The sequence below is a fragment of the Heptranchias perlo genome, chromosome 27 (assembly GCF_035084215.1).
Source record: "Heptranchias perlo isolate sHepPer1 chromosome 27, sHepPer1.hap1, whole genome shotgun sequence".
NCBI lineage: Eukaryota > Metazoa > Chordata > Chondrichthyes > Hexanchiformes > Hexanchidae > Heptranchias > Heptranchias perlo.
Genome location: NC_090351.1, coordinates 11,102,827 through 11,174,915, shown reverse-complemented (window position 1 = coordinate 11,174,915; position 72,089 = coordinate 11,102,827).

The window sequence follows — 72,089 nt, the reverse complement described above, 5'->3', positions numbered from 1 at the left end:
ACACACAGTAGACATACTGATGGGGAGTCCTGACTTTACTGAAACTTCTTCAATCCTGCTGATGTACAGTAGAATTTTTTGAAGCTTTGCACCTCATGACATTCTGGTTATAAAAAAGAGAATGAAAGAGAGAGAGATATGTCTGTCCAAAGAATCAAATGACCAGCTTTAGAACATTAAAATACATTTTGGTCTTAAAGCAATGAGCTGCCTGAGCTCAGTGCAATCATTACAAGTTTGGAAAAAACACACCATCTGCATTGATACCTTCATCTATCTGATACACATACTCATGTATTATGTACTTGATTGACTAGGAAAGGCTAAGCTCCCAAGATTTTGTTTTTCTTTGTTTTGGTATGGGTACATTTTGGAGTTAAGCCAAGCTCCGTTCTGGCAGTTTGGGTGGATGTCAAATGATCTCATGACACTACTTGAAGAGGAGACGTGCCTCCCTCAATGGACACTGCCAAACACAGATTAGCTGTTCAGTCATCTCACTGTTGCTCGTGCGACCTCGCTGTGCACAGATTGGCTGCTACCTTTCTCTACATTACAACAGTGACTACACCTGAGAAGTACTTCATTGGATGAGAAGCGCTTTGGGATATCCTGAGGTCATGAAAGGCATTGCTGGCACTATCACATCTGCCTACACGAGTCAATCCAAAAGTAATTCACGGTGTAATGCCAACAGAAGTTGGGAAGGCAGTTGGGTGGCCTCTGCCTACACTGCTCTGACCCGCTGCAGTGTGTAGGTGTATGATGACAACTGTCCCTCTGACTCTCCCTTCAACTCAGTGGTAGCACTCTTGCCTCTGAGTCAGAAGGCTGTGGGTTCAAGTCCCACTCCGGAGACTTGAGCACATAATCTAGGCTGACACTTCAATGCAGTACTGAGGGAGTGCTGCACTGTCGATGATGTTGTCTTTCGTATGAGACAATAAACTGTAGCTCCATCTGCCCTCTCAGGTGGACATAAAAGATCCCATGCCACTATTTAGAAGAAGAGTAGAGGAGTTCTCCCTGGGGGCCTGGCCAATATTTATCCCTCAACCAACATCACTAAAACAGATTATCTGGTCATTATCACATTGCTGTTTGTGGGACCTTGCTGTGCACAAATTGGCTGCCGCGTTTCCTATATTGCAACAGTGACCACACTTCAAAATGAAAAGCACTTAATTGGCTGTAAAGCGCTTTGGGACGTCCTGAGGTTATGAAGGCGTTAAATAAATGCAACACTTACTTTTTCTGCACTTTGCGTGATCCTTCCTCACAGAGTAATGGAGTTAAATTAGGAGTCCTATGGTGTGAGGGACCGCAGGCTCAATCTACCACTCCACCCACACTGTGCTAGATTGTAGAATATGTTTTAAACCACTCTTACACACTCAAACACTATGAAATACTTGACTAATGCACGCGCATACATTTGGAAAAAAATAGACAATTGGTAAGCCCGTGGAGGCTGACCAATGGCCATTTTTAGCACACACGTCATTTGTAAACATTACTTCACTCCATGACCTCAGCAGATAAGCATCTGGAATCTCCGTGGAGATATTTTTCCCATTGAACATTAACCAAGTTTTTGCTGTTAAGATCATTAAAGTTTAACCTGATCTTCAGCATTGGTAGATACAGGTTCCAATGTGAGGCGAAGGATTATAAGGACATTGGTTTGACCAGTGCGATTAAATAATACGGAGATGCCAGTGATGGACTGGGGTTGACAATTGTAAACAATTTTACAACACCAAGTTATAGTCCAGCAATTTTATTTTAAATTCACAAGCTTTCGGAGGCTACCTCCTTCCTCAGGTGAACGATGTGGAAATGAAATCCTCGAAATGAAATCGCATTTATAATTCACAGAACAATGCTCGATGATTACAGACAGTTTTTTCAACTGCCCGTTGCCAAGGCAATCAGTGTGCAGACAGACAGGTGTTACCTGCCAGGTCTCACAGAATATACAAATCACCAAAAAAAACAACAAACAAAAAAAAAACAGAGATAGAGAGGTAGAAACATAGAAAAGACAGCAACTGACCCGTTATATTAAAAACAGATAGCTTTTGTTCGCTGGTGGGGTAACGTGTAGCGTGACATGAACCCAAGATCCCGGTTGAGGCCGTCCTCATGGGTGCGGAACTTGGCTATCAATTTCTGCTCGACGATTTTGCGTTGTCGTGTGTCTCGAAGGCCGCCTTGGAGTACGCTTACCCGAAGGTCGGTGGATGAATGTCCATGACTGCTGAAGTGTTCCCCGACTGGGAGGGAACCCTCCTGTTTGGCGATTGTTGCGCGGTGTCCGTTCATCCGTTGTCGCAGCGTCTGCATGGTCTCGCCAATGTACCATGCTCTGGGGCATCCTTTCCTGCAACGTATGAGGTAGACAACGTTGGCCGAGTCACAGGAGTATGAACCATGCACCTGGTGGGTGGTGTCCTCTTGTGTGATGGTGGTATCTGTGTCGATGATCTGGCATGTCTTGCAGAGGTTACCGTGGCAGGGTTGTGTGGTGTCGTGGACGCTGTTCTCTTGAAAGCTAGGTAATTTGCTGCGAACGATGGTCTGTTTGAGGTTGGGTGGCTGTTTAAAGGCGAGTAGTGGAGGTGTGGGGATGGCCATAGCGAGGTGTTCGTCGTCATTGATGACATGTTGAAGGCTGCGGAGAACATGGCGTAGTTTCTCCGCTCCGGGGAAGTACTGGACGACAAAGGGTACTCTGTTGGTTGCGTCCCGTGTTAGTCTCCTGAGGAGGCCTATGCGATTTTTTGCTGTGGCCCGTCGGAACTGTCGATCGATTAGTCGAGCGTCATATCCCGTTCTTACTAGGGCGTCTTTCAGCGTCTGTAGGTGTCCATCGCGTTCCTCCTCGTCTGAGCAGACCCTGTGTATTCGCAGGGCCTGTCCATAGGGGATGGCCTCTTAGACGTGGTTAGGGTGGAAGCTGGAAAAGTGGAGCATCGTGAGGTTGTCTGTGGGCTTGCGGTAGAGTGAGGTGCTGAGGTGCCCGTCTTTGATGGAGATTCGTGTGTCCAAGAAAGAAACTGATTCTGAGGAGTAGTCCATGGTGAAACTGATTCTGAGGAGTAGTCCATGCTCAAGCTGTCAGGAAATGCATTAATGCCAGATTCATCAGCCGCACTCAGAAGACAGTCTAGAATGTCACCCGAGCACAACGCAACGCCATCAACGCTCTCAAGACCAACCGCAACATCGTCATCAAACCAGAGGACAAAGGAGGAGCCATAGTCATACAGAACAGAACGGACTACTGCAAAGAAGCATACCGACAACTGGACAACCAGGAACACTACAGACGGTTACCCGCAGATCCGACCAAAGAACACACCCACCAGCTCAACAAACTGATCAAGACCTTCGATCCAGACCTTCAAAGCATCCTACGCACTCTCATCCCACCATCACACGAGAGGACACCACCCACCAGGTACATGGTTCATACTCCTGTGACTCGGCCAACGTTGTCTACCTCATACGTTGCAGGAAAGGATGCCCCGGAGCATGGTACATTGGCGAGACCATGCAGACACTGCGACAACGGATGAACGGACACCGCACAACAATCGCCAGACAGGAGGGTTCCCTTCCCGTCGGGGAACACTTCAGCAGTCAAGGACATTCAGCCACCGATCTTCGGGTAAGCGTTCTCCAAGGCAGCCTTCGAGACACACGACAACGCATAATCGTCGAACAGAAATTGATAGCCAAGCTCCGCATCCATGAGGACGGCCTCAACCGGGATCTTGGGTTCATGTCACGCTACACGTAACCCCACCAACGAAAAAAGTTATCTGTTTTTAACACAACGGGTCATTCTCTGTCTTTCTCTTCCTTTCGGATGTTTCTCTCTCTCTCTCTGTCTGTCTTTTGTTCTGGCCGTTTGTGTATTCGGTGGTCCTGTAGGTAACATCACTCTGTCTGAACACTTTGATTGCCTTGACAACGGGCAGTTGGAAAGATTATCTGTAATCACCAGGTATTGTTCTCTGACTATAAATGCGGTAACCTTCCATGGAATCCCACACTCGCTCACCTGACGAAGGAGAAAGCCTCCGAAAGCTTGTGATTTTCAAATAAAACAGTTGGACTATAACCTGGTGTTGTAAGAATCCTTACAACTGTATTGTATGTATTGCTGCAAATTTTATGGATAAAGTATATTTTTTGAAAAAAAACAATGGGTAGCCCACAGGGAAGCTCCCTATATCTATGCTTTTTTGGAGGGAGAGGATGAATAGCAGAGGGATGTCGGGGATACAAGGCAGGTCAGGTTGCACCCAGGGCCCTCTGTGCCTACCTGCTAGTTGGCCGCCCACTGCAGTCTCCAGGGCAGAGGTGCACAAACCTCCACTTGCCCAAGCAGCAGTGCCTATTGAGGCTTTGACTCACCAGGGAAACCCTCACGGAGTTACGCCACCTGCTGCATGTGAGCTGCAGCCAAACTTGACCACGGGCACAGCGCTGCCAGAGGCTGTTAAACTCAACTTTGATGCATCAGGGACACTTCAGGCTGCCACCAGGGATATTGCGAATATTAAACAATCAGCAATGCATATCTGAGTGAAGCAAGTGACAGAAGCATTGTTTGTTTCAACACAGCAGTTCATCTCCTGCCTCATGGACAGTTGGCGGCAGCAGGAAAGGGGTCTGCATTTTACTGAGTGGAAGGATTTCTGATGGTACGATGGGGGGGGAGTGGGGGGGGTATTATAGATTGCACCCATGTGGCCCTAAGTGCCCCATTACACAATGCCACCACCTACTGACTCCAGGCACTTGAGCACAAAGTCTAGGCTGACGTTTGGGTGCAGTACTGAGGGAGGTGCCACCTTTCGAATGAGACATTAAATCAATGCCCCGTCTGCCCTCAGGTAAAAGATCCAATGACACTATTTCAAAGAATAGCAGGGGAGGTCTCCCCGGTGTCCTGGCCAATATTTATCCCTCAACCAACACCTTAAAAAAACAGATTATCTGGTGATTATCACATTGCTGTTTGTGGGACCTCACTGTGTGCAATTTGGCTGCCGTGTTCCCTGCATTACAATAGTGACTACACTTGAAAAGTACTTCATTGGCCGGGAAGCACTTTGGGATGCCCTGAGGTTGTGAAATGCAAGTCTTTCTTTACGTGAATCACAAAGGTTTCCACTCTCTCAAAGACTACAGCCATCAGCAAAGCATAATGCAAGTAAATACCTGTTTCCCCAATTTCTGCTCACAGTGCATGAATCTCTGTGCTAACTCTGAAAACCAGTCCCGTATTTTTAGGCTTCTATAGTAAAGTGCCTATGGCTACCAGTAACTTGGGGCGTATGTGAAACAAAACTTTTTATTTGACTGAAATTGTTTTTCTTAACTATGAAGAATGGAGCTTGCTTAAACGTTTGTTGAGATAGCATCTGGCTATACCTAAGTGACCTGACCTTGGCTTGTGGCCTGATCTGTTTTCAGTGACTATCTACTTATTAATCTAATGAATCCAGAATTTGTTGACATGCCTTCTCTCACACTCCCATTAGCTTTGTTGTCACCAAGCTCCACTGGCATCCTGTCCTCTGGTGCATTGACTTCAGTATCTTCATCCTCATTTTCAAATGCCTCCAATGGTCTTGCCCTACCTTAGCTGAGGAATCTCCAGCTATACCAGATGTTGGAGATTCCTCAGCTAAATGATAAAGCATTCGATGCTGTATTATTTAATTGTAAACAATTTGACAACACCAAGTTATAGTCCAGCAATTTTATTTTAAATTCACAAGCTTTCGGAGGCTTCCTCCTTCCTCAGGTGAACGATGTGGAAATGAAATCCTCGAAATGAAATCACATTTATAATTCACAGAACAATGCTCGGTGATTACAGACAGTTTTTTCAACTGCCCGTTGCCAAGGCAATCAGTGTGCAGACAGACAGGTGTTACCTGCAAGTTCTCAGAATATGCAAATCACCAAAAAAAACAACAAACAAAAAAAAAACAGAGATAGAGAGGTAGAAACATAGAAAAGACAGCAACTGACCCGTTATATTAAAAACAGATAACATTTGTTCGCTGGTGGGGTAACGTGTAGCGTGACATGAACCCAAGATCCCGGTTGAGGCCGTCCTCATGGGTGCGGAACTTGGCTATCAATTTCTGCTCGACGATTTTGCGTTGTCGTGTGTCTCGAAGGCCGCCTTGGAGTACGCTTACCCGAAGGTTGGTGGATGAATATCCATGACTGCTGAAGTGTTCCCCGACTGGGAGGGAACCCTCCTGTTTGGCGATTGTTGCGCGGTGTCCGTTCATCCGTTGTCGCAGCGTCTGCATGGTCTCGCCAATGTACCATGCTCTGGGGCATCCTTTCCTGCAACGTATGAGGTAGACAACGTTGGCCGAGTCACAGGAGTATGAACCATGCACCTGGTGGGTGGTGTCCTCTCGTGTGATGGTGGTATCTGTGTCGATGATCTGGCATGTCTTGCAGAGGTTACCGTGGCAGGGTTGTGTGGTGTCGTGGACGCTGTTCTCTTGAAAGCTAGGTAATTTGCTGCGAACGATGGTCTGTTTGAGGTTGGGTGGCTGTTTAAAGGCGAGTAGTGGAGGTGTGGGGATGGCCATAGCGAGGTGCTCGTCGTCATTGATGACATGTTGAAGGCTGCGGAGAACATGGCGTAGTTTCTCCGCTCCGGGGAAGTACTGGATGACGAAGGGTACTCTGTTGGTTGCATCCCGTGATTGTCTTCTGAGGAGGTCTATGCGATTTTTCGCTGTGGCCCGTCGGAACTGTTGATTGACGAGTCGAGCGTCATATCCCGTTCTTACTAGGGCGTCTTTCAGCGTCTGTAGGTGTCCATCGCGTTCCTCCTCGTCTGAGCAGACCCTGTGTATTCGCAGGGCCTGTCCATAGGGGATGGCCTCTTTGACGTGGTTAGGGTGGAAGCTGGAAAAGTGGAGCATCGTGAGGTTGTCCGTGGGCTTGCGGTAGAGTGAGGTGCTGAGGTGCCCGTCTTTGATGGAGATTCGTGTGTCCAAGAAAGAAACCGATTCTGAGGAGTAGTCCATGGTGAGCTTGATGGTGGGATGGAACTTGTTGATGTTATCGTGTAGTCTCTTTAGTGATTCCTTGCCGTGGGTCCATAGAAAGAAAATGTCGTCGATGTATCTGGTGTATAGTGTTGGTTGGAGGTCTTGTGCAGTGAAGAAGTCCTGCTCGAACTTGTGCATGAAAATGTTGGCGTATTGGGGTGCGAATTTGGTCCCCATGGCTGTTCCGTGTGTTTGGGTAAAGAACTGGTTATCGAAGGTGAAGACATTGTGATCCAGGATGAAGCGGATGAGTTGTTGGATGGCGTCTGGGGATTGGCTGTTGTTGGTGTTGAGTACTGATGCTGTTGCTGTTGCCATGTTCTCCGCAGCCTTCAACATGTCATCGATGACGACGAACACCTCGCTAAGGCCATCCCCACACCTCCACTACTCGCCTTCAAACAGCCACCCAACCTCAAACAGACCATCGTTCGCAGCAAATTACCCAGCTTTCAGGAGAACAGCGTCCGCGACACCACACAACCCTGCCACGGTAACCTCTGCAAGACATGCCAGATCATCGACACAGATACCACTATCACACGAGAGGACACCACCCAGCAGGTACATGGTTCATACTCCTGTGACTCGGCCAACGTTGTCTACCTCATACGTTGCAGGAAAGGATGCCCCGGAGCATGGTACATTGGCGAGACCATGCAGACACTGTGACAACGGATGAACGGACACCGCGCAACAATCGCCAGACAGGAGGGTTCCCTCCCAGTCGGGGAACACTTCAGCAGTCAAGGACATTCAGCCACCGATCTTCGGTCAAGCGTTCTCCAAGGCGGCCTTCGAGACACACGACAACGCAAAATCGTCGAACAGAAATTGATAGCCAAGTTCCGCACCCATGAGGACGGCCTCAACCGGGATCTTGGGTTCATGTCACGCTACACGTAACTCCACCAACGAAAAAAAGTTATCTGTTTTTAACACAACGGGTCATTCTCTATCTTTCTCTTCCTTTCGGATGTTTCTCTCTCTCTCTCTGTCTGTCTTTTGTTCTGGCCGTTTGTGTATTCGGTGGTCCTGTAGGTAACATCACTCTGTCTGAACACTTTGATTGCCTTGACAACGGGCAGTTGGAAAGATTATCTGTAATCACCAGATATTGTTCTCTGACTATAAATGCGGTAACCTTCCATGGAATCCCACACTCGCTCACCTGACGAAGGAGGAAGCCTCCGAAAGCTTGTGATTTTCAAATAAAACAGTAGGACTATAACCTGGTGTTGTAAGATTCCTTACATTTGTCAACCCCAGTCCATGAAGGATCTGACGGGATGGGCCCCTCTCACCACCAGCCAAGCTAGGTCTTGGTGCTTGTTTGAAAGCTCTGGCGATGAGGCGTTCTGCCAAATGGCATCGACAGTCTGCTCGGGGAACCAACCGACAGGATCCACCATCTCCTTTCCCCTCAGGGTCTCGAGGACGTTACGTACGGACCACTTGCTGATCGCCTTGTGGTCAAAGGTGTTTTTTTGCATAAACTTTTTGGCGAAGGACAGGTGGGGCGGAACGGTCCAACTGGACGGAGCGTTCCGTGGCAGCGTGGCCAGGCCCATCCTTCTCAACACCGGGGACAGGTAGAACCTCAGCATGTAGTGACACTTTGTGTTTGTGTACCGAGGATCTACGCACAGCTTGATGCAGCCGCACACAAAGGTGGCCATCAGGATGAGGGCCACGTTGGGCACGCTTTTCCTCCCTTTCTCCGGGGATTTGTACATTGTGTCCCTGCGGACACGGTCCATTTTTGATCTCCAGATAAACTGGAAGACGGCTCGGGTGACTGTCGCGGCGCAGGAGCGAGGTATGGGCCAGACCTGCGCCACGTACAGCAACACCGAGAGCACCTCGCACCTGATAACCAGGTTTTTGCCCATGATCAAGAGAGATCGTCGATCCCACAGTCACAGTTTCTGCTTGACCTTGGAAATACGCTCCTTCCAGTTTTTGGTGCACGCCCCGGCCCCCCCGAACCAGATCCCCAGCACCTTCAAGTAATCCGACCTGACGGTGAAGGGGACAAAGGATCAGTCGGTCCAGTTCCCAAAGAACATGATCTCGCTGTTGGTGCGATTTACCCTGGCCCCCGAGGCCAGTTCGAACTGGTCGCAGATCCTCATCAATCTGCGAACCGACAGCTGATCCGAGCAAAAAACGGTGATGTCGTCCATGTACAGGGAGGCCTTGACCTGAGTGCCTCCGCTGCCTGGGATCATCACCCCTCTTATGCCCACATCCCTCCTGATGGACTCGGCAAAGGGTTCGATACAGCACACGAACAAGACGGAGGAGAAAGAGCTCAGCCCTGCCTGACTCCAGATTTGATCGGAAAACTTTCTGATTCCCACCCGTTGATTGAAACGGCGCTACTGATGTCTGTGTAGAGCAGATGGATCCAATTGCGGATTCCCTCCCCAAACCCCATTCTGCAGAGCACGTCCATCATGTACGTGTGGGATATTCTGCCAAAGGCCTTCTCCTGGTCTAGGCTGATCAGGAAGGTGTTCACCAACCTGTTCTGTGCATAGGCGATCATATCCCTGAGTGCTACTTTGTCAACAGGAGTAGAGAAAAAGCTTAACAGCATAACAGATCTCCACCCAATTTTCCAATCAAGAACACCCACTTTACACTCAAAAGTGTTCCTGATCGGAAAAATCTAAGTTATGGTGTCTTCTCCTCCTCGCTTAAGTAGCAGCTGTAAACCCAGTCCAGACAGGGCTGTTTGTTTTATTTCTGATGGCTGGTTACGATTTGAAAGTAAATAATTGAAGCAGCCTCAGTGCAATTGTTAACACAGAGGACAATTCACCATTAACAGTGGTCCAGCAGCCACATTCAAAGAGTAATAAGAAAATGCAACAAGGTGTACTGCAACTTCTTAATTGCCTTTTTAGTTCAGGACAGGCTTCCGATACCTAACTCACCAATACTATACCCTTAGCCACTTCATTACCAAGTTCATATGGACTGCTGGACACTGTTGGATACAAACAAAGACAGCTCGTAACAAGCCACCAGGCAAGAATTACGTGTATTCACCACTAGAAAGGATTGTTTTGCAAACTATGCAGTTGCTCTGTGCTGGGTACAACATATCAGTCATACATTCTGAAGGGTATTAGTGTTTTTACAAATTATGTGCATGCTGATCCATTTCAGCAGTTTCTTGATCTCCACTGCAGGTCATCGGTGTGCTGTGTTAACCAGACCCCTTAACATATGCTTGAACATGTTGGAGGAGGAGCTCCTTGCTTCAGCTGTGGCTCAGTTGGTAGCACTCTTATCTCAGAGTCAAAAGGTCGTGGGTTCAACTCCCACTCCAGGGACTTGAACACAAAGTTCTAGGCTGATACTCCACTGTCGTACTGAGGGAGTGCTGCACTGTCGGAGGTACTGTCTCTCAGCTGTGAAGTTAAACCGAGGCCCTATCTACCCTCTCAGGTGGAAGTAAAAGATCCTATGACACTATTTTGAAGAAGAGCATTGGAGTTCTCCTTGGTGTCCTGGCCAATATTTATCGCTCAACCAACATCACTAAAGCAGATTATCTGATCATTATCTCATTGCTGTTTGTAGGAGCTTGTTGTGCGCAAAATTGGCTGCCGCATTTCCTACACTACAACAGTGACTGCACTTCTAAAGTACTTCATTGGCTGTAAAGCACTTTGGGACGTTCTTAGGTCATGAAAGGTACTATATAAAAGTAAATCTTTCTTTCTTTCTTTCATTACACAGAGCACAACATTTCAGAATAGCACCAGCCCAAACATGCAGCTCATAACATATCCCCCTTCATACTCTTTCACATGGCTCCATATATCATGATATTGCATTACCAAACAGTTAAAACTGGTCTCAACAAAGAGAGTTAAACTCATTCCCATCATCTTGCTTATTCAGATCCAGGAATTGTAGATACCTTTTCCTTCCTGGCTCATATTTAGGTTTCCTGTGCAGAGATCTGAAGTGGCTGAATCATAGGCTCTAGTTCAAGATCGTAGCAGGAGATGTGCGACTGTCAGACAGATGGAGAATCTAAAATTGTCTTTCCAGGAGTATCTTTCACTTTGCCTATGAGCCATTGCCTCCTGTCCAAACAACCAATCAAATTCTCACAGATCAGCCATATCTATGACTACTTTTTAAACATTTGTTTTGAAACATTCCATCCCCTGTACTTTATAATCAAGAGTAAAGACATTTCAAAGGAAGCTAGGCACCTTGGTTCAAAAAAGTAATTAAGGTTTTCTCCAAGACAATAGGAAGGAGGTTGTTCGATTGTTCCTTGGGAGGTATGTCATTGTCTTCAAATACTCGAGTTGTAAGGCAGTCAATGATATGATGCCAACTCGCTAGGAATTGGCATCATATCATTTAATATTTATATAATTTAATAAATTTTGGAAACTTAAAAATCCCTTCTGACATTACAATAGTGACTATAGTTCAAAAGTGCTACATTGGCTGTGAGGTACTTTAGGACATCCTGAGGTCATGAAAGGTGCTGTATAAATGCAATTTTTCCTTATATCTCAGTTTTATCAATTTGTGTTTGAATATTAGTGATCCTTCAATATTAAAAACAAATGCGAATGCAACATTACAATTTGATGCCTCCTCAGTATATTGACACTTGATATATGGTAGTTTCATGGAAAGTCTGGTTGGGTGTTTAAAAGGTTGTTTTACTATTATATTGATCATTTTTCTGCACATGATTTTCCTGTTGTAATCTGATGGCCTGTCAAAGGTCAGCTTAAAAATAAAACACCTCTGACAGGTCTGATAAGGCAAAATCCTGGAAATGAGGACAGCGTTTGCCTTCTACAAAGTAGGGTGGGTTTATTCCCGGGTAGTCTGTTACTGTATCGAGGGAGTTTGTCAAAGTGTCAGGAGGCTGAGCTAAAGTTTCTGGAAGTATGTTAAAGCATCAGGGGAATTTGATAAGGAATCTGAGGACTATATTAAAGTATAAGGCAGTGTTTCAAAATACTGGGAAAATGTGCCAAAGTATTAAGAGATTGTCAAAATATCAGGGGTGTATCAAAGTATCGGGGAAAGCATTTTGGATACGGAGATAATGTACCCACCTCAAAAGCCATACAGACCAGGTAAGTTCAATTCCCTGATTTGTGCTCAGTTATCTGAGCCGTGCTAAGGGCTTCATAATTAGGCTGGAACATCTCTGGTTTAGGAAATGGAAAATCAGCCAGTGTTATTGCTGATTCACATCCAGTAACCCTTACTAAAGGGACACAATGATAGGTGAAGAGTGAAGGACAGGATCGGGCTCAGCTGTGAAGTCCTCCATAGTCAGACAGCTTGCTGATACCCACTGTTCTGACTAAGATCAACACATGTGCAAAATAGTGGAGGGCAACTGATACCTGAGGAGCTAGACCTCAACATCTCCAGGACAGGGGCAAAAATTGAAGCAAAATACTGTGGGAGATTGTTAAAGTACTAGTGGAAAATAAATCTATTTATATCTAAAGCATTGCTTTATACCAACTTGTTGGCAACTTTTAAAACTCCTGGACCAGGGGTGGATAATTTGTTTGTATATAAGGTAGATAGTCTTAATCTTTTCCCAAAGGTAGGGGAGTCTATAACGAGGGGGCATAGATTTAAGGTGAGAGGGGAGAGATACAAAAGGGTCCAGAGGGGCAATTTTTTCACTCAAAGGGTGGTGAGTGTCTGGAACGAGCTGCCAGAGGCAGTAGTAGAGGCGGGTACAATTTTGTCTTTTAAAAAGCATTTGGACAGTTACATGGGTAGGATGGGTATCGAGGGATATGGGCCAAGTGCAGGCAATTGGGACTAGCTTAGTGGTATAAACTGGGCGACATGGACATGTTGGGCCGAAGGGCCTGTTTCCATGTTGTAAACTTCTATGATTCTATGATTCTATATCAGCACAATTCAACTTCACTTCCATTTCTGGCTTAAGTTTTTAAGTGTTGCGCAGAAAAAAAGTAAAGGGTTGCATCAGAAAGGTAATGGCTAGCTGATCTGGTAACTGAGTGGGTAAATGCGGTACAGAGCCACCAGGACTAGAAGTCCTTGTTTTTTTTTCTCAATGTGTGTGTAATTAGGAGCAACTGTATTGAATGCCCCTGAGTGCAAAGGAAGAGGAGGTGCTACAAATCCCGGGGAGGCAGACAGAAAAACCTGTGAGTGAGGGAAAGGTTGTAGGTGAGATGGCAACAGAAGGTTGGTAAAAGCTGGGTACTGCTCGTAATAGGTAGTGTCGGCTTTATGTACTTTCTCAAAGTTCTGCGTTCATTTCTATCCCCTAAAGGGGTCAGAGAGGAATTTTCCAGATTATTTTTTCCCTAGTTTGCCTGGATTTTTATTTGGTTTTTCGCCTCTTGGCTTTTGGGTGGGTTGGGGGGTTGTATATATTGTGATGCACAAGGCATCACTGTTGTGTAGGACAGGCTGGATGGACCAAAAGTCTTTTCCAGTTCATCATTGTTCGAGTGTTAAAATTCCTGTATATATTTTCCCTTTATGGGGGTTTGGATGATGGAAATGGAAATATAAACTTCTGTCTCATGAAGGATCTTGGCAGAAGTCTTTGACAGTGAGGGACTTTTTGAGGGTGTGAAGTGATTTTATTTGGTGAATGAACCATTATATATTAAGAGCATGAGGCTATCAGTTGCACCTTCCTTTCTCCGGCTGCTGTCTGTTCTGCCCCATATCCTGCCCTTCCTGTGTAATATCCTCATGCTGTGGGGAAGGAGGTCTTTCCATCTCCTCTTTATCTTCATCCCCTTCAGCTTGCAAAAACTGCAAGCCTTTCTTCATTGCGATGTTGTGCAGTAAGATACAATGATCCTTGAGACTCTCGCTGGGCTGTATTGCAGTGCTCCACCAGATTGATCCAGCCACCTAAAATGGAACTTGAGAATTCCTATAGTTTGGTCTATGACTTTTCTGTAGTCATGTGGGCCTTGTTGTATTTGTTAACCCCCTCTGGCTGTGGAAGTCTTACTGGAGTCATCAGCCATGACAGTAGGAGATAGCCCTGAACACCAATCAGCCATTCTGATACATGGCTCTGAGTCATGAGGGCTGTCATGGTGGATTGTCACATGATGAAAGCCTCACGCCAGCTTTCTGGATATCTGCCTGGATGTGCAGGATATGTGATTGGCAGCACACACTAGCTGGACATTAATAGAACAAAAGCTTTTCATTCTCATAAAATTGAGGGGGCTGTCATATAGAGCCTCGAGTGTCACATGAGTTCCATTAATTGGCCCTTGCACCTGTGGGAAACCTGGCAGTCCACAATAATGAACAGCTCCTTCTCTTTGTTTGTCTGCTTCCATTGGAAAATATGGCATGAGCCCAGTTTGTTATATGTTTTAAATCTTTAATAAGCTATCCTAAAATGACAGGAAAGAAGTTTAAAAATGACTGTGGTGAATTAAGAATGAACTGATTTATGCAAAACAGTGCATGCAGGTTATACCGGAACTAGAATCTTTATCAATCATATATACTCTTATTACCCCAATATCTGCATTCCAATTGCTCAACAGTGCAGATGTCTTGCAAATTCATGCATACTATCTAAACGAAAAAATAAATCAAAATATAATTAACCCTTTGAGTATTTCAGATGCCTTTGCAGCTTTCAAATGATGAAAGTATCATTTTTATTCCAACAGCTATAAAACATAGCCTGCTGTTAATTTATTTTTCCTTCTGCTTTTCTGTTGACATTGGGCTTCTCCTCCCAGCTTTGTTCCCCCTCTCCTGGCTCGTTGTGAGATCGCCCATGTTATGTTCTTATTAATCGCCTAGCCCAGCTCTGACTCGGTGATGTTGGAAGTGTCCACCTCTGGCCTGCCAGCTGTCTCCTTCTCCATGTTTCAGATGCATCTCTGTCATCTATAGGTTTTGGATCTGCTCACCAATGTGGATTGCTGGTCATTGTTGCCACAAGCAACAGTGATTGCACCAGTGCTACCGTAGTATTACTGAATCAACTATCCACTTTATTTTACAAAACTTTAGAGATAACTCAGAATTGCCAAAATCGACACCAAGATGTTAAAGGAGCACTGACTTCAAGACATTTAAAAGAAAGAACTTGCATTTATATGGTGCCTTTCACAACCTCAGGACGTCCCAAAGTACTTTATAGCCAAGTACCTTTGAAGTGTAATCGCTGTTGTAATGTAGGAAATGCAGCAGCCAAATTGCACACAGCAAGGTCCCATGGGCAGCAATGTGATAATGACCAGATAATCTGTCTTAGTGATGTTGGTTAAGGGATAAATATTGGCATCAGGGAGAATACCTGGAACTCACTGCCTTAAAGGGTGTTAGAGGCAGAAACCCTCAACTTATTTAAAAATCACTTGGATGCGCACTTGAAGTGCTGTAACCTACAGGGCTACGGACCAAGTGCTGGAAAGTGGCTTTTTTGGCCGGCACGGACACAATGGGCTGAATGACCTCCTTCTGTGCTGTAACTTTCTATGATTCTATGATACACACTAACCAGAATCTACAGACATGCCGCTGCCACCAATATATGTCCAAGGAACTGTGCATGAGGAGGATGCGCTTCTGCAGGGAGGGGCTTTATGACCTGTGTCAGATGCTGGTACCAGACCTGCAGCCCACATCCACCGTTCAGCTGGCTCTGACTGTAATAGAAAAGTTTTAATGGCAATGCTGCAACGTGCAGATGATAGGATGATATTTTTGCAACACAATGATGCATTTCGATATGAATAGTGTCACTGTATTTCAGTGCTTGTCAAACATCGCACAAAGGTGTGTCAAATGTTTTACAATAAAGATAGTTCCTCTTTAAAAGGTCCAATAAAGCTGACAACTTGAAAATGATCGCCAGGCTTGTCAGTGTGAGTTGGGAACGAACAATTCTGGGCAATGTTCTTGTAGGTTTGTCAGATTATGTAATTTTATTATGGAAATGTTTAAGCACTGTTCAAAATGTTAATTAGTTGATGAGTACAGTTTAGTAATGGGTATGATAGTAATGGAAAAAATGAATGGAACTTATGAATAATGTGATTCGTGGACAATGAATTACATCTGAAGTGTAGTCACTATTGACATGTAGGCAATGAGGCAGCCAGTTTGCACACAGCAATTTCCCACAAGCTGCAAATCAGATAAATAAGCAGATAATCTGTTTCTGGTGAAGATGGTTGAAGGATAAAAGTTGGCCAGGTTGCTGGGAAAACTCCCTGCTCTTCTTCAAATAATGCTACGGGATCTTTTATGTCCACCTGAACAGTCAATCTGGAAAGCTGTATTGTAATAAACCTATTGCTCTAACATCACACTTAGAACTTTACATGGAGGGTTTCCAGTAGGTTAACTTGCTGGTATTGGTCTGAGGTCTGCAGCACTTAAGAGGCCGTATTCTGAATTTGCACTGCTGGTGAGAAGCCTAGTCTGCTGAGAACACACATTGGAAATACGAGTGTGTGCAGCACACAATGACCGGGAATTCCCTCAGAGCTGCTCCTGCTCTGCTGCTGTAACTTTGCTGAAAGTGCCGTGGAAACCTTGTTGTGCAAGAACCTGTGCAGGGCAGCTAATGATATGCACGTTGATGTTCTAACTGCCAAGAATAATAATATGTACAAGACTTACTCATCACCAGTTACTCAAATACAATATAACTTGACCAGCCATATCAACAATACAACTATAAGAGTAGAGCAGATGCAGGTTACTCAACAATGACTGGCTCACCTCCTGACCTCTCAAAGCTTCTCCTCCATCTACAAGGCCTAAGTCAGGAATGCGATAGACCACTCACCACTCACCTGGATGGATAAAGCAGCTGCAACACTCAAGAAGCTCGACACTGTTATGTTCAATAAATATTCAAGTTGGTGTGGTAATGCAATGGCTGTTTATATTTCAGCCTCTCTGGAACATTCAGTCTCTGGATATAACAAACAACACAGGAGGAGTCCCTGGTGTGTAATTGCTACAATATGCTTACTCCGATCAGAGGGTCATCTAATCTTCAATTAACAAAAACGCAATACAATTCAAATCAGATACCATCCAGGACAAAGCAGTTCACTTGATCAATGCCCTTAATAAAGGACTGAATATGCATCTCCTCCACCACCAGCTCACTGTGCAGCAGTTTGTTCGATCTGCAGGATGCACGACAGCAACTTGCCAAGCTTACTTCGATAACTTTTCCCAGCCCCACGTCCTCCACCACCAAGAGGGGCAAAAGCACTAATGTCCCAGGAACACCACTGCCTTCAAGTTCCTCGCCATCATGTCTTGGACATATATTATCGTTCCTTCATCATTGGTCAATATCCTAGAGATCCCTATCGAAAACCATCGTGGGACCACCATCGGCACAAAGGGTTCAGCAGTTCAAGGAGAAGGCCCACCACCACCTTCTCAGGGCCCTGCCAGCGTCGCCCACACCCCAAGAACAAAATAAAAAGTACTGCGCCAGGTTGACATTTTTTCATTTCTCAAAGACTATACAAGATGTCCTGCGACCTTGCCAAGAGCCAATTTGGGCTAATGTAGGGGGTAGGTTTAGCTGTAGGCCCATGTCCACTGAAAGGTTCCTAAATTCCAGGACCCTGACAGCCAGCAAACAGAGGAATCTTTCATTCTATTTGTCTGGGTTGGATTGGAGATGAAGGGCCATTATCTAATTCATTGCACTACCCAGCCCTTAAATGCTACAAAAACATTTGCAAATTGGGCCATAAAGATTAAGCGTGACTGGTTACTCAGTGGACCCTGGTGTGCAAGTATCTGTTTTGAGTTCCTTTGATGCCAATGCAAATGATAAAATAAAAACTTTGCTCTGACAATAGAATGAGTGAGAAAAACCAATTGGAGATATTCCAGAAAGAGAAATGCCAACAGCAAAGTCAGATAACATCAAATTCACGAGAACTGTGTATTGTCTTTAAAGCCATCAGTCAGGTTTAACATAGAGCTCGGCCACTCCTAACACAGGAACAGTTACTACTCACTTAAGGGGGAAAGGGCAGAGGGAATTTCATCACTGTTTTTGGGCACTGTGCAGGAACGGCATGGAAAACCGTTTTTTTGTGAGGAAATTTAAGTGGATGATGTTTCTGACTGATTTCTCCCTTCAAATGGCTTCCCTCCAAGTTTCCTCACCTTTCTGCAGTTCTCCCTAGATACACCCACTGAGTGGCCACTGGACTCATTTTCAATAGGTCAAAGTGAGAGCCAGTGATAAAGAAGCTGTGAGTGTCCTGGATTTGGAACCACCCCGGCACTCAGGTTAAGTTGGACTGAAGTCCATGAGGTCAAGGTAGAAGTGAAGAGTTCCTGAAACAGACAAAGTCTGGAGATCTTTCAATTCAGATTTCTGCACGTAGGAAATTATTTTTAAAGCATTTCTTTTTTGTTCCCATTTTGCCTACGGACACCTGCACTTGCTTCCAATTGCTTCTTAAAGGGTCAATCCACTGGCAGATTTTCAGCACCCCCCCCCCTCCCATTCCCCCCCCACTCCATACCCGCAGTCAGGGCTTCTCAGGGACAGGTATGGCATTCCCTATGAACACCGATTCTCGTGCTTCTTCTCGTTGGCACCTGAGGGCCAGGATCGCAGGAGGTGGTCGGGACTGAGGTGGCCCTCGTCTCATGTCAGCTTGCTCTTTGGCCGCTTGGTGATGCCCTCCTATGTTCCACTGGTGTTGTGCTTTAAGGAGGACAGCTGTAGGCCTGGCACCTGTTGCTGTCCTGAGGGGCGGCAGTATCCTGCAGCTGTAGGCCTGGCACCTGTTGCTGTCCTGAGGGGCGGCAGTATCCTGCAGCTGTAGGCCTGGCACCTGTTGCTGTCCTGAGGGGCGGCAGTATCCTGCAGCTGTAGGCCTGGCACCTGTTGCTGTCCTGAGGGGCGGCAGTATCCTGCAGCTGTAGGCCTGGCACCTGTTGCTGTCCTGAGGGGCGGCAGTATCCTGCAGCTGTAGGCCTGGCACCTGTTGCTGTCCTGAGGGGCGGCAGTATCCTGCAGCTGGAGGCCTGGCACCTGTTGCTGTCCTGAGGAGCGGCAGTATCCTGCAGCTGTAGGCCTGGCACCTGTTGCTGTCCTGAGGGGCGGCAGTATCCTGCAGCTGTAGGCCTGGCACCTGTTGCTGTCCTGAGGAGCGGCAGTATCCTGCAGCTGTAGGCCTGGCACCTGTTGCTGTCCTGAGGGGCGGCAGTATCCTGCAGCTGTAGGCCTGGCACCTGTTGCTGTCCTGAGGGGCGGCAGTATCCTGCAGCTGTAGGCCTGGCACCTGTTGCTGTCCTGAGGGGCGGCAGTATCCTGCAGCTGTAGGCCTGGCACCTGTTGCTGTCCTGAGGGGCGGCAGTATCCTGCAGCTGTAGCTCCTGGGTAGCTTGGTCCTCATCGTCCTTTACACCATCATCACCATCATCTTCCTCCTCCTGTGCCGCCCGTTGCTGTGGTGGATCGACAGGAAAGGAGGGTGGAAGCTAGGTATGGGTCAGCATCACCCCCTTGGGATTAAGGAAACAGAAGAGGGGGTGGAAGGTTGTGTTGGTGTGGTACTTCACAAGGGTGACAGTGTAGGTGTTCATTCACTAACCTGGTGCTGGCAATGTGCTGCTGACCTCACTCACGGCAAGAGCAGAACGCCTCCCCATGCATTCCTTGGCCTTCTCCTCTCAGGGCATGAGGGGTTTAAAACATACTCTCAGTGTTCCAAACATTCCTTTAGTAACTGGGGGTTGTGAGCCTTGTTGTATCTGTGTTCTGCAGAAGGCTGTGGATTATGTGTTGGACTCATCAGCCATGATTAATGCCATATTTATCGACACTCAATGGCCATTCATACATATTGTTGCCCCTCAAACGTTCTGGAACACTGCATAATGAACGAGTCTGCTGCTAAGCCTGGCTAGGTAGCATACACACGGTAATGACGTTCTGAATACCACATCCATTTGCATTGCATAGAAAATCCTAATCTATTCATATATACAAAGCATTACCTGCGTGTATCATGACATATTCACAGTCAACAAGACCAGCTATTCCTGTATATCCAGCTGAGAGGCTGCCCAATGCTTATCTGCTTAGGGTAAATATATATATTCAGAAAATCTTCAATATGTGCGCAGCCTCCTGTCTGCAGCTGACCATGGCTGATTGACAGATTCCTGCATAATAACCTCAGAGATTGTAAGGGGTGATAATGCAGAGGCTTCTGGCAACACAGGCCTTCACAGAAAGCAAAATGTTTCAAAGAGTAATGCCACGTCCTCTACTTTCTCTTTCTCAGCAGAGAGTAAGCAGGGTTGTGAGACCACTGTTGCTGAAGTAAAGATTCCTCCAGCAATTGCTGTCACCCTGTAACATGACTAAAAAAATTCAGTTGGCCTGAAATTCCTTGGGGATGGAGTGGGCATTGACTTGGGGTGGCAGGGGGTGGGGGGGTCAGAATTTGGGACAGAACCCGGCTGCTCTGGCTTACTGCCTCATTTAATTTACATTCTAAATTCTGGTGGGGAAAATGGGCAAGTCTTCTGCCTCGCCTCCTCCCCACATCATGGGGATGTTTCTGGGGAGTTTCCAGGCACTTACATCCTTGTAAAGCCTCAGTGGAACTCTTGCCAGCAGGGGACTGGCATGAGTTCCATTGAGGCCCTTGGAAAGGCCCCAAAAGTCACAAAAGCAAAGGTAATCAATCCCAGAAGGGATCAATTACTTGCCCAACAGCGGCACTGAGCTGCCTTAAGGGCATTAAGATGTCAGCCGTGGCTCATTGGGAACACTCTCACCTCTAAATCAGAAGGTTTGGATTCAAGTCCCACTCCAGAGACTTCAGCACAAAATCTAGGCTGACACTCCAGTGCAATACTGAGAGAGGTGCCGTCTTTCAGATGAGACGTTAAACCGAGGCCCTGCCTGCCCTCTCAGGTGGACATGAAAGGACCCATTGCACTATTTTGAAGAAGAGCAGGGGAGTTCTTCACACTGTCCTGGCCAATATTTATCCTTCGACCAAGATCACTAAAAAACAGATTATCTGATCTTTATCATTGCTGTTTGTGGGAGCTTGCTGTGCGCAAAATTGGCTGCCGAGTTTGCTTACATTACAACAGTCAATACACTTCAAAAGTATTTAATTGGCTGTAAAGTGCTTTGGGAGGTCCTGAGATCATGAAAGGCGCTATATAAATGCAAGTTCTTTCCTTCTTCTTTCTAGAGAGGTTGTAATGGAGAGTGAGGGGATGGAGGCCAGAGGCGAGAGGAGAAAAAAGAAGGATTGTCTATCAGGAGGATAATATTGGGCAATATAATAAACACAGAATAGAGCAAACAAAGTGAGTAACATGATGATTGGTTAATACCAACCAGCTGTATTACAACCGCTCTGACCTGTGGACGAGGTAACTGACACCTGCGGCTCTCAGAGAGAGCATTTATTTGATGAATGTGCTCTGGACTCAACCACAATGACCATTAGCTGGAACAACCTTGATAAACAAGGTTCTGGTTTTAATCTCTGTTTATAAATTTGATTTATAAATGTTTATTTCTTATGGTCAAAGATTAATCTTCTGTCTTATGCAAAACACTTTTTATAGATTGATTCCATATCAGTACAAACAGCGGGGAAAGCCCCTCAGATGCAAATATCCAAAGTCCAGTTCTTAGTACCACGGGACAGCCAGCAGCAGGTACACAGCAGCATTCTCATTCCCCATTGGATCAGCTACATTCATCTTGATATAAATTCACTGTGATTTAAAGCGTGAATGTGATTGTTCCGGGAATGAGCAGAGGGCAGCAGACGATGGGATGGGTGATGGCCTGTCACATGACTGTGGGTGGAGCGATAGCTCCTGTGTGAATTATCGGGCCTTTCTCATTCCTGCCTTGAACCTGGCATTAACCCTCCATTCATTTCCGTTCATGTAATGGGCTCATTTTAATTGATGTGTTGTTTGGTTGTGTGCAGCTTTTGTAGGGATTATCATACAGAGAAACACAGTGCAGGATGACCTGTGCAGAGTTCAAAATGAGCATAATTTGTGATTGCGGAGGGCGGGGAGAATGTATCTGGTGTCTTACAGTGAGGAGCCTGCAGCCTACAGTTATTGTTAGATCAGTAATTGAAGATGCACTTTCATTTTTTATTTAAAAAAAATGTTTTTACAGTTATGGGCACAGTTAAAGGTGGGGAAACTTTTAGAAACGATAATCTGGGACAGAATTTGCAGTCACATGGACAAGTGTGGATTGATTAGGGAAAGCCAGCACTGATATCTTAAAGGCAAATCGTGTTTAACTAACTTGATAGACTTTTTTGATGAGGTAACGGAGAGGGTTGATAAAGGCAATGCAGTTGATGTGGTGTATATGGACTTTCAAAAGGCATTTGATTAAGTACCACATATTAGGCATGTCATCAAGATTGAAGCCCATGGAATAAAAGGGACAGTAGCAGCATGGATACAGAATTGGCTAAGTAACAGGAAACAGAGTAGTGGTGAACGGTTGTTTTTGGACTGGAGGGAGGTGTTCCCCAGGGGTCGGTACTAGGACCACTGCTTTTCTTGATATATATTAATGACTTGGACTTGGGTGTACAGGGTACAATTTCAAAATTTGCAGATGACACAAAACTTGGTAGTGTAGTGAACAGTGAGGAGGATAGTGATAGACTTCAAGAGGATATAGACAGGCTGGTGGCATGGGCTGACACGTGGCAGATGAAATTTAACGCAGAAAAATGCGAGGTGATACATTTTGGTAGAAAGAATGAGGAGAGGCAATATAAACTAAAGGGTACAATTCTAAAAGGGGTACAGGAACAGAGAGATCTGGGGGTATATGTACACAAATCGTTGAAGGTGGTAGGGCAGGTTGAGAAAGCGGTTAAAAAAGCATACAGGATCCTGGGCTTTATAAATAGAGGCATAGGGTACAAAAGTAAGGAAGTCATGCTGAACCTTTATAAAACACTGGTTCAGCCTCAACTGGAGTATTGTGTCCAGTTCTGGGCACCGCACTTAAGGGAAGATGGGAAGGCCTTAGAGAGAGTGCAGAAGAGATTTCTTAGAATGGTCCCAGGGATGAGGGAGTTTAGATACGTGGATAGACTGGAGAAGCTGGGGTTGTTCTCCTTGGAACAGCAAAGGTTGCGAGGAGATTTGATAGAGGTATTCAAAATCATGAAGGGTCTAGACAGAGTAGATAGAGAGAAACTGTTCCCATTAGCCGAAGTGTCAAGAACCAGAGGACATAGATTTAAGGTGATTGGCAAAAGAACCAAAGGGGAACAAGAGGAAAAACATTTTTGCACAGTTATGATCTGGAATGCACTGCCTGAGGGGGTGGTGGAGGCAGATTCAATCGTGGCTTTCAAAAGGGAACTGGATAAGTACATGAACGGAAAAAATTTGCAGGGCTACGGGGATAGGATGGGGGAGTGGGACTAGCTGGATTGCTCTTGCATAGAGCTGGCATGGACTCGATGGGCCAAATGGCCTCCTTCCATGCTGTAACCTTTCTATGATTCTATGATTCTAACTGTGCAGTACAATCAGGTAATACACAAGGGCAGTGTTTGGGTGCTGTGCTATACATGGGGTGATGTTTAGATCCCGTGCAGTGCTGTACATGGGCAAAGTTTGGCTACTGCGCAGAGCTGGACAAGGACAATGTACAGGAGCAATGTGTCACACTGATACAATACTGGTGTTTATTCTCACACTGATACACTACTGGTGTATATTCTCACACTGATACAATACTGGTGTATATTCTCACACTGATACAGTACCGGTGCATATTCTCACATTGATACAATACTGGTGTATATTCTCACACTGATACAATACTTGTGTATATTCTCACACTGATACAGTATTGGTGTATATTCTCACACTGATTCATTACTGGTGTACATTCTCGCACTGATACAGGAGTGGTGTATATTCTCACACTGATACAGTACAGATGTATATTCTCACACTGATACAGTATTGGTGTATATTCTCACACTGATTCATTACTGGTGTACATTCTCGCACTGATACAGGAGTGGTGTATATTCTCGCACTGATACAGTACAGATGTATATTCTCACACTGATACAGTATTGGTGTATATTCTCGCACTGATGCAGGAGTGGTGTATATTCTCACACTGATACAGTACAGATGTATATTCTCACACTGATACAGTATTGGTGTATATTCTCACACTGATTCAGTACTGGTGTACATTCTCGCACTGATACAGGAGTGGTGTATATTCTCGCACTGATACAGGAGTGGTGTATATTCTCACGCTGATACAGTACCGGCATATATTCTCACACTGATACAGTACTGGTGTATATTCTCACACTGATACAGTACCGGTGTATATTCTCACACTGATACAGTACTGGTGTATATTCTCACACTGATACAGTACTGGTGTATATTCTCAGACTGATACAGTACAGGTGTATATTCTCACACTGATACAATACTGGTGTATATTCTCAAACTGATACAGTACTGGTGTATATTCTCACACTGATACAGTATTGGTGTATATTCTCACACTGATACAGCACTGCTGTATATTCTCACACTGAATAAGTGCTGGTGTATATTCTCACACTGATACAATGCTGGTGTATATTATCACACTGATACAGTACTGGTGTATATTCTCACACTGATACAATACTTGTGTATATTCTCACACTGATACAGTATTGGTGTATATTCTCACACTGATTCATTACTGGTGTACATTCTCGCACTGATACAGGAGTGGTGTATATTCTCGCACTGATGCAGGAGTGGTGTATATTCTCACACTGATACAGTACAGATGTATATTCTCACACTGATACAGTATTGGTGTATATTCTCACACTGATTCATTACTGGTGTACATTCTCGCACTGATACAGGAGTGGTGTATATTCTCACGCTGATACAGTACCGGCATATATTCTCACACTGATACAGTACTGGTGTATATTCTCACACTGATACAGTACTGGTGTATATTCTCACACTGATACAGTACTGGTGTATATTCTCAGACTGATACAGTACAGGTGTATATTCTCACACTGATACAATACTGGTGTATATTCTCACACTGATACAGTATTGGTGTATATTCTCACACTGATACAGCACTGCTGTATATTCTCACACTGAATAAGTGCTGGTGTATATTCTCACACTGATACAATGCTGGTGTATATTATCACACTGATACAGTACTGGTGTATATTCTCACACTGATACAGTACTGGTGTATATTATCACATTGATACAGTACTCGTGTATATTCTCACACTGGTACAATACTGGTGTATATTCTCACACTGATACAATACTGGTGTATATTATCACACTGATACAGTACTGGTGTATATTATCACACTGATACAATACTGGTGTATATTCTCACACTGATACAATACTGGTATATATTCTCACACTGATACAATACTGGTGTATATTCTCACACTGATACAGTACTGGAGTATATTTTCACACTGATACAGTACTGGTGTATATTATCACACTGATACAGTACTGGTGTATATTCTCACACTGATACAGTACTGGAGTATATTTTCACACTGACACAATACTGGTGTATATTCTCACACTGATTCATTACTGGTGTACATTCTCACACTGATTCATTACTGGTCTATATTCTCACACTGATACATTACCGGTGTATATTCTCACACTGATACAGTACTGGTGTATATTCTCACACTGATACAGTACCGATGTATATTCTCACACTGTTACATTACTGGTGTATATTCTCACACTGATACAGTACTGGTGTATATTCTCGCACTGATACAATACTGGTGTATATTCTCACACTGTTACAGTACTGGTGTATATTCTCACACTGATACAGTACTGGTGTATATTCTCACACTTATAATAGAATCATGAAATATTATCTACTTTCATTATTTCCAAATTACCTACTCCTTGAAGCCTCTTTGTTCTTCAGGCGAGCTTTAATTGTACCCTATAAAACGTTCTTGATGTTACTACACTACAGATATTAGGTGAAGTGGTCTCTAATTTCCTGACTCATTGGGGGGAATTTTAACCCCCCCCCCCCCGCCGACGATGGCCGGGAGAGGGTTGGGGGGGAAGGGGTTAAATCGGTCAATATGTGAAACCCAACCCCCAACCCGCCGTGAATGGTTCTACTTCAGGTTTAACCGTGGCGGGTTTGGGGACGGGCGAGTAACCCGTCCTGGAGAGGCGAGTCCATCATTATAATATTTAAATGCTGCTCTGCTCCTCAGATCTTGGGAGCCATTTGAATTTAACAGCTGGGGGCCGGCTTTCTGATCTTCTGACCCCCCCCCCCCTCCCCGATCTGCCAACCCCCACCACAATGCCTCGATCTTTCCCTCCCTCCCTCCTCACTGCCACACTCTGAGCCTCCCTGCCACCATGCCTCGATCTTTTCTGATTGCCGGGGACCGTCCTCAAGGGTCCCCCGGCTGCAGCCTTCTACCACTGGCTTTCCCACCCGGCAGCTGGCCGCCCCGTCTATCTGTCTGGCTGCCGAGCGGGAAACGGAGTTAAAAGAAAGTCAATGAGGCCATGCTGTTAAATTCAGCAGGACCTCTGCGTTCCCGACATTTCCAGAAGTTCCCCCCTCCGCCCCCGCAAAAATGCTCCCCCATTCCCTCCACACCTCCCTGTAAATATCGGGGCCGTTGTCTCACTCTTTTTTTGAATACGGGAACATTAACTGTCCTCCAATTCTCAGGTGCAGCTCCTATATTTATGAAGCTGCTAAAAATAATTACTCATTAACTGTTGCCTCTTATCCTCAGTCATTTCCTTCGTGCCTCACCTGGTCCAGATGCCCTATGAACATGCTTTCAGTTTCTTACTGGTCTCTCGCTACGTGATAAGTTCCTTAAAATAAATGTCATTTTTTGTTCTTTTCCCAGGAACATTTTCAAAACTTCACCAGAACTGATGTAACTATTTGTTATCTTGGAGTATTCACTTTGTTTAGAAAAGTATCGGTCGTCAGCCCAACAAACAGCGATGCAGTCAGTTAAATGGAATTCCTGTTTAGCAAGGTGTGTTATTAACTTGACCTCGGTTGAGTGCTGGAAGAAGATCGAGCAAACTGGTAAATTAGACAATGAATGCCATTCAAAGGGATTACTGTGTGTTAAAAAACCAACAGTGGGTGGATGAGATAAGATGTTTTGAAACTACAGTATTTGATGGGATCCATGAGATTTGATGAAAAACAGATATCAGATTCACAGCAATATGCAGCTGGTTGGTATGTCTGTGGGTATAACATGATTGATTTAGTAACTTTGGCTACACTGGTCCTGTAATTCCTGAGGCTGGAGAGGACGGAAAGCCTGAGCTCAACCTGAGGAGGGGGAGGAATTTGAGGTGGAGCCGTTTCTGTCAGGATTTCCACCTCATTTACATTCTGGTGGGGGCACAAAGGCGGATCTTCTGCCCCCCCCCCCTGCCATAGGCCTTAGTGGAATGCAGGAACATTGCTGAAACCCCAGGAACTCCCGAAAGGTCACTGACCCCAGGGGGATCGATTGCACAGCTCCCCTCAGAGCTGAAGACATTTCTGCCTTTTCATTCTTGGGCCCCAGGATGGGCCTCGGTGACCCCAGTTGACTGGCTTTCAGACCGCTCTGCCCACCAGTAGATGGATTGGTGTTGGTGCCACTGTAACACTCTTACAAGCACAGTGCACCCAGCCCAGTCGTGTAAATGACCCCGTCCCCGTGATTTGGGACAGGGTCTCCTGCTTGAAACTAGGGCGGATGGATTTCTACTTGACCGCACTCTCACCAACGGACCGAGCCACCAGGAATTTCGGGGCCACTCCCTGTACTACCATCTCCTGGTAAAGCCATGAGCCTTGGCTCAGTGGTCACACTATCGTCTCTGAGTCAGAAGGTTGTGACTCAAACCCTGCTCCAGAGCCTTGACATTATAACCTAATACTGAGGTAATGCTGCATTGTCAGTGTTTGGATGAGATATAAAACCAAATTGCTGTCTGCCCTCTCAGGTGGATGTCAATGATCCCATGACATTATCCAAAGAAGAGCAAGGGAGTTCTCTTAGTGTGCTGCCAATATTTATCTCTAAAACTCTCTAGGTAAAGTTCTAAGTGTGATGTTACAGCAATAGATTTATTATAATACAACTTTCCAGATTGACTGTTCAGGTGGACATAAAAGATCCCGTAGCACTATTTGAAGAAGAGCAGGGAGTTTTCCCAGCAACCTGACCAACTTTTAACCTTCAACCATCTTCACCAAAAACAGATTATCTGCTCATTTATCTCATTGCTGTTTGTGGGACCTTGTGTGCAAATTGGCTGCTGCGTTTCCTACATTACAACAGTGACTACACTTCAAAAGTACTTCATTGGCTATAATGCACTTTGGGATGTCCTGAGGACATGAAAGGCACTATATAAATGCAAGTTCTTTCTTTCTAAAACCCACACAATGTAGGTTTATATCTGTGTCTGCTTTAAGTTGTGACAACGTCATCTCACCGATAAAGCTCCTCCAAAACAGAAACAGGTCTCCCAACAGAGGAAGTCCACAAAACTGAAAGGGATCCCTTGGAAAAGAAGGCCACCTAAGCAGAAACAGACCCTGCAAAACAGAAATAGCCTCTTCAAGATAGAATGAGGTCCCAAAGACCCCTCCATAAATGAAGGAGGTCCCTGAAATCCTGCAAGTAGGCCCATGCATTGTAAACATTGCACATTTTTTAATTGCACGTTAACCTTTCCAGTCAATTCTTGGATAAATTGATTGCTAGGGATGGGCACCAAACTGAATTCAAAATGTATATTTTCTGATCAGTGAAATTCACGTACAAATGCCTAACACATTTCTACTGCAATAGGATGGAGCATCTCTTCTTGGGAGGGATGTTAATCCAGGAAGATGCTATTCTGGGAAAATTTCAAACATTGGGATCTACATTTCCTCCATGTTAGACTTTTTCTGAGTAAGAACATCTACACAGCCAGAGGGCATTTGTACCTTCTTCCCCTGCATTTTCGATTGAGTTGGCCAAAATTTATGTGTCTTCGCAGGTCATGGTACAACTTGCAATCTGCATTACAGAAATACACCTAAAGGTCTCATACAGCTTTGTGTAAGCTCTGGCCTCTCTTCCTCTCTCTCCCCCTTTAAGACGCTCCTTAAAACCTACCTCTTTCCCTGTCCTAATATCTCCTTATGTGCCTCGGCATCAAATTTTGTTTGATAATGCTCCTGTGAAGCGCCTTGGAATGTTTTACTACATTGAAGGTGCAATATAAATGCGAGTAGTTGTTGTTGTTGTTGTTGTTGTTGTCGTCGTCGTCGTCGTCGTTCATTAACAGGGAGGGGGCTGAGGTCAAGCAGGGAAGGTGTAACAGTGGGCTTATTAAGACCTCGGTTTGGGCAGTATGTAATCCCATTGAGGATCTAGGAGGGTGGTGAGGTACAGGATCCTTGCTGGTCCCATTCGTTAGGTGATCCCAGGCTCCCTTTGGCTGTTAAGTGTTGGGAGGCAGAATCTGCGATAAAGGTCACTGTCTTCATGAAGAAGTGGGGTTTGATGGAGTAGATAGGGAGAAACGGTTTCCATCGACAAGAGGGTCGGTAACCAGAGGGCACAGATTTAAAATAATTGACAAAAAAGCCGGGGGGTGGATGAGAAGAAATTTTTTTGCTCAGCGAGTTATTACAATCTGGAATGCACTGCCTGAAAGGGTGGTGGAAGCAGATTCAATAGTAACTTTCAAAAGGGAATTGGATCTCTACTTAAAAATGAAAAATTTGCAGGGCTATGGGGAAAGAGAAGGGGAGTGGGACTAATTGGATAGCTCTTTCAGAGAGCTGGCACAAGCACAATGGGCTGAATGGCCTCCTTCTGTGCTGCATGATTCTACCAGTACTTGGCAATAATTTTTCTTGTAAAGGTATAGTCACCAAAAGAGTCACCACTATGGGATGCATCCCAGTTAAACTTACACCATTGCACGTGAATGAGAAAAAGTTTTGCCAAACACTTTTCCGTGACGATGGTGTTCCTTCAAACAATCGGGGGGAAAAGCATTGCAACAGGCTATTGTGATGCAAATAAAAGATCCATTTTTCCTGATGCCTTAGGAAACATAGGAACATAGGAACAGGAGTAGGCCATTCAGCCCCTCGTGTGCCTGCTCCGCCATTTGATAAGATCATGGCTGATCTGTGATCTAACTCCATATACCCGCCTTTGGCCCATATCCCTTAATACCTTTGATTGCCAAAAAGCTATCTATCTCAGATTTAAATTTAGCAATTGAGCTAGTATCAATTGCCGTTTGCGGAAGAGAGTTCCAAACTTCTACCACCCTTTGTGTGTAGAAATGATTTCTAATCTCGCTCCTGAAAGGTCTGGCTCTAATTTTTAGACTGTGCCCCCTACTCCTAGAATCCCCAACCAGCGGAAATAGTTTCTCTCTATCCACCCTATCCATCACTGCACCATAACTTCTTCTAAACAGACTGTCGGCATGCCAGGACATTTCTGTACATTTATAACCCTTCTGAGAGAAGGCACCGGAGAGAACAGTGCACCTGGCATTTTAAAATGGAAACATGATTCACGTTGCAGAAGTGTGACTTCTGAAATGGACCCAAAGATCTTATAAGATTCGATTGGTCCCACATTTTCTGCTCCTACTTTTAAATCTTCCTGGCAGGCAACTTATACAGAGAGCTCACACAGGGAATTTATACAGCAAGCTATATCATGATCTCTCCATGGATGTGTATTGCATGGGGAGAAACCCAACATTTCTGACAAGCCAAATAGACATGTCAGTGGAAAATGAAGAATGGTATTGCTTGTCATTTGCATCTGTCAAGTATTTTGCAAGAATATAAGGCATTTACTGGGAATGCAGTGGGTTTTTTTCACACGCTCGTATCGAATACCCCAGAAATTGGTTACCACGTCTGGGTCCTTTGAATTGTGTTTACGCGTGTCTGTGTGTGTGTGTTTGTGTATGTGCGCGTGTGTATGTGTGTTTGTGTGTGTGTTGTGTATGTATATGTGTGTGAGCATGCTATGTTTTTGTACTTATACACACATGTACATGTAGGTAGTCTCACCTTTCCCAAGGATTGTGTGTATCTACTTTTGCCCTATTGCATGACAATAACTTGATGATAATGGTGCAAGAAAATAAACAGTAAAAATGGTTAAAACTGAGAGCGGCGGGAAGGTTTCATATTCTTTCAGTCGCCTCCTTTTAGCTGATTAATATGGATTTGTGATTGGCAGGAATCCAAGGGTGAAGGACAGAAGTGAGCAGTGTCAGCAAGTGAAACACAAGCTAGATTTTCCTCTTTTGGTGTATTTATCACCAGAATGGCTATTCAGGCAAATATGGAAGTGGCCTGTTGACAACCAGTTTTCATAGATCAGCTCATTAGTACCACTTCAGGTTTAGATTTCGATGGACATTTTGAAGGGGCCGATCGCTGGACGCCCGAAGCTCCCGCTTGTTTCAGGCAGTAGGCCCCTTTTAAAATGTCGCCAGCCTCTTGGTCATTGCTAATGGGGCGGTAAATCTACCGAGCCCACGTTGAGGCCATTAATGCTAGGCGATGGAAATGAAAATTGACCCCTGGAGTGATGGTTACATAGAATTACCATAGAATTTGCAGCACAGAAACAAGCCATTCGGCCCAACTGGTCTGTGCCAGTGTTTATTCCCCACACGAGCCCCCTCCCTCCCTACTTCATCTAACCCAAGCAACAGAACCTTCTATTCCTTTCCCCCTCATGTGTTTTTCTAGCTTCCCCTTAAATGCATCTATGCTATTCACCTCAACTATTCCTCGTGGTACGGTAGCACAGTGGTTATGTTACTGGACTAGTAATTTAGAGGCTGGGACTAAAATCTGGAGTTATGAGTTCAAATCCCGCCATGGCAGCTGGTGAATTTATAATTCAATAAATTAATAAAAAAATCTGGAATTAAAATACTAGTATCAGTAATGGTGGCCGTAAGACTACCGGATTGTCGTAAAAACCCACCTGGTTCACTAATGCCCTTTAGGGAAGGAAACCGGCCATCCTTATCCAGTCTGGGCCCATATGTGACTCCAAACCCACAGCGATGTGGTTGATTCTTAATTGCCCTCTGAAATGGCCGAGCAAGCCACTCAGATTGTAAAATCTTGCGACGAAAAGTCAGAATAAGAATAAAACTGGACGGACCATCTAGGCACCGGACACGACAAAGGCAAACCAAGCCCAGTTGACCCTGCAAAGTCCTCCTCACTAACATCTGGGGACTTGTACCAAAATTGGGAGAGCTGTCCCACAGATTGGTCAAGCAACAGCCTGACATAGCCATACTCACAGAATCATATCTTTCAGCCAACGTCCCAGACTCTTCCATCACCATCCCTGGGTATGTCCTGTCCCACTGACAGGACAGACCCACCAGAGGTGGTGGTACAGTGATATACAGTCAGGAGGGAGTGGCCCTGGGAGTCCTCAACATTGACTCTGGACCCCATGAAATCTCATGGCATCAGGTCAAACATGGGCAAGGAAACCTCCTGCTGATTACCACCGACCGTCCTCCCTCAGCTGATGAATCAGTCCTCCTCCATGTTGTAGGAGCATTGAGGGTAGCAAGAGGCACAAAACGTACTCTGGGTGGGGGACTTCAATGTCCATCACCAAGAGTGGCTCGGTCGCACCACAACTGACTGAGCTGCCAGACTGGGCCTGTGGCAGGTGGCGAGTGAACCAACGACGAGGGATAAAACTTACTTGACCTTGTCCTCACCAATCGACCTGTCGCAAATGCATCTGTCCATGACAGTATTGGTAGGAGTGACCACCGCACAATCCTCGTGGAGACGAAGTCCCGTCTTCGCACTGAGGACACCATCCAACGTGTTGTGTGGCACTATCACTGTGCTAAATGGGATAGATTCTGAACAGATCTAGCAGCTCAAAACTGGGCATCCATGAGGCGCTGTGGGCCATCAGCAGCAGTAGAATTGTATTCCAGCACAATCTGTAACCTCATGGCCCGGCACATTCCTCACTCTACCATTACCAACAAGCCAGGGGATCAACCCTGGTTCAATGAGGAGTGTAGAAGAGCATGCCAGGAGCAGCACCAGGCGTACACTAAAAATGAGGTGCCAATCTGGTGAAGCTACGACACAGGACTACATGCATGCTAAACAGCGGAAGCAACATGCTATAGACAGAGCTAAGTGATTCCACAACCAACGGAGCAGATCAAAGCTCTGCAGTACTGCCACATCCAGTCGTGAATGGTGGTGGACAATTAAACAACTAACGGGAGGAGGAGGCTCTGCAAACATCCCCATCCTCAATGATGGCGGAGTCCAGCACATGAATGCAAAAGACAAGGCTGAAGTGTTTGCAACCATCTTCAGCCAGAAGTGTCGAGTGGATGATCCATCTCGGCCTCCTCCCGATATCCCCACCATCACAGAAGCCAGTCTTCAACCAATTCGATTCACTCCACGTGATATCAAGAAACGGCTGAGTGCACTGGATACAGCTAAAGGCTATGGGCCCCGACAACATCCCAGCTGTAGTGCTGAAGACTTATGCTCCAGAACTAGCTGTGCCTCTACTCAAGCTGTTCCAGTACAGCTACAACACTGGCATCTAACCGACAATGTGGAAAATTGCCCAGGTATGTCCTGTCCACCAAAAGCAGATCAAATCCAATCCGGCCAATTACCGCCCCATCAGTCTACTCTCAAACATCATCAAAGTGATGGAAGGTGTCATCGACAGTGCAATCAAGCGGCACTTACTCACCAATAACCTGCTCACCGATACTCAGTTTGGGTTCCGCCAGGACCACTCGGCTCCAGACCTCATTACAGCCTTGGTCCAAACATGGACAAAAGAGCTGAATTCCAGAGGTGAGGTGAGAGTGACTGCCCTTGACATCAAGGCAGCATTTGACCGAGTGTGGCATCAAGGAGCCCAAGTAAAATTGAAGTCAATGGGAATTAGGGGGAAAACTCTCCAGTGGCTGGAGTCATACCTAGCACAAAGGAAGATGGTAGTGGTTGTTGGAGGCCAATCATCTCAGCCCCAGGACATTGCTGCAGGAGTTCCTCAGGGCAGTGTCCTTGGCCTAACCATCTTCAGCTGCTTCATCAATGACCTTCCCTCCATCATGAGGTCAGAAATGGGGATGTTCGCTGATGATTGCACAGTGTTCAGTTCCATTCGCAACCCCTCAAATAATGAAGCAGTCCGTGCCCGCATGCAGCAAGACCTGGTCAACATCCAGGCTTGGGCTGATAAGTGGCAAGTAACATTCGCACCTGATAAGTGCCAGGCAATGACCATCTCCAAAAAGAGAGAGTCTAACCACCTCCCCTTGACATTCAACGGCATTACCATCGCCGAATCCCCCACCATCAACATCCTGGGGGTCACCATTGACCAGAAACTTAACTGGACCAGCCATATAAATACTGTGGCTACGAGAGCAGGTCAGAGGCTGGGTATTCTGTGGCGAGTGACTCACCTCCTGACTCTCCAAAGCCTTTCCACCATCTACAAGGCACAAGTCAGGAGTGTGATGGAATACTTGTCCACTTGCTTGGATGAGTGCAGCTCCAACAACACTCAAGAAGCTCGACACCATCCAAGATAAAGCTTGATTGGCACCCCATCCACCAACCTAAACATTCACTCCCTTCACCACCGGCGCACTGTGGCTGCAGTGTGTACCATCCACAGGATGCACTGCAGCAACTCGCCAAGGCTTCTTCGACAGCACCTCCCAAACCCGCGACCTCTACCACCTATAAGGACAAGAGCAGCAGGCACATGGGAACAACACCACCTGCACGTTCCCCTCCAAGTCACACACCATCCCAACTTGGAAATATATCGCTGTTCCTTCATCGTCGCTGGGTCAAAATCCTGGAACTCCCTTCCTAACAGCACTGTGGGAGAACCTTCACCACACGGACTGCAGCAGTTCAAGAAGACGGCTCACCATCACAATCTCAAGGGCAATTCGGGATGGGCAATAAATGCCGACCTTGCCAGCGACGCCCACATCCCATGAACGAATAAAAAAAAATTCTAACCACTCGCTGGGTAAAGAAGTTCCTCCTGAATTCCCTATTGGATTTATTAGTAACTATCTTATATTAATGACCTCTAGTTTTGGAACCCCCAACAAGTGGAAATATCTTTTCTATGTCTACCCTATCAAACACCTTCATAATTTTCAAGATCTCGATTGGGTCACGCCTCAGCCTTCACTTTTCTAGAGAAAAGAGCTCCAACCTGTTCAGTCTTTCCTGATAGTTATAGAACCATAGAATCAAAGAATTGTTACAGCACAGAAGGAGGCCATTCGCCCATCGAGTACGAGCCGGCTCTTTGCAAGAGCAATCCGGTTAGTCCCATTCCACTGCTCTTTCCCCGTGGCCCTGCAAATTTTTCCCCTTCAAGTATTTTTCCAATTCCTTTTTGAAAGCCACGATTGAATCTGCTTCCACCGCCCTTTTAAGCAGCACATTCCAGATTATAGCTACTTGCTGCGTAAAAAAGTTTTTCTTCATGTCGCCTTTGGTTCTTTTGCCAATCACCTTAAATCTGTGGCCTCTGGTTCTCGACCCTTCTGCCAATGGGAACAGTTTCTCTTTATTTACTTTATCTAAACCCTTCATGATTTTGAACAATTCTATCGAATCTCCTCTCAACCTTCTCCACTCTAAGGAGAACAACCCCAGCTTCTCCACTCTATCCACATATCAGAAGTCCCTCATACCTGAAGCGTTCTAGCAAATCTTTTCTGCACCCTCTCTAAGGCCTTCAGATCCTTCCTAAAGTGCGGTGCCCAGAATTGGACACAATACTCCAGTTGTGGCCCAACCAGTGTTTTATAAAGGTTCAATTTTTTTATAAACTCGCAGTTCTACTATCATCCTTGTAAATCTAGTTCTGGTGTCATTCTTGTAAATCTCAGCAATGTGGTGAAGCAATTTCAAAAGCAAATAGAATGCTGAAATATTTAGCCAGACCAGGCACCTGGAAGTTTGTAGAGACTATGCTGGGCGTTTACGATGCAAGAAAAAGAGCGCATTTGGAGTAATGTGGTCATCCTGCCACAAAGAACGAATGTGGGCACTGGAGAGGGTAAAGAGGAGAGCAACAAGATGACCCCAAGTATAAATGGATGAAGAAAAATGAGAGAAGTTTAAGCTCTCACTGAGGTATACAAAATATTAAATGGTACAGATCAGTAAACCCAGAATATTACTTCAAATGAAGCCAGGATTGGCGGGCATAAATTTAAAGTAGTGAGACATTGGGTAGAATGCCTTTATCTAAAGAGTAATAAATATTTGATCAATCTGCCGGGCAGAAACATCAGGGACGTTCAAAATTAGGCTGGGTGATATATTGGGAGAATTAATGTCCTAGCGAGATGGGCCAGATGTTCATTACTCATGTTGTCAAATCCACTCCACCATCTGCAGGTGCCAGTCCTTGGGTGGCAACCCAATTAAGGCAGAAAGGAGGAATGAAGTTCGATTTTTCGGTCTCGTTTTTCTGAACAGAAACTAACCACAGCCTGTAAACTTGTCTGCCAGATGTATATATGCATGGATCAATTGTGAGAAAATAAGAAGTTGGCAATGATTCATTTTCATCCTGGCTACGTGATCAGGTGCTGTCTTCCGATGTTGTCAGCAAGTTGTTAATTGTAGAAACTGCTAGCCTTATCATGCTGACTCATGGCCTTCTGCAAGCAGAGTCGGCAAACCAGTTTTTTGTTTGCCTTTGCATTATAGCTCTATAAATTCACTATCTGGCACGTAGTAGTGTGGGATGAAGGAATTCTACTAATGGGACCATGCCTGCCCGCCTATCGCCGCAATGGTTTCAAATAGTTCTGAGTTACATGGAACAGGATACGGTTTACAATCCAGGTAAAATAACACTGTCCCAGCAGGCAGAGTAGCAGTAGCAGTGGTAATGGCAGGTGAGCTGATCCAAGGCCTATTCATTACAGCAATAAAACTGCAAGCTGATAAGGGTAGACCTGGGAAGCCATGTGGGAACAGGCTGGCAGAGAATGAAGGAAAGAGATGTAAAATCATGAGGTTTGGCTTTCCCAGGAATATTAGCGCTGTCCAGGAGGACATGTCATGCTGGACCTCTCTCTCCCAATCTCCCTGCTGGGAAAAGTAAATGATTTTAAAGTGAACACCCTACCTGAGCTTTTATACGTATTCCCAATGCTCATGGCCAGGATTCCCCAACTGGTTCTGCTGACTTATATAAACAGGTCACCAGGTTCATGTGAAAGGACAAGAATCTCAAAGTTAGCATCAAAAAGTTGCAGCAGCCCAAAAACAGAGGACAACTTCCCCTTCAGGAACTGTCATTCCTGGTACAGGTACTTCAATGGTTGTAAAGCACTTTCGGACATCCTGAGGTCATGAAAAGAGCTATTTAAATGCAAGTTTGTTCTTTTTTTTCTTTATGGCATACGTTTATGTCCAATGTCCGGTTTGATCACCTTGGGTAGTGATGAAGCACTCCCTAGTTTGGCCCAGTTATGCACATGGAGAGATGTGGGATATCACTTCCATGTCTTTATCGACTCATTACCCATAAGATGTAACCACAATGTGCCAGAAATAGAACTTTTGTCGAAATAGATTTATATAAATTGGTACACATTTATTTCCTTAGTAAATTGTTCAAGAATAAATAAACTCAGTTCATAATTTTAGCTCTACCAATTAGGCCCCGTCTGTAACACTTTCTGCCTTTGGATTGACATGAGACAGAGTGAGAATACCACATGAGTTCCATCATGGAGTGTTTACTGTTAAATAGGATCATTGTTAGGCCTGGGGGATGCAATCCAAAGTTTACACTCCTGATCACAGTAGTGTAACCTGTTGTGGATAGCCTGGTATATTGTCGCAAAAGAAATAATGCTTAAATAGCCCACTTGCAACCCTAGGAGAGAGGTCTACATCCTGGAGTGATAAAATCCTTGAAAGGCCCTTGCAGCTCATTGACAATGGAGTCGTTAAATTCATCAGTTCTGTCCAGAATAACGCTTTCTGATACCCACAAAGCAAACACTACCTATTCACCACAAACACTGCCTAGACTGACTGGGCTAGAGCCACCCAGCCACTCACAGTGCTGGAAATCATCCTCCCATCTCACAGAGACGTAGCCAAGTCAGTTTAATGATACTGCAGATTTCACTTGTTTACAGAAATTTTATCTTATATCTCCTCAAATACTAAAATAACAATAAGAAAAATACTTCTCTATCTCACTTAGTAATATCAGACTTGGACTAATGTCCATGCCATAACCTAACTATACTGTACTAGACCTGGACTATTGTCCATGCCGTCACTTAGTAATACCAGACCTAGACTAATGTCCATACCATATCTCAGTAGCTGGAGAACTAGTCTAGTATCCATGCTATATCATAACTATATTAGACCTGGACTAGTGTCCATCCTATATCTTTGTAATAATAGATCTGGACCTATGACAGCTGCTTCTGGTACATAGTAACCGATTACCGCCGCACCAGAAGCAGCTATGATAGGTCCAGTATCTGCTTCTAGAAATCAGCAGGGATTCAAATATCTGCTGAGGTCATTTCATAATGCGCCTCTTCTGACTATGCGAGGCTGCATCCGTTGAACTGAATGACATTTCTGTGGAATCTCCTGATTACTGCATGAAGGTAAAGATCCTTGAAGTGATTGGTTAATTGAGACACACAATCCCTACATGACTGAAAGTAGGGTGAGCATTTAAAGCTTCTCTTCATCTTTTCTTCCAGTTTTTGAAACCAATAGGATTGAACTCTGCCGCCTTCTTGGGGACTGCAAAATACCATTTCTTAGGAAAGGGGGGGGCGGTGGGGGAAGTGAATGGGACATGAATCTCTGAAGGGGAAACTCAGCAAAAAAAGTTTGGGAACATCTGGACTGTGAGAATTTCCCTCATTTAGAGAGCAATGATCTCACTTGACTATTTTCAGAACTAAGCAAGGGGGCAAACAAGGTTGCAATCAAACAATGAACGTATTTAAGAGCACTGTTTATCATCGCCGGGTGCCTGTCTCATTGAAATGCACAGTTGTCCAAGCCGTATTGTTTTCAAAAGAATCTATTTTAACCCCCTACATGCCACAGAACAATAGTACACTGTGGACGAAAAACTCAATTTTCTTCCCCACTTCACACACAGCTCAAATACTCATGTCTCACCTCATCTGAATATGGTCTCTCACAAAATGCGCCTGTGGAGACAGGGTCAGCTATGAAGCCTCTGTTTGAACAACCTGCTGACAGTGTCATGGCTCACACGTTCTCAGTGGCCCCTTGCACAAGATATCAGAGGGTGCCCAGTGTGCCTGTAACTAACTGTATTTTGTAAAACGTTAATGCTTTAATGGGGAGAAAATTGGTGAGGAAGAAAATGGGATTGAGGGTGAGAGAGAAAGGTAAGGCAATTAACAATGAAATACTGGCATCATACTGTAGTTCCAGTCCTATGTGGAATGCAGTCAGTCAGCATTGAATGACATAGATTATAATCTGAGATTGATTCACAGTTGATCACATTCAGAGGCAGAGAGAGATTTTGCAGGATTTTATCTTGAATGTTATTCTCTCGTTTGTTATTCAGCTCTCTCGGGACATTAATCGGGTGTGGAAGAGTCACCATGGTGCAAATTGTACTTAAAACTATTGGACGAGTGTTCTATGATTCAGGCCCTCTCTTTGCTCATGCTTACAACAAATCTAATGTTTCCACAAGTGAACTTGTGCTCCCTAAAAGCCGAAGCCGACAATTGTTGAGCGTGCAGTGAACAGAATATCACGCCTGAGTGTTAACTATATATCTTTCACGGTAAGACTGCTATTGGATATTATGTAGGATTACATTCCATCATTTCACTTCAGTAAATGAATTATAGCAACCGCACAAGACACTTTTCTTAACAGATTAATTTCCAAATATAATTATTTACAGGTGCAAGCAACACAGACGAGGTATTAAATAAATAGCACAATATAGTATGAGAGGTCTGGGAATAATTCGCATGAGGTTAATCAAGTAAACTCGTGTGACAAGTCTCTTTGTAATCAAAAGCAAAATACTGCAGATGCTGGAAATCTGAAATAAAAACAGAAAAGGCTGGAAATACTCAGTAAGTCAGGCTGCATCTGTGGGGAAAGAAACAGAGTTAACGTTTCAGGTCGATGACCTTTCGTCAGAACTGGAACAAATTGAAGATTTATCAGTTTTTAAACAAGTACAGAGCCAGGGAAAGGGGGGGGCGGGGGCGTGGGGAGGGGAGGAAAGAACCAAAGGGAAGGTCTCTGATAGGGTAGAGGGCAGGAGTGATTAAATGACAAAAGGGATGATGGTGCAAGGCAAGGAGGGGGTGATAATGGGACAAGTAAAGAAACAAAAGATGGGTCTCGAGGAGCTGCAAGTGGCAACAGCAGAACCATTACCAGCACCTGCTGTCTTAGAAAATGGGAGCAGCGGTTATGATCTGACGTTATTGAAATCAATTTTGAGTCCGGAAGGTTGTAAAGTGCCTAATCGAAAGATGAGGTGCTGTTCCTCGAGCTTCCGTTGAGCTTCATTGGAACAGAGTAGCAGGCCGAGGACAGAGAGGTCAGAGTGGGAGTGGGACGGGGAATTAAAATGGCAAGTGACCGGGAGATCAGGGTCACCCTTGTGGACTGAGTGGAGGTGTTTCAACAAAGCGATCACCCAATCTACGTTTGGTCTCCCCAAAGCTGCTCACAGTGCGGTCTCCTCTACATTGGTTCTGATGTTGCCGTTTACAGCTCCTCTTGGCCCATGTTTGTTTCTTTACTTATCCCATTACCACCCTCCTTGCCTTAAATCATCCCTTTTGTCATTTAATCACTCCTGCCCTCCACCCTATCAGAGACCTCCCCTTTTGTTCTTTCCTCCCCTCCCCCCCTTTCCCTGGCTCTGTACTTGCTGAAAAACTGTTAAATCTTCAAATTCTTTCAGTTCTGATGAAAGGTCTTCGACCTGAAACGTTAACTCTGTTTCTTTCTCCACAGATGCTGCCCGACTTGTTGTGTATTTTCTGTTTTTATCTAAGTCACCTTGTAATTCCTCTTGCCGATTTTGAGATGAAAAGCTTCTTAGAAAGAAGTAATCAATGTTGTTTCTCAGTAAAACACAGACTATAGTCTTTGGAGGCAGTATGTAAGCTCCAGGATACGCTAAATATCGTTGTGCACTATGGCAAAATGACCCAACTATCCAACACAAAATGTTCTGTTTTTTTTTAAACTAATCGTTCATTTGAAGAAGACGCCAGCTTTGAAATTCGGACTGTCAAGCAAGGGTGATCAGTTGAACAATACTGTTGATATTTACAACCATTAAACTATAAATGTCCCTCTGTGTTTGGGCATTCGGCTCAGTTTAACCCTTGATAAGCTTTTAGACGCATTCAATTCACACCAGGTTCAAAGCATCTCTAACAAAATTAATTTCTGATCAAAGTTAGGTAGCCTTGTTCCCACAGCCAAGTGAAGTCTTGAAAAAGCACAGCTTCCATTTTAAAAAGACTGCTGTTGTTATCACTGTTAAAGCTCTGGTTAATTGTGAATGACAATCAGCATTCCCAGCGCCACTGAGACAGGCCTGCATAATTATCCTTGAGGAAATTTTTTTGTGTCATTGACAAGGACTAGTGCTTGTGGCAGGGTCAGATGGGATGTTTATGATGTGCTTTGACACTGTGCGTGGCCTCACTGCATGTCGAGGAACCAACTAGGGAACAGGCCATTTTAGATCTAGTATTGTATAATGAGACAGGATTAATTAGTAATCTTATAATAAAGGATCCTGTGGGGAAGAGTGATCATAATATGATAGAATTTTATATTGAGTTTGAGAGTGATGTAGTTAAGTCCGAAACTTACATTTACATAAGGCCAATTTTATAGGTATGAGGGACGAGTTGGCTAAGATAGTTTGAGAAATTGGATTAAAAGATATGACTGTCGATAAGCAATGGCAGACATTTAAGAAATAATTCATAATTCCCAACAAATATACATACCCTTAAGGAACAAAAACTCCACAGGAAAAGTGATCCAACCGTGGCTAACTAGAGAAGTTAAGGATAGTATTAGATTAAAAGAAGAGGCTTATAATGTTGCCAAAAAGAATAGTAAGCCTGAGGATTGGGAGGGTTTTAGAAATCAGCAAAGGATAACTAAGAAATTGATAAAGAGGGACAAAATTGAATATGAGTGTAAACTAGCAAGAATTGTAAAAACAGATTGTAAGAACTTCTACAAGTATATAAAAAGGAAAAGAGTAGCGAAAGTAAACGTAGGTCCCTTAGAGGCAGAGACAGGAGAAATTATAATGGGGAATAAGGAAATGGCAGAGACGTTAAACAAATATTTTATTTCTGCCTTCACAATAGAAGACACAAAAACCATACTGGAAATAATGGGGAACCAAGGGTTTAATGAGAGGGAGGAACTTAAAGTCATTAAGATTAGTGAAGAAAAAGTATTATAAATGTTAATGGGACTAAAAACCGACAAATCCCCTGGACTTGATGGCCTATATCCTAGGGTTTTAAAAGAGGTGCTGGCTGCAGAGATAGTGGATACATTGGTTTTGATCTTCCAGAATTCTCCAGATTCTAGAACGGACCCTGTGGATTAGAAGGTAGCAAATATAACCCCGCTATTCAAGCAAGGAGGGAGAGAGAAAATAGGCCAGTTAGCCTAACATCAGTAGTAGGGAAAATGCTAGAATCTATTATTAAGGACGTAGTAACAGGGCACTTAGAAAATCATATGATTAGGCAGAGTCAACAGGGTTTTATGAAAGGGAAATCGTGTTTGACAAATCTATTGGAGTTTTTTGAGGGTGTAACTAGCAGGGTAGATAAGGGGGAACTAGTGGATGTAGTATATTTGGATTTTCAAAAGGCATTCGATAAGGTGCCACACAAAAGGTTGTTACATAAGATTAGGGCTCATGGGATTGGGGGTAATGTATTAGCGTGGATTGAGGATTGGTTAACAGACAGAAAACAGAGAGTAGGAATAAATGGATCATTTTTGGATTGGCAGGTTGTAACTAGTGGGGTGCCGCAAGGATCAGTGCTGGGGCCTCAACTATTTACAATCTATATTAATGACTTAGATGAAGGGATCGAGTGTAATGTATCCAAGTTTGCTGATGATACAAATCTAGGTGGTAAACTAAGTTGTGTGGAGGATGCAAAGAATCTGCAAAGGGATATTGACAGATTAAGTGAGAGGACAAGAAGGTGGCAGATGGAGTGTAATGTGGGGAAATGTGAGGTTATTCACTTTGGTAGGAAAAATAGAAAAACTGAATATTTTTTAAATGATGAGAAACAATTACATTTTGGTGTTCAGAGAGATTTGGGTGTCCTTGTACAAGAAACACAAAAAGTTAACGCAGGCACAACAAGCAATTAGGAAGGCAAATGATATCTTGGCCTTTATTGCAAGGGGATTGCAGTAGAAGAGTAAGGAAGTCTTACTTCAATTGTACAGGGCTTTGGTGAGGCCTCACCTGGAGTACTGTATACAGTTTTGGTCTCCTCATCTAAGGAAGGATATAACTGCCTTAGAGGGGCTGCAACAAAGGTTCACTAGATTGATTCTTGGGATGAGAGGGTTGTCCTGTGAGGAAAGATTGAGTAGAATGGGCCTATACTGTCTGGAGTTTAGAAGAATGAGAGGTGATCCCATTGATTCTATGAGGGCTTGACAATGTAGGTGCTGAGAGATTGTTTCTCCTGGCTGGAGAGTCTAGAACTAGGGGGCATGGTCTCAGGATAAAGGGTCGGACATTTTGGACTGAGATGAGGAGGAATTTCTTCACTCAGAGGTTCGTGAATATTTGGAATGTTCTACCCCACAGTGTTGTGGAAACTCAGTGGTTGAGTATATTCAAAGCTGAGATTGATAGATTTTTTGACTCGAAGGGAATCAAAGGATTTGGGGATCGGGCGGGAAAGTGGAGTTGAGGTCGAAGATCAGACATGATCTTATTGAATGGCGGAGCAGGCTCGAGGGGCTGTATGGCCGACTCCTGCTCCTATTTCTTATGTTCTTATGACCTCAGGCACCACAGCTGCAGTTGTTTCGTTAGTTTCACATCTTGCATTGAACCCATGACCTCTGGGTTGCTTGTCCAGCACCATAACCACTACGCTACAATACCTGCAATAAATACTCTGAAGTCCATTCAATCTGGCTCTGACACGAGATGTGCTCACTCATCTCCAGGTGTGCTGTTGCTGCAGTCCGAGTAGAAAGTCTTCCCTCAAATGCCTCAGCAACAACATTTAAAGACCTCCAACAATCCTGAGAGTACAGATTTGAACTGCAGCCAAAGGTCTCTCTCTTACACTCTGGCTAGTTGACAGCAACGGCCCTGAAACTGCTCAGCCATTCCAGCAAACTCCCAACTGATAGGATTTGAACTCACGATCTACTGGATTGCTAGTCCAGTATCATAACCATTACACGACCGTATCTTATTCAGTTAGTTAGTGAATAATCAGCAGTTCAGGTCCTGGTCATTGGAGATTTAACAGCCGGGAAAAAAACTAATGCATTTGCAGCAGGAATGACAAATCCACCGTGGAAAGAAAGAGAGAGAAACTGGGCACTAAATTGGGCCGTGTAGCGCCCGTTGTTTCGGCGCTACGTGGCCTCTCCAACATCCAAGATGGCGTCTTGGCTGCGCACGCACGGTTCCAGCGTGACGTGCACCGGACACCATCTTGGTATAGGAGTTAGCGCAGGCGCAAATACCGAACGCTGGAAGCATGTAAAGTGAGGAGAAAATGCGTGTAATCGGTGTGCAACACTGATTTAAAGTGATAGACACCATTTTGGCACTTAACGCTGAACTCAACGCACAGTCTTAACTCCGACCACCTGAACCTGGAGGAACCCCACTAGCGCTATTTAAAGGGACCATGCAGGTGTTGCAGGTGTCGAAACTTAATATTACTTATTACTATACAAATGCATTAAAACCCAAACAGATAGTACAAAGAGAAACTTTATTGAGCCTTAACTTGTATACAAGTGGAAGAGCACCTCAAAACAATGGTTGAGGGTACAACTTCGCCGAGTTATAGAAACAGCTCACTTTTATACAATTCGGTAAACAACGCCCACCTGTTACAGAATATGGGCGTACACGTACATTCTTTATTGGCTCAGGTAGTTGGTCAATCAAAATAAGGAGCCCGCCCTCGAGTTCCCACAGCCATCTTGATACCTTGCACGCAGGCCTGGGTAAGTGCTTTTCCCTACATTTCTGTCTTTCATTATCAGCCGGGCTGTGGCTAGTCTCAATGCTATATGGCCATTATTTCTGTAGTCAGCTACCTCCCTATCTAAAGGGAGGACAGCTATCAACGTGAGAAACTCAAAGTAATTACACAATTGTGCTTCTATGTGTTTTCATGAGAAACTTTATTATGTGAGTTAAGTGAATTAATAGAGAGTTAATATGGTCAAGTATCCCTTCATGCACTTCCACACAGGTTAGCTACTGGATTATTGCTTCTGGCTGCTGGTGGAATAGGAAGTGTTTTTTGAAGCTCCCGACAGTTACTGAGAGTTCCCAGAGTACATTTGAGAGCAGTTTGGCAGGTACTGCCTTACAGTTCGGAAAATACAACCGTGGTTGAACAACATTCCTGGCAACCATGGGTGATCTGCTAGGGCTCCCACTGGGCATTGAGCATGACTGGGAGCATGCAGAGAGGCCACGCACAGCAGGTCAAGCTGCGAGCAGAGGGAGGACGAGGAGGTGCAGGGCACTGAGCAGGAGGCCATATCCAATGAGGGCCTCCCGGGACCAATTCTCTTACCTCAACATGACCAAAGCGGATTGCATCCGATGGCTGAGGTTCACCAAGGAGGCCGTGACTGAGATCTTTCAACTGGTGTGGCCACAACTGCAGCCTCAGAGCAGGGCAAGGAAAGCATTGCCTGTAGCTGTGAAGGTCACTGTGGTGCTGAATTTCTATGGCTCAGGATCATTTCAGGCCTCTGCTGGTGACGTATGCAACATCTCGCAGCATGCAGTGCACTGCTGCATAAGGGAGGTCACAGGAGCACTGCACCAGATGAGGAACAGGTTCATCACATTCCCTCTTGACAGAGACAAGCAGAAATAGTGAGCGGGGGGTTCACTCGCATTGCTGGCTTCCCCATGGTGCAGGGTGCCATTGCCCTGCGTGCCCCGCACATCAACTCGGCCGTCTTCGTCAACTGAAAGGGCTTCCACTCCCTGAACGTGCAGCTGGTGTGCAACCACACACATCAAATCATGGAGGTCGATGCCCGCTACCCTGGGAGCAGTGACAATGCCTTTGTCATGCAGCAGTCCAAAGTGCCAGCTATTTTTAACCCGCCTCGGCAAGTCAAAGGCTGGCTACTCGGTGACAAGGGCTATCCCCTCACGATGTGGCTCATGACACTGGTCAGGAACCCACGCACACGTACACAGCAGGCCTATAATGAGATGTATTGAGATGTATGCTGCTACAAGCAACATCGTGGAGCACACCATAGGCCTCTTCAAACAATGCTTCCGCTGCCTGGACCGGTCTGGAGGAGCCCTGCAGTACTCCCCTGAGCGGGTGGGCAAATTCGTGGTGGTCTGCTGCATGCTGCACAACCTCGCCAGCATGAGGGACCAGCCTTTGCCACCAATGATCGGAGAAGACCCTGAGCCAGAGGTTTAGGAGGAGGAGACTGAGGAGGAAGAAGCTGAGGAGGAGGAGGAGGAGGAGGAAGAAGCTGAGGAGGAGGAGGAGGAAGAGGCTGAGGAGGAGGAGGAGGGAGAGGAGCTGGAAGAGGAAGTGGAGGAAGACGCAAGGGTGCAACAGGGACCACAAGCCTTGCCTGCATGGGCTCTGCGTGCTCGCCTGATCCGTGCCCGCTATCAATAATGTCAACTACATCCCCCAACTCACCTATAGTCCTACACTCCCCACCTTTCTGCTCCCACAAGACAATCAAATCACCCTCCATCTGATTGCACATTGGTTTCCCCCTCAGCTCATCGCACAAATAAAAACCACCACCAAATGCAAATTTAAACTTACATTTATCAATTAATAAATAAAATTATGGAAACAGAACAGAACTATTCACTTTGTGAATTCCCTTACTGCCTGTTGTTCGTGTTCCTTTACCTATCCTAGTGCTCCCAGTGGCTGGAGCATGGGTGGTGGGAGGCTGCTGGCCTTCAATGGAGGAGCGTGCAGGTGGCCTTGGAGGACGACCTCGAGCAGCTCTGGGCCTGGAGGGCCCGGCTTCAGGCTGCACCATCTCAGCCTGTGCTGCTGCAGTCTGGCCCGGCTGGCTGATAGGCAACAAGGGCACTGGTGGACTGGCAGGGAAGGGAGCAGGAATGCTGTTGTCCTGAGAGACGACAGCAGGTCCGACTGCCATGGCGCCACTGCCACTCTCCCGGGACGGTGCCTCAGCAATCCTGGTGATCAACTGAGAACGGATTGCTGGAGTTCCACAGTGGTCCCCAGAGTCACGACAGCAGCAGTCTGAGCTTCCACTGCAACAGTCTGAGACGCAACTGTAGCTTGCAAACCTTTGATCACATTGGTTTGTGCTGCAATGGCAGATGTTTGTGCTGCAGTGGAAGCCGTGACATCGGCCATCAGGCGCTGCATCATGATGGGTTCCACAGGTACACTGATGGAGGTGACCACCTGCTCCATGTTGGAAAGGATGGGCTCCAAGCTCTGCACAAAGCCCTGCGCCAAGTTGGAGCTGGACACCTCCATGCCCCTTCTCATTGTGCGTAGGCTTTCTGGCAGGCTTTCCAGAGCCCAAAGCATTTGGTGGTGTACGCCCATCAGCCGTCTTCTGTAGCCTGACCCATCGACGTCCTCTTCTGACTTCTCTTCAGCAGAACTAGTGAGTGACCTCGCCGTCCGGCGAGCTGGCACCCAGGGCATCCATTCCCCCTCACCCCGGCTCCTGCGCATTTGTGCCCGGTGTCTCACCACATGCAGATCCCTCCTCTAACCTAGCCTCTGAAGGACGCACAGTGTCAGTCTCTGAGCTGGTGGAAGCAAGTGTCAGATTGAGTGACGGTGTGACTTCAGTGTCCCCCTCCTCCTCCTCCTCCTTGGACGGTGCTGCCACATGTTCTTAGGTATCTACAATGACAAAGGGAAACAGGTTGAGTTGTGGAGCGGGGAGAGGAGCAAGTAAGATGTGAGTGCCGACAGCATCTGCAGCACGTGATTCAGAAAAGATTTTGAGAGAAGGGAGATGTGGGAAACAAGAAGGAACATTAGATATGCAGAGACCCCCTTCACCTGGACCTCCAGTGCCGTATATTGTCACAGCTGCAGTGACGGCCCGCCCAATGATCCGAAGCACTGTCTCCTCTAGGAGGGTGAGGACATGTAGGCGTGCCCGTCCACCCTCAGGTCTCTCCTGCTGCCGCTGTTATGCGCCACCTTTTCCTGCAAGACAGAGGAAATGTGTCAGTGAGTATCCTGCAAGGTGTGTGGGTGATGTGCCTGTCATGGTCGAATAGCTGCCAGTGTGTGTAACCTGTGAGTGGTGGTTGTGTGGCGTGCAAGTGTAGTACTATGTGCAGGTGAGATGCAGCATGCCGAGTGCAGCATTGTGTATGGATTGGCAGTACTCCTTGGTGGGTGGGTGACGGCGGGTGTGATGCGTGGAGCAGTGGTGCAGTTGGTAGGACGTGCCACTTGACACTTGCATTCACTCACCTTGACTACTCGTGTCAAATCATTGAACTTCTTTTGGCACTGCACCCACATGCGTGGTGCCACGCTCCTGGCGTTCACTTCCTGTGCCACAGCCTGCCAATGCCTGCGGAGCTGCAGTCTGGTGGGTCTCCTGCCACCCTTCCGGTACATGTTGGCCCTCCTTTCGTCCACCCCTTCCACCAGGGCCTTCAGTGCATCATCGGAGAAGTGTGGGGTCCCCTCTCGTGCCTGTCCTGCCTTCCTCGTGGCCATCTTTCCCTCCTCCTAGTAAATGGTGCATGTCCCATTTGAAATGTGCACCTGCACCTTTAAGAGGTGCAGGCTGCTGATGACATGCGCTGAGCACGCCCGATTTCTAACTTCCTCATTCTCTGTATAGCCTCTCAGCAGCGTGGGTAGCGCTGGCTGCACAGAGCTAGCATGCTAATTAGCAGGCAGCACGAAGTTCACATGCTGCCTGCATTGGGGCTATCGGGCACGGGGTAATAGCAGATCATGCTACCCGCGCCCGAAAATGGCCCTTACCGAATTTTTCTCCCCCCAATATCTTTTAGATTTACATAAATAACTGACAAAAAAGGAGGAAGGTTTTGACGGAGAGTGAAATAGAAACAAATAAATAAAGTACTTGTATCGTAAGTAGAGTTGCCAACTCTGGTTGGATGTATTCCTGGAGGTTTTATCACATGACCTCCTGCCTCCAACCACCCTGTTCAAACAAACAGCCATTTTTCCCCATCTCCAATATTTTATAACAAGTAAACGAAAGTGTTTAAAGAAAATGAAAAAAAACATAAATTTTTTTTAATGCCCCGATGATTAATCTCCTGGGTTGCTCACAGTGGTTCCCAGGAGATTAATCTTTAATTCCTGGAGACTCCAGGACAATCCTGGAGGGTTGGCATCCCTAATCGTAAGTAAAGCACCGACAAGAGGCAAAGGAGAAGAGAAGGATCTGGACAAGTGTGACAGCCATTGCGCAAAGCAAGGTCCAAAAAGCAGCAAATGAGTGAATGACCAGGTAATCTTGTTGAGGGAGGAATACTGCCCAGGACATCGGGAGAATTAGCACAACGCAACATTGCAGAGTTATATTTCTGCAGCCGGAGCTGAAAGCTCTCAGTTTCTACAGAGATGTTTGAAAGCATTGTGGGAATAAAACATTTATTTCTTGCAATAGGTTCTTGAAGTCGAACTTCACTCCAATCATTCATTTCTCTTTTGAGGGCGCAGTGATGTTAATTCGATTTGCCCGCTATATACTGTGATGTTAACGTGATTTGCCCTCTATACTCGGTGATGTTAACTTAATTTGCCCGCTATACATGGTGGTGTTAACTCAATTTGCCTGCTATATTCGGTGATGTTAACTCGATTTGCCTGCTATACGCGGTGATGTTAACTCGATTTGCCCGCCATACATGGTGGTGTTAACTCGATTTGCCCGCTATATGCATTGATGTTAACTCGATTTGCCCGCTATATGCATTGATGGTAACTCGATTTGCCCGCTATATGCATTGATGTTAACTCGATTTGCCCGCTATATGCACTGATGTTAATTCGATTTGCCCACTACATGCGGTGGTATTAACATGATTTACCCGCTATACCTGATGGACGCTAAAACGAATAAACGAAGTGAGCAACAAATTTTTTTAAAAACAGGAATAAAAACAGAAAATGCTGGAAATACTCGACAAGTCAGGCAGCATCTGTGGAGAAAGAAGCAGAATTCAAATTTCAGGTCGATGACCCTTCGTCAGAACTGTTTTTAAAACAGGAAATCTCCACTTAACAACTGCCTCTCCTAAGTGTTAACAATTGCATCCAGAATCTCATCGCTGCGGTAATCGCACTTTAACGAGGTGCGAACAGCTGACTGAAACTGTTTGAAGACACGACTTTGCCTGAAATCAGCAGAGCTTTTTAAATCGGTCAGTACAGGGTAAGTACTTATTGAACTGCCCAAAATAGTCGGCGGGCTTAATAGTTATAAGTGACGCCTTGGCTGACTCGTGTGCTAATCAAAATGGTTAGTGCCATTTGCCCGATATAGATGGCTGCCCATGATAAGTGTAAGTGGTGGGGACTGTAACACGTGGCAGATTTTATTCCATTTTGAAATTGTTCCCTTGTCTGGTGTAACACCAACATTATAGAGTGTGTTATAGAATGTATTTTTGAACATTGAAAAGATTGAAGGATCCAATCATGACCTGACCATTGGTTTTAAAATCCCAACCATCTGATGTCCCAATTTATTATCCAAACATTAGGATTTATTATCCAGACCCCTGTAAACATACACACCATTTGGCAGAAATATATGTAATAATAAAACGATGCAGTCTTTGGTAAATGATCAGATTGCCCAGGTCTGCTCACCTGGTTTTGGCAGACGAGCTCCAAATAGTTGAGGATCTGATCTGGGAGCAGGATCGGGATGATCATCAAATCGTATCAAGTCCTGATAACGAAATGCGTTATTAAAGTCTGTATGCTCAATTCCACATCTTTCTTAACATTTGGAAAAAAAATTTTAAACCCTTCAGCCAGTGTGACTTTTTACTCGCCCTAAAATAAAGTTACATTAATTTACACAAAAGGATGAAGCATTAGGACAAGATTAGGAAAGCAACCAGCTGACTCCCTACTAAACCATAGCCAGTTTCAAACTGGCCTTGATGTTTGGTCGATGTATTTGTCTCGTTTGAACCTACAATTTAAAATCCTTTGTATTATTCACTATTCAGGGCAGTGTTAAGGCCTGACACGGCCAGACCTGCGAGTGATCTTGAGTTTATTCTGTTATTACGTCAGGCATTAAAATGCAACAAGGTAGCATCGTGTTGATGGATCGAAACGGGTCGGCATTCTCATTCAGGAAGGCTGGGACGTGCTCGAGTTGGGAGTTTAGTGTTAAGGTGATTGTTGATGGAGATGTTAAAGGAGGCCCCAGGAGGGATGAAAGGTTGATAACACTTTTAAACTTAAATGAAGAAAGGTAAAGGAGAGAAATGTAGATCACTTTTGATGGACAAAGTCATTAATGTTAGAGAAAGAGTGCAGGGAAGTTATATAAAAAAGCAACAAATAGCTTTAATTGGACAACCACAACGAGTAAAGAAATAAAAGAAAGGCTTGCATTTATATAGCGCCTTCCACATCTTCAGGACGTCCCAAAGCGCTTCAAAGCCAATAAAGTACTTTTGAAGTGTAGTCACTGTTGTGATGTAGAGGAACACGACAGCCAATTTACACACAGCAAGATCCCACAAACAGCAGTGAGATAATGACCGGTAATCTGTTTTTTAGTGATGTCGGTTGAGGAATAAATATTGGCCAGAACACCGGGGAGAACTCCCCTCAGTTCTGCACTGAAGTGTCAGTTTAGATTATGTGCTCAAATCCCTGGAGTAGGACTCAGAGGCGAGAGTGCAACCACTGAACTGAGGCTAGCAACTTCTTTATGAATAAACATTTGTGACCTGGATGATAATGACCAAGCTATTTAAACTTAAATGATTCCGATCACTAATTCATGCATTTTATTGTGTTGTGCTTTGAATGAAATAAACTATTTGTACATTTTTTGGTAAGAATACTCCTTTTAAGAAAATCTAGGATCAGGGGAATTAATCGTGTTCGTAAAAAAGTCATTTTCATTCCATCTTGTTTATTGGATTCACACTTTCACCGCACGCCCTGTTACAGTGAATCACAAGATAATGACAGATTTCCCGGGTCAAATCTGTGGCCGCGCAGAAAGGAGTTGCCCTGTAAGTATCTGCGGCTTGAGGAACTTCGGCTCCGAGTTGAGGAGCTGGAGTCCGAGCTGCAGACATTGCGAGACATCAGGGAGGGAGAAGGCTACCTGGGCCTTTTGCTCCAGGAGGCAGCTACACCCTTTAGATTAAATACTTTAGAATTGACAGGTGGTCAGGGACAGGAGGGTGTGACTGCGAGTGAGGCAGGTACGGGGATCCAGGCGGTAGTATTGCAGGAGCCTCAGTCCCTGCACTTGTCCGATAGATTCAAAGTTCTTGCAACCCTTGTGGACAAGTGTGGGGCCTACGGGGAGGACGAGCAAACTGACCATGGCACCGTGGTACAGGAAGCTATTCAAGTGGGGGGAGTAAAAAGGAAGGTGGTTGTAGTAGGCGACAGTATAGTTAGGAGGATAGGCACAGTTCTCTGCAGCCAAGAGCATGAGTCCCGAAGGCTATGTTGCCTACACGGTGCCTGCGTTAAGGACATCTCCTCCGGGCTGGAGGAGAACTTGGAGTGGGAGGGGGAAGATCCAGTTGTCGTGGTCCATGTAGGTAACAACGACATAGGTAGGACGAAGAAAAAGGTTCTGCTAAGAGAGTTTGAGCAGCTAGGAACTAAATTAAAAAGCAGAACCACAAAGGTAATTATTATCTGAGCCACGAGCAAATTGGCATAGGGTCAATAGGATCAGGGAGATGAATGCATGGCTCAAAGATTGGTGTGGGAGAAGTGGGTTTCGATTCGTGGGGCACTGGCGCCAGTACTGGGGAAAGAGAGAGCTGGTCCGTTGGGACGGACTACACCTGAACCATGCTGAGACTAGAGTTCTAGCGAATCGAATAATTAGGGAAGTAGATAGGGCTTTAAACTAAATAAGGGGGGCGGGTGGGGGGGGAGGGTCCCGGTGGAGAGAAATCTCAAATGCTAAAGAGAAAAGACAAGGAAGCAGTGCAGGAAAGTGATTGGGGTAAGGATAACCAGATTGTGTCAGGAAGGGACAGAGTGTACAAGCAAAGGAGTCAACTAACAAATAGGGTCCGGGTAAGAAAAAATGGTAATAAGACAAATAGGGCCATAGTACAAAAAATGTTGAGATGTCTAAAAATATTTAAAAGACAAATCTAAAGGCAATGTATCTAAATGCACAAAGCATTCGTAATAAGATAGCCAAATTAACAGCGCAAATAGATGTCAATGGATACGCTATAATTGCGATTACAGAGACATGGCTGCAGGGTGACCAAGGCTGTGAGCTGAATATCCAAGGGTATTCGATATTTAGGAAGGACAGGCAAAAAGGACTAGGAGGTGGTGTGGTGTTGTTAGAAAAGGATGAAATCAGAGCAATAGTGAGAAAGGATATTGGCTCAGAAAATCAAGATGTAGAATCAGTCTGGGTGGAGTTAAGAAGCACCAAGGGGCAGAAAACACTGGTGGGAGTTGTCTATAGGCTTCCAAACAGTAGTGGTAATGTAGGGGACAGCATCAAACAGGAAATTAGAGATGCATGTAACAAGGGTACTACAGTATCATGGGTGACTTTAATCTATATATAGACTGGCCAAACCAAATTAGCAATAATACTATGGAGGATGAATTCGTGGAGTGTGTATGAGATGGTTTTTTAGACCAGTACGTTGAGGAGCCAACTAGGGAACAGGCTATCCTAGATTGGTTATTGTGCAATGAGAAGGGGTTAATTGATAATCTTGTTGTGCGGGGTCCTTTAGAGAAGAGTGACCAAACATGATAGAATTCTTCATTAAGATGGAAAGTGATGTTGTCTAATCCGAAACTAGTGTCCTAAATCTAAACAAAGGAAACTACGAAGCTATGAGGAGTTAGTTGGCTAGGATAGATTGGGGAGCTTCATTAAAAGGCATGGCGATGGACAGGCAATGGCTAACATTTAAAGAATGAATGCATGAATTGCAACAGTTATACATTCCTTTCTGGCGCAAAAACATATAAGGAAAAGTGGCCCAATCATGGCTAACAAAAGAAATTAAGGATAGTATTAGATCCATAGAGGAGTCATATAAAGTTGCCAGAAAAAGTAGCAAGCCTGCGGATTGGGAGCAGTTTAGAATTCAGCAAAAAAGGACCAAGAGATTGATTAAGAGGGGAAAAATAGAGTATGAGAGTAAACTTGCAAGGAACATAAAAGTGGACTGTAAAAGCTTCTATAAGTATGTAAAAAGAAAAAGATTAGTGAAGACAAATGTAGGTCCCTTCCAGTCAGAAACAGGAGAATTTATAATGGGGAACAAGGGAATGGCAGATCAATTAAACAAATACTTTGGTTCTGTCTTCACGGAAGAGGACACAAATAACTTACCAGAAATGCTAGGGAACCAAGGGACGAGTAAGAAGGAGGGAATTAAAGGAAATTAGTATTAGTAAAAAAATAGTGCTGGAGAAAATAATGAGACTGGAAGCCGATAAATCCCCAGGACCTGATAATCTGCATCCCAGAGTACTAAAAGAGGTAGCCATGGAAATAGTGGATGCATTAGTTGTCATCTTCCAAAATTCTATAGATTATGGAACAGTTCCTGCAGATTGGAGGGTGGCAAATGTAACCCCACTATTTAAAAAAGGAGAGAGAGAGAACAGGGAACTATAAATCAGTTAGCCCAACATCAGTAGTAGGTAAATGCTAGAGTCTATTATAAAGGATGTGATAACAGGACACTTAGGAAAATATCAACAGGATTAGACAAAGTCAACATGGATTTATGAAAGGGAAATCGTGTTTGACAAACCTATTAGTGTTTTTTGAGGATGTAACTGGTAGAACAGATAAAGGAGAACCAGTGGATGTGGTGTATTTGGATTTTCAGAAGGCCTTTGATAAAGTTCCACGTAGGAGGTTAGTGTGCAAAATTAAAGCACATGGGATTGGGGGTAATATACTGGCATGGATTGGAAATTGGTTAACAGACAGGAAACAGGGAGTAGGAATAAATGGGTCTTTTTCAGGGTGGCAGGCAGTGACTAGTGGGGTACCACAGGGATCAGTGCTTGGGCCCCAGCTATTCACAATATATATCAATGATTTGGATGAGGGAACCAAATGTAATATTTCCAAGTTTGCTGATAACAGAAAACTAGGTGGGATCGTGAGTTGTGAGGAGGATGCAAAGAGGCTTCAAGGCGACTTAGACATGTTGAGTGAGTGGGCAAATACATGGCAGATGCAGTATAATTTGGATAAATGTGAAGTTATCCACTTCAGAAGGAAAAACAGAAAGGCAGAGTATTATTTAAATGGTGATAGGTTGGGAAATGTTAATATACAAAGGGACCTGGGTGTCCTTGTACACCAGTCACTGAAAGCAAGCAGTTAGGAAGGCAAATGGTATGTTGGCCTTCATTGCAAGAGGATTTGAGTACAGGAGCAAGGATGTCTTACTGCAGTTACACAGGGCCTTGGTGAGACCACACCTGGAGTATTGTGCGCAGTTTTGGTCTCCTTACCTTCTTCAAGGCCTCTGTGCTCCTCTAATTCTGGCCTCTTGTGCACGCCCGATTTTAAGGATATACTTGCCATAGAGGGAGGGCAGCAAAGGTTCACCAGATTGATTCCTGGGATGGCACGACTGTTGTATGAGGAGAGATTGGGTCGACTCAGCCTGTATTCGTTAGATTTTAGAAGAATGAGAGGGGATCTCATTGAAATGTATAAAATTCTGACAGGGCTAGACAGACTGGATGCAGGGAGGATGTTTCTCCTGACTGGGGGTCTGAAACGAGGGGTCACAGTCTCAGGATACGGGGTAGGACATTTAAGACTGAGATAAGGAGAAATTTCTTCACTTAGAGGGTGGTGAACCTGTGGAATTCTCTACCTCGGAAAGCTGTGGAGGCCAAGTCACTGAATATATTTAAGGAGGAGATAGATAGATTTCTAGGCACAAAAGGCATCAAGGGGTATGGGGAGAGAGCGGGAATATGGTATTGAGATAGAGGATCAGCCATGATTATATTGAATGGCGGAGCAGGCTCGAAGGGCCGAATGGCCTACTCCTGCTCCTATTTTCTATGTTTCTATGTTTCACTAAATGGCCACCACCACTGTGCTGTCCGATACCCGTGGCCTCCTCCACTCGCTCCACGTTATTAAACCCAACCCGGAGCCCAGACATTTTTGCATCTTCAGTGCCCGCCAAGACTCATCGCTTCTGTGAGATGGGCACCCATAAACTTGAGCTCATCCAAAACTCTGCCGCCTGTATTCTAACTCCCACCAATTCCCTTCAACTTTCACAACTGTGCTTGCTGACCTATATTGGCTCCCAGTCCAGCAATCCCTCCATGGCCTCACCCCTCCCTATCTCTGCAACCTTCTTCAAGGCCTCTGTGCTCCTCTAATTCTGGCCTCTTGTGCACACCCGATTTTAATCACTCCACCATTGGCGGCCGTGCCTTCAGCTGCCTAGGCCCTAAGCTCTGGAATTCCCTCCCTAAACCTCTCTACCACGCTGTCCTCCTTTCAGATGCTCCTTGAAACCTACCTCTTTGACCTTGTTTTTGGTCACCTGTTCTAATATCTCCTTATGTGGCTTGGTCAAACTTTGTTTGATAACGTTCCTGTGAAGCGTCTTGGGACGTTTTGCTACATTAAAGGTGCTATATAAATGCAAGTTGTTGTTGTGCCTCTTCATAATGCCCTTCTCCCATCTTTGGGTGTCTCTGTCAGATCCTCCAGTGGAAGACATTCTGGAAAAGTGGGACAAGGTCACATGTGAGCCATCCAATGCAGCTACCCGGCAGTCAACTCACTGAGCCAAGCTCCTTCCTACTTACCCGCTGCTCCCCCAGCCTGCTGCTGCAATCTTCAGCTAGACTCGGCTTTTTAAAAGCCACACTCGAAATTCTAAGCCAGCACGGTATTCCCATTTTACGCGGTATTCGCACTGGATATGTAAACAGAATTCTGGCAGGATCGGCGCTGGCAAGTCCCGCCTCATTGTCACAATTCTGCCGCAAATCGGCGTGTGGAATTTAGTTTCCAGCCTTAAAAAGAAATCTGAGCACAAAGGGCCTTGAGGTTTAGGGTGTAACACATATAACCAATTTGGTTTTCACGTACATATCTCTAGGCACAATCCTTGCGAGAATATAAATTAATAAGTTAAATTGCTCAAGGGTTTGAGCTGTAATAAGATGTTAATTTTACCTGGTGCTTTCAATTTGACTATTGTTATATAACAACTGATGCTGTGTGACTCCAAACTGTGTTTGTTTCTGAAGCTGTGGTGGGGGAATGTGAACTGAGAGTGGCATTCTGGTGGGCGAAGGGGGAAATTGTTCTCAAGATAATATTTCCATTATGTTAATAAAATCTGTCTATCACTTAACGAAATGAACTTACTGAACTAATAGGACTGTTTAACCAAATAGCAACAGTGATACAATTCAGTTCATTGGGTGGAATATTTGGCATTTTATAAATTCAAGTTCTTTTTAATCCTTATGTCCTTTGTCTAAGTTGTTTACATATAGTTGATGTTTTACCAACAAAAGATTTTTGGATGCATGGTGTAAAAATGAAGCCAGAAAACCTATAGTTGGAGGCTGAATTCCATGGGCTGTTCCATCAAACTCCCACCATAACTTAGGTGGGAGTCTAATAGAACAACTTTTAAAAAGGCCAGGACCTGAATCTGGCAGGTCTCAAAGTTAGTTGGGATCTCCTGCTCGGCCTTGTAAGGGGCGGAGCCTCTTCCTGTCCCATACAACAATAACAACAACTTGTATTTATATAGCACCTTTAACATAGTAAAATGTCCCAAGGCGCTTCACAGGAACGATTATCAAACAAAATTTGACACCGAGCCACATAAGGAGATATTAGATCAGGTGACCAGAAGTTTAGTCAAAGCGATAGGTTTTAAGGAGTGTCTTAAAGGAGGAGAGAGAGGTAGAGAGGCAGAGAGATTTGGAGAGGGAATTCCAGAGCTTAGGGCCTAGGCAGCTGAAGGCACGGCCGCCAATGGTGGAGCGATTAAAATCACAGATGCGCAAGAGACAAGAATTGGAGGAATGCAGAGATCTCGGAGGGTTGTAGGGCTGGAGGAGGTTACAGAGATAGGGAGGGGTGAGGCCATGCTGGACCGGGAACCAATATGGGTCAGTGAGCACATGGGTGATGGGTGAACGAAACTTGGTGCGAGTTAGGATATGGGCAGTGGAGTTTTGGATGAGGTCAAGTTTACAAAGGGTGCAAGGTGGGAGGCCGGCCAGGAGAGCACTGGAATAGTTGCGCCTAGAGATAACTAAGGAAGGCCACACTTGAAGGGGGCGGGGTCATCCTCTGTTGGGAGTTCTTGCTTCCCCGGCACAAAGGATCCGGGTATCAGTATACACAGTGAGATGAGGCATTTGTCCTCTGGAAGGGCAGAACTGGGCCTCAATTTGGGGGTGGGGGGTGGTGTCTAGGCCCAGGAAAGGGCTTGGACCCCCAGAGAAGGACAAGGATTTTTAAAAAAAATTCTATGGATCGGCCCCCTTACACAGGGAGTTGAGGGGGGAAAACATGGGGTCTCTGAGGGGAGGGCTTGGGCAACTCTCCCATCCCTCTGATAGCGGTCAGGCGCTGAAGTTTCTGGTCGCATGGGGCAACGCTGGCACCTGCAACATGCCCCTGGCGGCGCGGGCACCCGTCACACTGATCCTGAAAACCCTGACGGAGTCGGTACTGTAGGGCACCAGCGGGATCCTGGCATATTGACGATCATTCTCCCGGCTCTAATGTCTGCCACACAGAAAATCGGCCAATTGGCTTTAATGGCTAATTATCAAGGATTTATCTTCGCTGTGTAAATACAAACAGCTATTTTCTGTGGATAGATTTGGAACCATTACTTTATTGATTAACTTTCAGAATTTGTCAACCAGGGTCCCGCTCTCGCTGGCTGAATAACAGATAAATTACCCACTCTCTACCTCCGCATTACACAATCAAGGGAACTGGTTGCTCACAAACCAAAACTGTGGATTAATGTGACTCCTGCAATGGTACCGATCCATTCAGACCAGACAGATCGCAGGTTCAATCTTCGCTCTATGCTGAATTGGCCGATCTCATATGAACATATGAACAATGACAGACAAGAAAAGATCCTCTCGTCCATCTAGCCTGTCCCACACGATTATGATGCCTTGTGCATCACAACATATAGACTCCCCACACCGCCGAAAACCATGTGATCTCCTGGGAAAAAACAGATAAAATCTCAGGCCGATTTGAGTAAATAAAGTCTGGGAAATTCCTCTCCGACCCTCTTAGGCAATCGAAGCTAGTCCAGGAGATCACTCTGGCCCTGTTTAATGTCATGCACTACCTACCTTTTGTATGAGATGATCTCCACTCCAGCCAGAAACAGGTCCAGCTCTTGCTTGAAGGAATCTCAGCTCAGTTTGCAGGAAGGGCGCTGCAATTGGCCTCAGGATCCCTAACCTAAGGAAGGGAAAAATCAATCAGGACTTCCACTATCCAGCGACCCCTGCTGAACACCTCCCCCCACCCAACATCAATCAATGCCTTGCAGAGAAAACTGGTGGGGGGGATGGTGTGGGGAACAAGATAAAATTTGGAAAGAGAATGCATGGGTCCATTGGGTACAATAGATAACCAGGATTGGACTTGACCCAACAACTCGTGAGCAACAAAGTCATGAGCAGATTATAATTTTAGGTCTGCTCTTTTGAAAAGCATCAATATGTTTGCTGTTGGTAGTGTGAGTACAAAGAGGAATGGTCCACTTTAGGCAAGTCATAAAATGTCAATAAATCCAAAGGCAGATGTCGGAGAAAAAGCCTCGGAATGCACTGATAAACATAAACGGGTTAGCGCACAACTCTTTCAAAGAGCCGGCACAGGCACGATGGGCCGATAGGCCTCCTTCTGTGCTGTGAAATTCTATGAACTCACGCTGCCTTTACTGCTCCTGTACTGTGATTACAGAGACTATTACAGAAGAAGGAGAAAGAAGAGCAAATTGTCATGTAGTTGATACTATTGCTCAGCTCCAGTCTTGTTCCTGATACATCACTAGCCAATAAGTCAAGCAAAGCCTGACAGGATATTGCTTGACTTCTGTTTTTAATTCCCATTCGTCACTGAACAATATGGTCCATAAGTAATAAAGAAAGAATATAAATGCAAGTCTTTCTTTTATAAGTAATATATCAAGTCTTTTTCTATTCTAAAAGTCTAATAAGGACATAAAGAACAGGATTAAATAATAGCTATTTAAAGTGTTCCATTTGCTCTTATTTACCCACTGATTTTTGACCAGTGTTTTCAAAGATTACTAATCCATTATGTCCCATAAACAACCTTGTGTGCACCCTACATACAACCTCATGTTTGTTGATTTAACAGCCTGGAATTTCCTACATGGGCGCAATTGGGCAGAAGTTGGACCCCAAAATGATGCCCATTCCCATGCCCATTCTGCCAATGTTAAGTTACGCTCAAATCTCCTGCCAATCTCATTAGCATGCACCCAAACATAAAATGGGCATAAATCAGTGTAATTGGAACATAACCAATGGGGCCTCAAGGTGTTAGGGTGGAGGGCTATAAAAGTGGGAGATTTTTTTTCCCCCTTCAGATTGAGGCTGGGGATTGCAAAGTGTCATAAAGGTTTTTAATTAATTAATTTAAATTGCTCCGTAGACTCAAAGCTTTCCCTTCTCGCAGGTGACTGCTTCACAGAAGAAGGCTGCCAGCAAGAGGGCTTTCAGCTGTGTGGAAGATGACCTGGAGTCCCCCCCACTCTCCGTACCAGATTGAGGGTAGGCATGACCGGCTCCTCAGCTCCCCCACATCTCACCCCACACATGCGGTCAGGAGGCCCAGTGTAGACCGAGGTGGCAGAGGCACTGAGTGCCACATCCATAGTCCCCAGGACAGCAAAGCAGTGATGCAAGAAATTCAATGACCTTACCAGAGCAGGAAAGGTAAAACACTCACCATGCTCTCCCTTTCTTCCTCGCCCACTGTGGGCACCACACTAAAGTCTCTGATGTGGAACTAGTTGATCAGGATCTGACGGCTGCCATCGTGCCAGCCAGTCTGGAGCTGCAGATCAGGATTGCAATGGAAGGGTGGCCGATGCAGTCCAAGTGCCTGCTGCTGCCACTTCTCCAGGTGGCAGCAGCAGCCCGGGCTCCAGCCTCCCAACAATAGGCATGGAGCCATTTGTACACAGCAGACTGCACGGAGCAGCTCTGGATCTCCCTCTTGGGATGCAGCCAGCAGCAGCCCTGGTCCAGGAGCACACGGCTATCAGCATGGACCGACCACCATCAGCTGGGCATCATTCTATCATGCCCCATCTTTCTGGTCCATTATTCTTGTAATTAGTTTTGAAAGGGAGTTTAACATTGCCATAAAACACTGTTTGTAATTAAAATCAGTCTCAGCAGTGGCTCAGAGGGTAGCACTCTTGCTTTCAGAATCAGAGGGCTGTGGGTTCCAGTTCCACTCCATGAGACTTCAGCACATAATCCAGGCTGACACTCCAGTGCAGTACTGAGGGAGTGCTGCACTGTTGGAGGTACTGTTTTTCGAATGAGACATCAAACCGAGGCCCTGTCTGCCCCCTCATGTGGATGTAAAAGACTCCATGGCACTATTTTGAAGAAGAGCAGGGGAGTTCTCCCCGGTGTCCTGGCCAATATTTATCCCTCAACCAACATCGCTAAAAAAAGACTGTCAGGTCATTATCTCATTGCTGTTTGTGGGACCTTGCTGTGCACAATTTAGCTGCTGTGTTTCCTACATTGCAACAGTGACTACACATCAAAAAAGTACTTCATTGGCTGTAAAGTGCATTGGAACATCCTGAGGTCAAGAAAGGTGCCACAGAAATGCAAGTCTTTCTTTTTTTAAAAATTACGTATCTCAGAGTCTAGATAAGGTCCTTTGGAACTCCAGTAACAATTTGTTAAATATCTAAATATAGTTCAACTTTTTCAGGCAACTTTTGTATTTATTTGTAACAATTTGCACTTAAAGTTTACTATTCATATGAAATATTGTAATAAAACAGTCTTACTGTTCTGTGTCTGACTTTTCTTTTGGTTGTGACCTCTGTGGGGGTGGGGCACTCATTGTTAATTGTATCCATGTGATTTATATCAACTAGTGTTAATTGTATTCAGGTGGTGGGTATCAATTGCAGACTCTGCTGTATCCATTTATATGAGAGCTTGTCGAGGGTGTGGGGAATGTTGAGCTCTGTGAATAGAGGCTTGGAAGCAAATGAAGACCAGGCTCGAGTTCTCCTTCACCACCCGGCTATCCAGTTTGTAACACTCATTGGGTAAAAGCCTGTGCATTGAGCCATGGGCTGGGACCTCAATGCCCTCTCGAAGCGTTGCCTCCAGCGCACGCGCCATGTCCCTCGGCTACCACTACCGCAGTCCAGGCTCTTCTGCTCCGATTGACTCCTCCCCCCATAATGTCAAGACCCAGACCGTCCATCATGTCGTAGTTGTTCAGGCCACAGCACATGGCGCCTGTCCTCGCTACCCTCTCAGGGGAGTATTGGACGATACTCACCCCTCCCCCACCCCCCGACCTGCCCAAGCAGCTGAAGTGGCTCTTCAGCACCCCGATGGTCCTCTCAACCACCTTTGGTGGACGCGTGCACCTGATTGTATCTCTCTTCCGCTTCGGTTTGTAGGACGCGAAAAGACGCCATCAGCCCTGGAAGCGGGCGTTAAGCCTTATCACTGATTATCCATCCTTCTACTGGTCTCCTATCCCGTACGAGTGTGTGATGACTGAGTTGCATGCAATGAGTGCATTATGACAGGCCGCTCGCACACTAAGCGTTCACACGCAGGATGTGTGGCCGGGAGCTGCAGACCACCTAAACGTTGAGGGAGGGGAAGCCCTTTCCGTTCATGTAGCTTCGTGGACTCTTATAGAGGGGCCTATAGTGCGACATGAGTTCCATCAATCGCCTCCAGCACTCTGGGGAAGCCGGCAATCCTGTAGAAACTTAACAAGTGTAATTACAGGAAACTGGCATTTGAAACCAGGGGGGGGGGGGGGGGGGGGGGAGGGACACCGTTATTACGGGAGGAGATGCGTTCTGGCGGAGGGATCAATAGACGTCAGTAAAAGATTGAGGATATTTGGGCATATTGTGCTCAGATGCAAAGCTCACAGCCAAAATTCTGCGGTTTTTAGGCTGCGTATTTACCTCGTGCTCCGATTGTGCGAGCCTCTGGGTTCAAGTACGCAGGACATTCCAGGTAAACCTGCAACTTCCAGGACTTTCTTTCTTACAGCAAATCTGGTTGTACAGCTATGATCCTTATATAATTCCAGATTACCAGCAGTGTGCAAATAGTTGCCGCTGTGCCAGGTTTCTATGGCTTTTCCTTGCCCTTCTAGGTGGAAAGTTAAATATTACATCAAGGTTCAACTTCAGAGCTTCGAACCAGTGCAGCAACAACATTTGCAGGTTGGGAAATAGAGCGACCGCTTTCACCTGGATATATCTCACCCCATTTATACAAACGTTTGAAAAAGGACAGGAAACCTATCTCCTTGACCAAGCCTTTTATCACCTGTCCTAATATCTCCTTACCTGGCTTGGTGTCAAATTTTGTTTGATAATCGCTCCATTGAAGCACCTTGGGATGTTTTACTACGTTAAAGGTGCAATATAAATGCAAGTTATTGTTGGTATTGTTTTCAGGGGCGGGCAGAGGCTTCACCCCTTACAATACTGGGACCTGCCAGATTCAGGATCTAACAGACTTCTGCCTAAGTTACGGTGGGAGTTTGATGGAACAGTGTAAGTTGATGTTGTTGTGGCAAAACACAGTGGAAAAAAAAGTATAGGTCAATTTAGGAAAAAACTCTGAGAAATTCTTCCTCAACATCCCCCGCTCCCCGTCCCACCCCCCCCACCCCACCCCCGAAGGCAACTAAGCAAGCTGCAGGAAAGTGTGGTGACTGGCGATACCCTCTCTCTGCCAGTGACCCACCTACCTACTACGTGCAGGGTTGTTAGCCACTCTCAAGAACTCATCCAACAACCTTCTGAACTCTTGCACTGAATCTGCACTCACTGCCTTGCCGGCCACTTATCCCATCGGTCAGTGACCCTCTGCCAGAAGAAGTAACTCCCAGCATTTAACCTAGTTCTATGGTTACATAACACATGCTATGTCCCCTGGCCCTCCCTCATCTATCTAACCTAGTTCGATGGTTATATAACACATGCTATGTACCCTGGTCCTCCCTAACCCATCTAACCTAGTTCGATGGTTACATAACACATGCTATGTCCCCTGGTCCTCCCTCATCCATCTAACCTAGTTCGATGGTTACATAACACATGTTATGTCCCCTGGCCCTCCCTAACCCATCTAACCTAGTTCGATGGTTACATAACACATGTTATGTCCCCTGGCCCTCCCTCATCCATCTAACCTAGTTCGATGGTTACATAACACATGCTATGTCCCCTGGCCCTCCCTAACCCATCTAACCTAGTTCGATGGTTACATAACACATGCTATGTCCCCTGGTCCTCCCTAACCCATCTAACCTAGTTCTATGGTTACATAACACATGTTATGTCCCCTGGCCCTCCCTAACCCATCTAACCTAGTTCTATGGTTACATAACACATGTTATGTCCCCTGGCCCTCCCTCATCCATCTAACCTAGTTCTATGGTTACATAACACATGCTATGTCCCCTGGTCTTCCCTAATCTATCTAACTGAAATAGCTTATCCACGTGGACAGAATCTAATCCTTTCATAATTTAAATCCCTCAATCATAGCTCCTCGAAGTAAAAAGCCCTGGCTCTCTAAGCCTGACCTCATAGCTAAGGGCTGTAAGGGATTCTGAAGAAGACCGAAACAACATGGTGTGTAGCGAGTATATTTTATTGGTAGATTTAAAAGAACACATAGCAGTCAGAGTAAACAAGTTGACTCACTAGCAAAGCACAATCGTCACGCTCAAGAACTGTCTGGTACTTCAACAAGTTACAGCGATTAATACAACAGACATGATATTACCCAGTCCTGCTGGGAGGAGCGTTGACGTCAGGACTCTTCCTCCTCTGCCTCAACATTTGGAGTTTCTTGTACTGTTCTATACCTTGCCTTATCTTGTTGTTGGTATTCTGTTCCAGTACAGCTACAACACTGGCATCTACCCAACAAAGTGGAAAATTGCCCAGGTATGTCCTGTCCACAAAAAGCAGGACAAATCCAACCCGGCCAATTACCGCCCCATCAGTCTACTCTCAATCATCAACAAAGTGATGGAAGGTGTCGTCGACAGTGCTATCAAGCGGCACTTACTCACCAATAACCTGCTCACCGATGCTCAGTTTGGGTTCCGCCAGGACCACTCGGCTCCAGACCTCAGTACAGCCTTGGTCCAAACATGGACAAAAGAGCTGAATTCCAGAGGTGAGGTGAGAGTGACTGCCCTTGACATCAAGGCAGCATTTGACCGAGTGTGGCATCAAGGAGCCCTAGTAAAATTAAAGTCAATGGGAATCAGGGGGAAAACTGTCCAGTGGCTGGAGTCATACGTAGCACAAAGGAAGATGGTAGTGGTTGTTGGAGGCCAATCATCTCAGCCCCAGGACATTGCTGCAGGAGTTCCTCAGGGCAGTGTCCTAGGCCCAACCATCTTCAGCTGCTTCATCAATGGCCTTCCCTCCATCATAAGGTCAGAAATGGGGATGGTCGCTGATGATTGCACGGTGTTCAGTTCCATTCGCAACCCCTCAAATAATGAAGAAGTCCGAGCCCGCATGCAGCAAGACCTGGACAATATCCAGGCTTGGGCTCATAAGTGGCAAGTAACATTCGCGCCAGACAAGTGCCAGGCAATGACCATCTCAAATAAGAGACTGTCTAATCATCTCCCCATGACATTCAAAGGCATTACCATTGCCGAATCCCCCACCATCAACATCCTGGGGGTCACCATTGACCAGAAACTTAACTGGACCAGCCATATAAATACTGTGGCAACAAGAGCAGGTCAGAGGCTGGGTATTCTGCGGCGAGTGACTCACCTCCTGACTCCCCAAAGCCTTTCCACCATCTACAAGGCACAAGTCAGGAGTGTGATGGAATACTCTCCACTTGCCTGGATGAGTGCAGCTTCAACAACACTCAAGAAGCTCGACACCATCCAGGACAAAGCAGCCCGCTTGATTGAAACCCCATCCACCACCCTAAACATTCACTCCCTTCACCACCAGCGCACCTCGGCTGCAGGTGTACCATCCACAGGATGCACTGCAGCAACTCGCCAAGGCTTCTTCGACAGCACCTCCCAAACCCGCAACCTCTACCACCTAGAAGGACAAGGACAGCAGGCACATGGGAACAACACCACCTGCACATTCCCCTCCAGGTCTCACACCATCCCGACTTGGAAATATATCGCCGTTCCTTCATCGTCGCTGGGTCAAAATCCTAACAGCACTGTGGGAGAACCTTCACCACACGGACTGCAGTGGTTCAAGAAGGCGGCTCACGACCACCTTCTCAAGGGCAATTAGGGATGGGCAATAAATGCTGGCCTCGCCAGCGACGCCCACATCCCATGAACGAATAAAAAAATTCTTTTTAGTCTAGCTAATGTGGGAGTTTGATCGTTGATAATTGGGAGAGATTGACAGCTTGCCAGATCTAATCAAGGACTTTTTGGACTGCTGGAAAAGCAGGCTGGGATAGTTAGTCGTACTCGGCTATATCTTACCGTGCCCACAATCAAACTCAAACCAAGGTTTTAGCATTTGGATAGATATGAACTTGAATTCATTGGGGTAGATCTTGACTTTGTGTGCTAGTGCAAAACAGGTGATAGTGAATCGGCAGCCCATTTTCCATCTCTCCCGATTTTTATTTACATTGAGGTTTGGGTCCGACGCCTGCTTCAGACCCCTCCCCCCCACACACACACTGTCCTGAGTTAAAATCAACCCCATAATCTCCCTCCTATCCTTCAGCTTCTAGACTGCAGATCAGACACATACCCCAGTTAAACTGGCTGATATTGGCTGCAAGCTTTCCTCATGGATATTGTACCATGGACAGAAGACACATGGTAGGGGCTGAGAACATTTGGCAAGGTATTGACTGTGCACAGGGAGCCTTCTTAATCTCATTTTGCATTTCCAGGAAACCTTGTTACAGAGTAGAAATTACAGTTTGCGCACAGGGAAGGCATTCTATCCCTATCCATGCTGTTCATTTTCTAAAGCCACACCTCCTCAGATTTTGGAGTTGAACCCGAATTGCAGACTTTCCCCAGTATCCAGGTTCCGGCCCAATTTATCTCACTTTGCATTTGGACTGCAAGCTCAATGCCCATTCCTATTTGGATCCTGAGCCAAACCAGCAATAATTAGTGTTTCCTCAGCGGTGATTCTAACAGCTCCGCTCCCTTTGAAATCCGAGCCTGTCAAGTTCAGACGAAGTGAGCCTGAGATTGACCTAGCATAGTCTGACTGAATTTTGATTGGTTTGGCTTTCCGCTCATCTTACCTGTCAATATTTCGAAAGAGCATTACCCTTCCTTCTCACTAGTTGAAGATTTTCATTGGGGGCAATTTTAACCTATCTTGTCAGGCAGGAAACCCACGGGATCGGATGGAATGCTGGTTTTACATCCCCCCAATATTACACTCAATTGACTTCAATGGAGAATAAAGTCAGGCGGTGTCTAAAACCAGCATCGCACCCAATCCTGTGGATTTCCCTACTGGTGAGTTCGGTTAAAATTACCCCCAATGTGTTTCTAAAGATGGAAGATATTCTTCAAAGTTTTCTGCTTTATTCTGACGATCTTGTTTTTTAAAAAATCTCTTCACTCTTTGGCCATGACTCAGTGGTAACACTCTCACCTCTGAGTCACAAGGTCGTGGGTTCAAGTTCCACTCTCGAGAAGGGCACATGATCCAGGCTGACACTCCAGTGCATCACTGAGGGAGTGCTGCACTGTCGGAGTTGTTGTCTTTCAGATGAGACATTAAACCGAGGCCCCATCTGCCCTCTCAGGTGGACGGAATAGATTCCATGGAACTATTTTGAAGAAGAGCAGGGAGTTCTCTCACTGTCCTGGACAATATTTATCCCTCAACCAACATCACTAAAAACTGTTTCATTGGTCATTTATCACCTTGCTGTTTGTGGGTCCTTGCTGTGCGCAAATTGACCCCAATGACACACTTTGGGACGTCCTGAGGTCATGAAAGGCACTGTATAAATGCAAGTCTTTGTTACTTTCTTTTTTTATTTCTTTCTTTCCTTTCCCATTAATGTGCAGAGCTCAGTTGCTGGTGTAACTAAACCTGCACTACCAGAATCATGTGTTGTCAGGCGCCACCCAGTTGAATTGTCAGGAACAGCAGCCACTGGAAAGCTGTACTGTGAATGCTTTCTTCGTAAGTCTGTAGAATTGCAGCACAGAGCGGAATGAAATGAAGGCGAGTATACTTCATGGAGTGGGAAGAATTGAATTCAGATCCACAACGACTTCACATCTCCAAACATCCACAATGACCAGACTAGACCCTATTACAGTCTGGAGTGAGGACTTTCTAATATTGAGTTACAGGTACAACATCCAACCCTTCCTAACTGATAGCTTCCTAGAGGCCTCATTTAGGACGATATTGCAGGGCTGATTTTCCAAGACTCTACTGGCAGAGACTTGCTGGACGAGAGCACAAGGCAACGCGGTCATTACTTTCCCTGTAGAAAAAAGGCATCAACTCCACAAGGCACAGAATGTTTCCTGGATGTTAGAGTTACCAAGAGGACAAAGTGTAGTTGATGGCACCATGTACTGTGCAGACCATTGAGAGTGGCCAACACACAAGGTGCACCGTTGCCCTCTGGGGAGAGTGCTCTGAAGTGCCAAGCAGGGTAACTGTCCCTGCATCTACCTCATGCAGCACTTGTCTACTTTGCCAGCCATCAGACAGGGGTTGAGTGCTGCATTGCTCCGACACTTACTCGTAGACCCCATTTTGTGCCTCCACATTGGTTTTCCTTGCATTTAATTTTTGCCTGGCATTTCTTTCCTCATCGTCTCTGCCTTGGCATATATTTAAAATCGATTTTGAAACCAAATAAAGTCACTGAACTTCTTACATTTTTGCACCTGGGCTACTTCCACCCATGCAGCTTGGAGCTCTGCGTTAGCAGGTGGATGATCTTTGGCTCTATGGAGGACCACCTTCCTTTGCTGCACCTCCTGTAGTAGGAGTTCCAAGGATTCATTGTGAAATGACAGATTCTTCCCCACTGCCTTCACAGTGCACATTTTGCCAGCTCCTCTACTCCTCTACGGTAATACACAAAAGTAGTAGAGAATCCCTTTTAAAGAAAGAAAGACTTGCATTTATACAGCACCTTTCATGACCTCAGCATCCCCCAAAGCAGTTTACAGCCAATGGAGTACTTTTAAAGTGTAGTCACTGTTGTAATGTAGGAAACACGGCAGCCAATTTGCACACAGCAAAGTCCCACAAACCATGTGATGGCCAAATAATCTGTTTTTAGTGATGTTGGTTGAGACATAAATATTGGCCAGGACACCAGGGAAAGCTACCCTGCCCTTCTTTGAAATTGTGTCACAGGATATTTTACATCCACCTGAGAAAGCAGATGGGTCCTCAGTTTAACATCTCATCTGAAAGACAGTACCTTCAACAGTGCAGCATTAAACTGCCAGTCTGGATTATGCACTCAAGTCTCTGGAGTGGCTCTCTGAACCTATGACCTTCTGACTCAGAGGCAAGAGTGCTACCCACTGACCCACTGACATTGTTTTAATGGTGGCCAGCAGCCATTTTAGTGCTGTCGGCTTCTCCAACGTTGTTAGTCTCAGCTAAGCAGCAGGTAGACCTGGCTCCGTGCACGTTTCTCATGCACGAGGATCACGTTGAAATTAAAGGGAGGAACTTGCCTCTCAAAATCCAGTGAAGTTAGTGCTCCCCACTGCGGCAAGGGTGCATTTCAGCCAGAGGTGGGCACAGTCCTGGCTTTGCCAATCTTGCAGAATCAGAGCTGTCTGCCCCCATTTGCAGCCTTTGTTTTTTTATTCATTCTCGGGATACGGGTGTCGCTGGCAAGACCGGCATTTATTGCCCATTCTAAGTTGTCATTGAGAGGGTGGTGGTGAGCCGCGTTCTTGAACCACTGCAGTCCATGTGGTGAAGATGCTCCCACAGTACTGTTATGTAGGGAGTTCCAGGGGTTTGATCTAGCGACGATGAAGGAACGGGCAATATTATTCAAATAAGCTGACATACAGCGCGCTGTAAGCTGACATGGGTCAGGCAAGCCATTCCCAGCGTGCCATCTCGCTGTTTCACAAAATTGGCCCTTGCATTTTTACAGTGGCTAAGGTCATGCAAACTACATGCGATTTGTCAGGTTCCTCAACCGCCTCAGATGAGGAAATGCAGTCAGTGGCTGCAGGAGCGAAATACGGTAACCTTTGACTTTCATTAAGCATTCTAGGTTGTTTCTTGGATGCCATTTTGTACATTAGAGGAACAAGCTTTGGTTAACAACTGGCCTTTTCTCATCCTTAACTCCTGTGTTCTGATCTAATGTCGCTGATGCAGTAAATTATGTTTGACAGTCCCCCTTTCTAGCCATGTTCTACAATAAAAGTTTACTACTGTGCAATAAACCAGTAATTCAAACCAGGCGGGAACATTAGAATTTTTTTTGGAATACCTTTTGTCCTCTTGACAACAGCTCTTGATGAAATATTTTTTAAAAAATCTTTTTGTGTTACTTCTGAATTTTTGGTGCGAGCTGTACTGAATGAGGGACCAATTCCACACAGATCTTTTAAAAGCTGACAAGGAGATAGATTTTCATTCCGGCTGTCAAAGTTATATTTACTTTGAACCCTCACAGGTGAAAGTACGCCATTAAACAGGATGTCCCACACCCTGTCTCAGTGATGCTAAGACTGTTGATTAAAAGAGGGTGATGACCTCTAGCAGACAGTTCAGTTTACAGGCTAATTGATTTAGATTGAAAGGGAAGTCATGTAGAATGTATTGATATAGTAGCAGGGACATCAGGGGGCGATCAATTTTATTTCACATAGGAGCATCAGAAACAACAACAACTTGCATTTATATAGCGCCTTTAACGGAGTAAAAA